The sequence below is a fragment of the Sitophilus oryzae genome, unplaced genomic scaffold (genome assembly GCF_002938485.1).
Source record: "Sitophilus oryzae breed Bouriz unplaced genomic scaffold, Soryzae_2.0 scaffold_359_pilon_pilon, whole genome shotgun sequence".
Taxonomy (NCBI): domain Eukaryota; kingdom Metazoa; phylum Arthropoda; class Insecta; order Coleoptera; family Curculionidae; genus Sitophilus; species Sitophilus oryzae.
This window is the reverse complement of record NW_022146928.1, coordinates 782,342-848,533: the sequence shown is the minus strand read 5'-3', so window position 1 is coordinate 848,533 and position 66,192 is coordinate 782,342. Positions and strand designations below refer to the sequence as shown.

The 66,192-nt window shown below is 32.9% G+C and overlaps 2 protein-coding genes across 2 annotated transcripts in view; both read right to left on the bottom strand.

Annotated features, from left to right (window-relative positions):
• Positions 1–23,023: 23,023 nt before the first annotated feature.
• On the bottom strand, positions 23,024–41,339 carry LOC115885021 (glyceraldehyde-3-phosphate dehydrogenase-like). Its single transcript, XM_030903764.1, has 6 exons — positions 40,845–41,339; positions 39,649–39,831; positions 30,237–30,318; positions 28,990–29,160; positions 27,340–27,513; positions 23,024–23,259 (listed from the first exon to the last, which is right to left on the bottom strand). The coding sequence occupies exons 1-6, from the start codon at positions 41,097–41,099 to the stop codon at positions 23,072–23,074; spliced, it is 1,053 nt and encodes a 350-aa protein (XP_030759624.1). The 5' UTR covers positions 41,100–41,339; the 3' UTR covers positions 23,024–23,071.
• A 9,054-nt stretch (positions 41,340–50,393) lies between these two features.
• Positions 50,394–66,192, bottom strand: part of LOC115885063 — a 23,625-nt gene continuing 7,826 nt past the window's right edge. The window contains exons 10-23 of the mRNA XM_030903825.1: positions 63,570–63,994; positions 62,140–62,318; positions 56,550–56,720; positions 56,379–56,494; positions 54,933–55,037; positions 54,127–54,266; positions 53,917–54,069; positions 53,669–53,855; positions 53,420–53,617; positions 52,560–52,690; positions 52,347–52,506; positions 52,073–52,294; positions 51,840–52,016; positions 50,394–50,627 (exon numbers count right to left, since the gene is read on the bottom strand). Of these exons, the coding sequence (XP_030759685.1) occupies positions 50,500–50,627; positions 51,840–52,016; positions 52,073–52,294; positions 52,347–52,506; positions 52,560–52,690; positions 53,420–53,617; positions 53,669–53,855; positions 53,917–54,069; positions 54,127–54,266; positions 54,933–55,037; positions 56,379–56,494; positions 56,550–56,720; positions 62,140–62,318; positions 63,570–63,994 (2,492 nt within the window). The 3' untranslated portion in view covers positions 50,394–50,499. The remainder of the gene's footprint in view (positions 50,628–51,839; positions 52,017–52,072; positions 52,295–52,346; positions 52,507–52,559; positions 52,691–53,419; positions 53,618–53,668; positions 53,856–53,916; positions 54,070–54,126; positions 54,267–54,932; positions 55,038–56,378; positions 56,495–56,549; positions 56,721–62,139; positions 62,319–63,569; positions 63,995–66,192) is intronic.

Genomic DNA, 66,192 nt, shown 5'->3' with positions numbered 1-66,192 from the left:
TTTAAATGAATGTAATTAGTAGGGTTGCCACCTTTTTGCAGAGTAAAAAAGGACATTGGACTATCAAAAAGGACCGGTAGGAGAGGGGAGGGGGTAAGCTGTTGATTGCGAACCGCCGATTATAAATCGCCACTATAATTTTGAAAATTCATTTAAAGATCAAAATGGTTTAAAATAAAGCCTAAACTATCATCTGAGATTAAACGGGGAGTTCTAAATAATGTTGCCGATTCTAAACAATAGTATACTGTTTTATTAGAATTAAAAATTATACTTTTTGCGGCGAGACTGTACCGGGTGGCCAACTAAGAATGGACGCCGGCTGTATCTCAGAAACTACTTATCATATAACTTTGGGAAAAAAATTCTAATAGGTAAATCGACCAAGAAAAATCGCTGAAAATTATCTTTAGGTTCGAAAAATGCCCGCTAGAAGGCGTTTCTCTAATAGCTAATCAGAAAACAGGGTTTTTCTCAAATACAGGGTGTCCCAGAAATAAGTGCAAATATTTTAAGAGGTGGTAGATCTCGATAAAAGAAACATATTTTATCTTTATCGTTTTTCAAATAAGTCCAAAATAACGGAGTTATTTTACTTTGAAAATTTCCAAAAAAAAATATTTTTTGCTAAAATTTTGAGAACCACTGGATCTTTTCTGGATTTTCTTTCATGTAAATTTAATCTAATACCTATCTTGCCATATTATCAAGAAATTATATTTTTTAACTAAAAACTAAAAAAATTTCCAAAAAATTTTTCAAAAAATTTCGAATTTTCATAATTTTTTTTTCGCGAAAAAAGCCTCATAGGCGTGTTTCTGGGGTTGAACTATACTACCAGTTAAAATATTTGCACTTATTTCTGGGACACCCTGTATATGCAGGTTAACAGGTATTTTAAATATTACTATTATAATCATCGAGAAATTTGTAATTTTTTTGATATAAAGTGTTTTGCTTTATCTTATAAAATAAAGTGGTGGGGGAAGGTTAAACTTGCTCTTATTAAAATAAGGATAACTCTGGTTTAGGTTACGCGATACTAGGGCTCGTTTAAAAGAGCTTTTCTTCCTTAATGATCTCCAGTATAAAATTTGTTTCCACAATTTTTTTTCGTGGCAGCTAGAGGGCGCTGTTTGACATCATAACAGATATTGCGCTTTTGCGTAAAAAATTTAAATATGAGGCTATATTTCTCTTTACACAGGTAAATAGAGCACAAAATTTCCAAAATATCAGCGCAAACCGCAACTTTCTATCTTCTCTCTAACCGGTAGGCTAGGAAACAAACTAGTAGGCTAGGAAACAAAAAGAGGTAAATTATTTTCGTCAACATATCAAAACATATATTTTAAATTCATTTTAATACCGTTTAATTATTATCTATCCATGATTCGTTCTTGATTCGACCCCATAAATTAAAACCCAGGCATATTGTATCCGATGACCGAGCTGGCCGTGGAAATATGCCGCTCCAGCGTCTCTATCTACTAAAGTAAGTGGTATCCGAGAAGCCCCATCAAGCCCCATCAAGCGGCATCACTGCCTCAACTACACCAACGGCATTCATGCTGATGAAATTGCAACAAATGCAATTTCATCATGATGGATCCCCTAACAAAATTGGCAATTCATTTCTTAGAAATTATGGGTAATTCATTTCATTCATAGTTAAAAAAGTCCAATCATTCGCCATCCTAGAATTCATGCGTAAACATTTACCGACCAACGGTCTTGGTGCTAAACTACTTGCATCAAGGGCAGATTTCGAGCTAAGTTAAGATTCGCACCTTCGTTCGGTGCTATATGAAAAGTGACCCAAACAACATAAACTTTATAATATAATAATAAATAACACAAACAACAGGTAAAACACGAAAACAAGTGAAATCAAGGACGAACTTGGATTAATAACTAAATGACGTTATATGAATAAACCCCTAGTTTTCGACCATACGAAATTTGGCGGTTTTCTGTTAAAAACAATATGGCGACACAAAATTCCTAGAAATTTTAATAAAATTATTGATTCTTCGACTTTCGGACATTTTAATCGGAGAACTAATTACGTATAATTAACCAAGAAATTCGTAAAAATTATATGGATCGCTGATAATGTTACATAAACACGTTTAAGTAATTATGACGTCATTTTTTTAAGAAAACGCCCGAAATTCGGATGCATGAAAACTGAACTTAAACGTTTTGATATTTTGACGTAACCAATTTACTTCTATTTGTTTCCTAGCCTACTACTATAATTTTTAGACCATATAATCCTAAGCGGCAGCCTAACATGATTTGTTCTCTTAATATCTCCGGTTAGAGAGCAGATAGAAAGTTGCGATTTGCGCTGATATTTTGGAAATTTTGTGCTCTATTTAACAGTGCAAAGAGAAATATAGCCTCCTATTTAAATTTTTTACGCAAAAGCGCAATATCTATTATGATGTCAAACAGCGCCCTCTAGCTACCACGAAAAAAATTGTAGAAACAAAATTTATACTGGGGATCATTAAGGAAGAAAAGCTCTTTTAAACGAGCCCTAGTTTGTTTAAATCGCATAACCCAAACCAGAGTTATGATTATTTTAATAAAAGCAAGTTTAACCTTCCCCCACCACTTTATTTTATGAGATAGAGCAAAATACTCTATCTCAAAAAAATTACCAATTTATCGATGATTATAATAGTAATATTTAAAATACCTGTTCACCTGCATGTTTTTGAGAAAACCCCTGTTTTCTGATTGGCTATTAGAGAAACGCCCCCTAGCGGGCATTTTTCGAACTTGAAAATAATTTCCAGCGATTTCTCTTGGTCGATTTACTTATTAGAATTTTTTTCCCAAAGTTATACGATAAGTAGTTTCTGAGATACAGCCGGCGTCCATTCTTAGTTGGCCACCCGCGTTTGATGACATTACAGGTGAGGAACAAAAAGCAATTTTTACTCCGAATAGCGGTATTTTTACTCCGAATAGCGCTATTTTTTTCAAATGTCACATATAATTTTTTAAACAATTTTAAACGTTGCAAATAATACAAAAAAAAATTGAAAGTAATGCCCTGTAAGTAATTATATATCGAGAAATATGATTACATTCGTTGAATTTGACACTTTATGTCAGTCGAATAATATACTTTCGTACTTTTGTATACCTATGTGTTAAAATGCTCTACTTTTATGCCTAATCGTTAAAAGGAGTTTTCATATCGCAATTATGTCGCAAGAATTAATACTTTTGTAACGTTTGAAAAAAAAACATTTATTTATAAGTTTTACAACATGTCTAATTAAATTTGATAAAAGGAATATTGCTGGTTGTTGTAGATAATCTTCTCAAGGAAAATACGTGAATAAAAAAGACTTTTTAGGCCGAAAAAAGTCAAAAGAACCATTTGCTCCAAAAAAGGACTGTCCTTTTCAAAATAGGGCAGGTGGCAACCCTAGTAATTAGTAAAATGTAATGCTGGCGAGCTCACGCGTTATAAATTGATGCAAAGCTGTAGATTCTTTGTCATTGAAAAATCTTATTTCACAACATTTAGGAATATCCGTAAGGATTAACATTTACGAAAAATATCTCTGTTTTCACACAATATTGAATTCCTATGAAAATTAGCAACTATGTATCTAAAATAGTACGAGCGATGTATATATTTCTATTTTGAGATGCTTCTGAGAAGATGACATTAGGAAATACAAAAATGTATTTAATATTGATTTATAAACAGTTTCAATAGTGTGGAAAAAAATGACTAAGTATTTTAATAAACTACACTGTTAAATGAAAATTATCAGAACTTGTCTATATTAAACGAGTTTTGATAGGCTAATTTGTCAAAATCGTCAAACTTAAATACGACAAACGTCAAAACATCAACCTATTAATGAGTTAAAATTAATTGCGATGACCAGCAGAAGAGTAAAATTTGTTTTTGATGTACAGGGTGGTCGAAATTGGTCTGTTTTAACAGAGAAAACCTATTTCCTGACTAGATGGAGCAAAACCGACAGAGATGTCATGGGCTCGATTTCTGAGAAACGTTTAATGGCGTAAACCGTCTGTTGATATTTTCACTGCCAACCGAGATACGGGGTCTTTTTGAATTTTTTACCATTTGGAAAATTGCCCATAACTTTTGTATTTCGCGGAATAATAAAATTCTGTAAAAACGTTCATAAGGCACTTTTTTAAGCACAATCCAGTGGCGTAGTCATTTTTTTTCTATACTTGCTCTTTTTGTCAGAAATAATAAAAAAAAATAATTTTTTAAATGGAAATCATAGTTGGCTGTAAACTTAAAAAAATGCTGGCGTTTAACCCTTTCCAACGATATAAAGATATGTGTATTTATTTCTAAGAATGAGAGAAATATTAGGTTTTTTATCTTTGTATCGAAGCGGGCCTTGATTTTGTGTTGACCTAGTTTCCTAATTATTTTTTATCACAATTTAATTTTGTATATCATTATTTATCTGCATAATTAAAGACTTTTGAAAAGGTAAATCAACATTCTATATTAGTAGTACCATTTACAATTAAAAAGCCAGGGCTACAACTGCACTATTAACTGGAAAATTTAGAGAGAATTGGATTGAAACAAGGGATCCCATCATCTTGGCCTGCTAGGTCCTGTGATGTAACTCCTTTCGACTTTTTGATGGGGGAAATTAAAAGGCCTTATATATAAGGGAAGAACCATTTGGACGAGAGAGGAATTTCAGAAGGCTACTAGGTAAGCTTTTGGACTTATTACACCAGTTCGCCTAACTCTACTAACAGTAACTCTGTGCGCAAAAGATGTTTATTGTGTATTCGACAAGGATGTTTGAATATCTTTGATGATTTTTTTTTTTAAACTTTATTCGTTTTTGTTTTGTTCTTTGTTTATTGTATCGATCTCATTTGTAATTATTAATACTAATATAGAATGTTAATTTACCTTTTCAAAAGTCTTTAATTATGCAGATAAATAATAATATAGAATATTAAATTGTGATAAAAAATAATTAGGCATATAGGTCAACACAAAATCAAGGCCCGCTTTGATATAAAGATAAAAAACCTAATATTTCTCTCATTCTTAGAAATAAATACCCATAACTTTATATCGTTGTAAAGGATTAAATGCCAGCATTTTTTTAAGTTCATAGCCAACTATAATTTCCATTTAAAAAATTATATTTTTCATTATTTCTGATAAAAAGGGCAAGCATAGAAAAAAAACTCACTACGCCACTGGATTGGGCTTAAAAAAGTGCATAAAGAACGTCTTTACAGAATTTTATTATTCGGCGAAATAAAAAAGTTATGGGCTATTTTCAAAATGGTAAAAAATTCAAAAAGACCCCATATCTCAGTTGGCAGTGAAAATATCAACAGGCGGTTTATGCCATTAAACGTGTCTCAGAAATCGAGCCCATGACATCTATGTCGGTTTTGCTCTATCTAGTCAGGAAATAGGTTTTCTCTGTTAAAACAGACCAATTCCGATCACCCTGTACATATATTATTATGTTACAACCATATACGAAAGTTTCAGATAAAAAAAAACGATATTTGGTATATTAGTATATGACATAAATTAGGATTGATTGACGTATTCTATTGTTTTTGGTCACTTCCGGTTTCACCGGAAATGACTACAACTTCTGATTTTTAAATGGCACCCTCGGTATTTTTTTACTTTATTCTATAGAAAATGACACTCTGAATCGAATGACATATCATATGTCAACTTTGACATTTTCGCATATGGTTTATTTGACATTGTAACATGCGGTTCATAACGACAATTTGACACAAAATACCAAGTGTGTGGTATCAAATCAAAACTTGTAGTCATTTTCGGTGAAACCGGAAGTGACCGAAAACAATTGAATACGTCAATCAATCCCAATTTATGTCATATAAAAAAGTTATAGGGGTGAGCCACTTTTGAGACGCACCCGGTATGTGAAAACAGACTATACAGCATCTGTAGCTCCTAGAATTAAAAATTTGGGAATTTTATTTAAGTGCAAACCTAAAGTATGTACTGGGATGTATTTCCGGAAAATATTTTAACTTCTATAGGGTAGCTCAAAAAAGTGTGGGTGGATCGGGATGATTTTTTTTAATGGAACACCCTGAATATAATTGCATTTTTGGCTTCCTTTCAGATCATTTTACATAGTCTTAAGATATGAGTAAATATATTTCGTTAGTTTCAGAGATATTAATAAATATATAAAAAATATATATTTTTCAACCTTCACTAAAAAAATTATTATAAATACAAGAACTGTCCTGAAATCAAAACTATATTAGGTATTTTCTTTAGATGGTCTATAATTACTTTGCTATAAATATCGTAATCTTAAATCATAGAGGATGTTCAAAATTCTACGCCAAACTTTCTAAAAGATGAAATATTTTTTTTATGTTTTTTCATATGGAACACCCTGTATATTATTTTTTTATTAGATATAGAATTAAAAAATGAACAATAAATCCGGGGATGACAGTTTTTAGAAGAGCCAATTAGCTATCTTTTAGTAAAAAAAAAGCAACTTTCTAGAGCAAGTCGTTACTTCAGTAGAGACGACACAATAAACATTAGCATTTTATATGTAGATGTGGTTTTAGTTTCATTTGTACCTAGAGTAAATTAATAATATAGCAAGAGTTGTCTCACTTGGGTAGAAAATATATGTACATGTACCTCCAAAATATCACTTTACTGACAAGCGATTGCCAATGACTGCCATATATGACTGCGAAGAAGACTGCCTATGTCTGCTATAAGTAATTATATACATAATTATTGTCGAATGATGTCAATGTCTGACAAGAACACCCTGTATATTATTTTTTTATTAGATATAGAATTAAAAAATGAACATTTTTTGTATTTAAAGTATTTCAGAATTTTTAATGTTTGTTTTCTTTGATTTTAAACCGACTATTTTATTTATTGGTCCAGATAGCGTAAAACGAGAAAAAACAAAGGCATGCATTTTCATTAAATAATGCATTCGTTTACAGTATACTTTAAAAAGTTAAGTAACTTGACGTATATATTTCTAATATGCCAATTTTGTACTTATCCTATAGTTCACTTCTAGGGTACAGAGTTTCCTTATACTATGGTACAGATATATACACTTAACTATTCTTTTAACATTTTCAAATTTGTTTTTCATTGTGTTTGTTATTGTAAGTACCTTTTTAGGTACAGTGTGAATATTTTTAATTCAACTGTGTACGCACGCAATTTAAACAAAAACAAAAACAGCATTAGATCAATCGTCATTAATGAAATAATTAAAAACTTCCATTTAATTGGTACGTTTAAGTGGTAAGTTTATATATAGGTTTAGCTATCATATTGTTATGAGGGATTGGAAATATTATTCGTTGTATTAAACATATATGTAAAAATTCAGTAAATAATCATAACATCAATCCAAAAAAATACCCATAAAGGATTTTTTCGCCACTGCACTGCAAGAAAATCTACAAAATAAAATAGTTAGTTTTTGTAAACACTTCTGCGTTAAACCTAAACGGACACTGCTTGTCAGAAGTTATGTTTACAGTTATAAAAATTTGCCTAACAAAGAAAAAAAATGCTTAACGTCTCGGAAAGTTTATCTCTTTCCGTCGTCGGAAGCAAAAAAAAATACAAAGGATAAAGAAAAAACTATTTAAGATATTTAAATTCAACTATTCGAGAACACTTTACTTTTTTAAAACAGATACGTCTACAAGAAACCGTTGACGTTCTTTTAAAATGACAACAATGATTTTACCAACCTACATCAATAAGTTTCCCGTTGCAGTCAAACCAGTATATAGGGTGGTGACAATTTCGATGCTGAACGTTTGCATTAACAGCTAATCATCAAAAACAATTAACGATTATACCTTCTTTCTTTGAAAAGTCAGCCCTTTGCTTGGCATACTTTTTTTTTAAAATAACATAATCACTCAATTCTGTGATTGCTCCCTATAGATTATTTAATTTTTACCTTGGAGTTTATTATGCATACAATAGGTTTTAGATTTAAAAACAGATTTTGATATAACGGTAATGAACAAATTTGTTATTTTATTTCGTTATTCACTCCGTATCAGTAGCATTGCTACCGCCACCGCCATCATGTATTAATATGCAATAAGAAATATTATGTTTTACTTAACCTTAAACCTTTTAACGGCGATATTGTCCTGCAAATTTATAACAAATTACGCTAATCTACGACACTAATCTACACCTTTAACCTCTTTTTACCTTAAATAGTAGTGATTTAACACCGGTTTTAACAATAACCAATTTCGACAGCTTAAGAGTTCATTTCACTATAGTCCGAAAAAGTAGCAAAATCAGCGTTCGGCATTTAACTTTTTATGTAAAACTGGCTAGGTATTTTTACACAAATAAAAAAGGAAATTAAAGATAAAGGATTATACTATATCCGTATTGTAGCACATTTTTAGACAACTTCTTGATTTTTAAGATTTTGATGGTCAAACATCAACAAAATATTCCGTATTATGTTTGGACTAAATTTTCTCGAAAATAAAGACATAATTTAAAATTCCGTTACAATGCGGAAATAGATTGAAGCTTTGTGATTACAGTGATATATAATTTATATGGTTTTGTAATAAATTGCTCGCTATTTTATGGCAAAGGCTGAAGCTCTGCAAACCTTAATCAAAACACGTGTGTTTCAAATTTTAGGTGTGGCTAATACGGCAGGATCTAGGCAGATTTGTAAAATATAATATATATTTCCTTCGGCCACACACACCCGCTTTACCCGACCCCTGAGAGCGACCCGAACACTACAGCGTAATAGACTCTTAAGCAACCAGCTTGATGTCAGAGCTGCAAGCCCACAGAAAACTTAAGTCTTTTTTTGATTTAAATTATCTTAAACTTAAGTCATTTGATTTTAAGTCATTTTTCGATTAAGAAAGCCTTTTTCCTTATAGTTGGGGTGCACAACGTATAAAAATAGCTTCCCGTGGGAAACTTCATGAAGGGAAGGTGCCAATGGAGTTGTTTTATCAGAAAAATTATGTATTCCATTAATTTTTATGGTGCATTGTCACAGATGTTGCGTTTGTTTGGAGTGCGTTAAACAAAATGGCCGCCATAGCAATATAGACAATGTGCGCTATCGTCGCCGCTATTTAACTGATTTCAATTTTTTTAAGCTTGTTAGAAAGGTAAAAAATAATATTTTGGTTGCTGGTTGGATTTAAAGTGAAAAAAATTGAAAAATATTTTGTTATATTATTTTTACCAAAATAAAATATGGTCTACGCAGGGTCTACGTTATAATATAACGTACCTATATTATGAGTTCATGTATTCATATTATGAATTCATGTATTTAAAAAAATTAAGTGATACATTTGCACATATACAGGGTGATTCCTGTAAGTCGGCCATGCTTTCGAGGAATGATAGGGGACGTCGAAATATTAATTTTGATATACAGCACACTATGGGTCGGAAATGCCTCTTACGCAAGATACAGGGAGTTATTAAAGATATTTTTTAAAAAAAATTAAAGATATTTTTTAATAGTTTTTTTAACAGTTGAAGGTATCGTTATAAAATGTTATTATAGGAATCTACTTAACAGACACACTTTAAATGTAAAAAGAAGATGTTTTAGTATCAACCAGTGGCGTAGATGTGATACACATCGGGTAATTTAAAAAAAAATAGTACGCCACTGATAAAAATAAAAATTTCGGAGTTTTTTTATTTACTCGGTTTATTTTCAAGAAAAGTCTCTTGCAGCTTTCTTATATCTAACACCATTTTGTCACAATTTAAAAATAAATATTTTTTTAATGAGAACCTTAAATATGCGAGTTATTATAACTACCTTAAAACTACGAATTTTATTATTAACAATAAAAAAAATTCTAGTTTAAATTTATAATTTTTTAAAAATTTATTTAGAGCTAATAGTAAAAAGTACTAAAGTTACCCAAGATGAAGGGAGCTAACGATGCACATGTGTTTCTGCCCTCTAATTATAATAATTCGCTGTATTTAAGATTCTCATTAAAAATTTATTTATTTTCTAATTGTGACAAAATGGTGTTAGATAGGAGAAAGTTGCAAGATACATTTTTTCTTGGAAATAAACCGAGTAAATAAAAAAACTCCTAAATTTTTATTTTTATCAGTGGCGTACTATTTTTTTTTTTTTGAAAAATTACACGATGCGTATCACATCTACACCACTGGTTGAAACTAAAACCTCTTCTTTTCACATTTAAAGTATCTCTGTTAGGTAGATTCCTATAATGAAATTTTATAACGATACCTTCAACTGTTAAAAAACTATTAAAGAATATCTTTAATTTTTCAAAAACTTTAACACCCTGTATCTTGCGTAAGAGACATTTCCGACCCATAGTGTGCTATATCAAAATTAATATTTCGACGTCCCCTATCATTCCTCGAAAGCATGACCGACTTACAGGAATCACCCTGTATATTAATAAAATTACAAATCGGTATCATCACTATCAACCATCATTACCTTCGTCGGCAAAATCAGGCGAATGCAAATTATCACAAGTTGGTTCGTCCGCATTACAACTACACATTTCTGTGCAAGGCATATTGTTTGCTAAACATTTAGATGGTGGTGAACATCGATTTTTAAGACACGAACATCTAATCAGTTGATGAAGAGACTCTGGAGCACATGGTTCTTCACACATAACAGGTGTAAGCACCTCGGTAAGCACTCCCTCTTCCAAATACCAGCCGTGTCCAATTGGATTAGGGATGACTACATTTGGTTCATCATCTTTTGACCACACAAAGGCTTGAAGGTTAGCTCTCTTAATTGCGGGTACAAGGGAACCTCTAGTGGAGGGTAACTTATCTCCAAGGGCTAGTTTGGCAGTAAACATTGACCATCGTAATTCTGCAAGTGATTTTGTTAGAGTGCTTGCTTTATAAATTCGACAAATAAATATTTCTAGCTGATGCAAAACATCATCAGGTACTAAATCATTGGTACCAAGTTTTTGCAAGGCAGTATTCTTCACTCGCTGAAACAAATGCCTTACAGTATGACAACTTTCCTTTTCCAAACAAACTTCCGGTGGTGTCACAACCAGATATTGCATGGAACCCGGGCAGTGCTGAAGATTTTAGTTTTTAACTGATATTGCCTCGCCTGACGATGGTACAAAGAAGGTGTTTTCAGGAAGCCTTGCATAGCGCCTCACTAGCAAAACTAAAATATCTCTATCATTAGCAAATACCAGTAGTGTATCTGCACCCCAAACTTTCGCATTAATAGCATGAATTATAATTTTTGTTTCGGCTTCTTCTTGAGTACTCTTTAAACAATCCAAAGAGCAGTGCGTCGCAGAAACTTCAGTGCGCCATCTTACATACTTAAGTCTTACATACTCAAAATATATTCCAAAAACTGACACTGATGGCATAAAATAATCTGTTTTTAGCTTAAGATGGAATATCATCGAATCTATCATTTTTTCGCAATGCATGTTAGGAATATTTTTTTCAGCTAGTTCAAATACCTTTCGATCAAAATAAGATAAATTGGAATCGGTTCAGCAGGGACCGAAATATGCCACTTGGTTCATAATGAAGCGACGGCTATCTTGGATGACGTCATCATAGCCACACGCAACATCTGTGAAAGTGTCACCATCGACATTATTGGACTACATGTTTTTATCTATCGATTAGTACCACTAGTACCTTCCCTTCATTAACTTTCCCACGGGACACACAATGCTTCCGTACTATTAAAGAAAGGCTTTTGTCTTTTAAAAGAGTCTTTTTACAGAAGAGCCAAGAATAAAGAATAATTCAGAATCAAGAAGAAAGAAGAAAGAAGAATCAACAATCAATACCACTAGCAAATAAAAAGATAATTTTTCGGATTCTGTTTTGATTATTTGCCGTATTAAGATTGATTGTGTTGATTCTCACTATACCTTCCGTTTCCATTCCATATCCATTCCATATCCGTTCCATATCCGTTCCGTATTTTTTATTGTATTCACGCTATACGTAACCTTCCGTTCCGTATCAGTTCCATACTTTTTATTGTACAATTTATATCATTACCAAAGTTTTATTTTAAAAAATTGTATCTTTTGAAAAAGGTAATAGATTTAATTAAGAGGTGAAGGAATAAATAAATATCAGCAAAATTTTAACAGAGCTGGTTCAAATGTAAGAACCTGACATCGCTATTTCCGATACGCTTCAGTCCGTCCGCCAAAAAAATGTATTGAAGGGGAGGATATGGAACGGAAAGGAAACGGAACGGATGGTGTGCATTGTCCTATTCATTTACATGATATAATATTTTGTGTAAACGGAAGGAAAACGGAAGGGAGCCGATATGGAAGGTATTGTGAGAATAAACCTTTATGCGTACATAAAAGGTACATAGTGAGTCTGTTTTCTTTCAAGGGAATGAAGTGAACCCACACTCCATTATGTAGACCGAAAAATGAACAAAAAAAATTGATCTCGAATATATTCTCCAGCCCCCCCTTTAGCTTATGCCGTCGACATATTACATAGTGACCAAAACATATCACCGGTTTTTCATGGACATGTATTCGATGGCATCTTATCTGTACTGGATACATATATTTCATATCTATTAAACGTTTAGTTACGTAATCGAGACCGCGATTTTTAAATTCATTGTTGCCAACCATGGACATATCGCCGTGCTGACTATCTGGAATTTAAATTTCGCGCGGGTGATTCAGGCGGTTGCTTTGCTCTAAAAAATGTCAAGTTTCCGCGTTTATTTATTTATTTCCTCACATTGTTATCTTATGCCACTTTAATAAGTTTCGACACTTTAATTTCGGATATTACGAGTTTATTTAAATAAATAGTGTTGTGATACTTTAAGCTTGAAAATGTTTCTAGCAGTCCTTGCAGTCGAACATAGTTCTTTTTAGAACCTCTTTTAGTGCGAAATGTACAAGATAGCTTAGTAGCCGTAAAAAAACTCATCTCAACTTTATTAGAATATTTTAAACGGAAAGCGGTAGTAATGGCCCTTTATGACCCCTTAAGTGCTGTTAAGAGGGTGAGTTTTGTTGATGTAAATAATAACTGTTTATATATTTATAATTAATTTATTTTTGTTTCCTAAAATGTTTTGATTAAAAGAAAATATTATATAACAGTGGGCAACGTTGTGCCGGTCAAGCTTAATCACGTGACTAAAAGTTTATTTGGTATGAACTGTAGTTTATTAAAATTAGTTGAAATTTTATAAAAAAACATATTTTTGTGTTTATAGTTATTCTGAAAATTAACCCTTTTATTTTATACAAGTTGAAGCCTGGCGCATCCGCCACGACATGACATCAGGAAAAAAATACTTTTTTTTTTAATTAAACGAAAAACAATAAATCCGGGGATGACAGTTTTTAGAAGAGCCAATTAGCTATCTTTTAGTAAAAAAAGCAACTTTCTAGAGCAAGTCGTTACTTCAGTAGAGACGACACAATAAACATTAGCATTTTATATGTAGATGTGGTTTTAGTCTCATTTGTACCTAGAGTAAATTAATAATATAGCAAGAGTTGTCTCACTTGGGTAGAAAATATATGTACAGGGTGGGTCAAATTCGACGCTTTTAAATGGAAACACCCTTTTCTATAGGAGATAGACGAAAACTAATATCGGTGTCTGGAGCTCAATTTTCATCAAAAACATGACGGTGTAAACCGCACATCAAGATCTGTTACCGTCTCGGAGTTACGGGGTGTTTTTCAAAAATGTGCATTTTTAACAAATCGCTGTAACTTTTTTACTATGGAAAATTTTGAATTTCTATGAAAACATTTCCAAAGCATCTTTTTACGTAGAATTTAATGGTTTAAGTGTAATTTTTTTAAAATTTATAATTTAAGAGTTATCAACAGAAAAATTGATTTTTTATTTGGGACACCCTCTATATTTTTAATTGACTGAAAAGAATTTCAAATTACCTTTCCAAAAATATAGCACATTTGATATTTTGTTATAATCCCCTTCGAAATACAGAATTTTTAAAAGTTCGCCACTTTTAACTAGTAGGCTTTGGACCCCTTATTGATGGTATGCCCTTAATGGAATTCGAAAACATATTTTTCCAGCAAGACGACGCACCGCCTCTGATCGCTGAAGTTATCAGCAAATTTTTGCCTCCAATTTCCAGAATAATTGAATAGCCAACCAAGATTCCAGCCGTTGGCCGTCGAGGCCACCTGACTTAGTGCCCATGGATCTAATCCTATCGATTTGCGGAAAAATAAAGGTTTTTTATTCTTCCGTATAATCTAGAATTAGAAATACTTATCAGTTATGAGAGGGTATCTTTCACCCCCACTGAGTTAATGAATTCCGCGAGAAATGTTCAAAAACTGCCCCGTCTGTCCATAACAGAAGACGGTCGATATGTCGAACACCTATAGCAAAATCTCATGTCTTGGTTTGCTATTTATTTTTCTTGTTATTAGATATAGTTTAAATGTGTTGATGTTGATTAAATATATTTTAAATAGTTATAAAATTCTGCATCTCTCATAGCAAATATTATTTTCGTTTTAATTGATGCTCACAGCTAGATTTTTTGCATTACAGCCGGTGCCGTTCAAAGCCTACTCATTTAAAGCGGGCGAATTTTTATATACTCTATATCTCGAAGAGGAATCGAGCAAAATATCAAGTGTGTTATATTTTTGGAAAGGTAATTTTAAATTATTTTCAATAAATTAAAAATATACAGGGTGTCGCATATAAAAAATCAAATTTTCTGTTGATAATTCTTAAATTATTAATTTTATAAAAATTGTACTTAAACCATTAAATTCTACGTAAAAAGATGATTTGGAAATGTTTTCATAAAAATACAAAATTTTCCATAACAAAAAAGTTACAGCGATTTGTTAAAAGTGCATATTTTTGAAAAACACCCCGTAACTCCGAAACGGTAACAGATATCGATATGCGGTTTTCACTATCATGTTTTTGACAAAAATTGAGCTCCAGACACCGATATTAGTTTTCATCTATCTCCTATAGAAAAGGGTGTTTCCATTTAAAAGCGTTGAATTTGACCCACCCTGTACATGTACCTCCAAAATCACTTTACTGACAAGCGATTGCCAATGACTGCCATATATGACTGCGAAGAAGACTGCCTATGTCTGCTATAAGTAATTATATACATAATTACTGTGTCGAATGATGTCAATGTCTGACAAGAAAATACTTGAATGATACACTTACCTTTACCTTTATAGATTTTATCTAGTAAAGATTTATTTATATTTGCATCATCAATCAGATGACTAAAATTAGTTTTGATCCTATATGAAAGAAAGAGACCTCTAATCTAAAAGTCGTCATTTCATTGATTCCTAAAGTTTAAAGTTTTACTACTCAACTTAATAGGACATTACTCCTTAGGCTTACGTCTATATAGTATAGTTAACATATTTTTATATCTAATTTAAATAATAATATGTATATATTTATTAAATTGGCACGTGTTCTCTAATTCCCTGTCAAGGTTAAGTATTTTAAGAATACCTAAACATTAATATTAATATTTCGATATTAATATTAAAGTCGAATAATTTTATTTTTATTTTCATTCTAGTATATAACTATGATGTTTTTTTTTTAATTATAAAACAGAAATATAAATGTCAAAAAGTTTTCTTTTCAAGATATTTCTAAATCTACTTTAGAATCAGCTAATTGATAGTGTGTTTAACAACGGTTTAACTATTTAATAGTTTACAATACAACTGAGATGTTTCAAAAGTAGGTAGATTTTATGACAATACATAAATCAATATATTAATATTTGAAAACATAAATAAAATAATTCATAAATTACGTCGTTCGCATTTAAAATAATAACCAGATAATAACTAAGTAACCATACGTCCGTCATTATGAGAGACAGTGTGTTATTAAAAAAAAATAAAAAAATCCTTATAACTTATACCGTATGATCGAATAAAAACAGTGATGGTCAACGATGGCTATGAAATGAACATCAATGACATTTCCCATATAAATTTACATAATGACAGCGATCTTCATTTCATAGCCATCGCTGACGCCGTTTTTATTCGATCATACGGTATATTATGAGCCATTCACAATTCGATTAACTCCCCCCCATTACGAAAAATCCTACATTTAAGTGTAAAAGTATTGGGTATATTCATCATTTTTTATAATTTATTGTTTTAAAATTTTTCCAAACGTTATGAATACAGGTAGCGCACCTCATTCGCCTCGGTTGATTATACGAAAATGGAAAGATGTAGAAACAAAATATTTTATGGGTATATGTGGGGAGTCAATGTACACAATTTAAAATTATTTTGAAATATACAGGGTGCCTCAGAACTAAGTTCCATACCAAAGTTTTATTTTTTCTTATGGAACACCCGGTATTTAATTTCATTTTTGGATTCTTGTGCCCAAAAAAAGACATTTATTATAAGGGTTAAATATATTTAAAATTATTGGTTTTTGAGATATTTAAAGATATTTAAATATGCATACTACAAGAGAACGGATTATCAATACCTTGTACATTACTTTTCAGAATTAATTCTTGTGCTGAGTTTAAAGGCAAAGAAATAAACTTTACTGAAAAATGTTATTGCTTCCTCAAATTTATACAGGGGTACCAAAAATTAGTGATCTATTTTAAGGATTTATTTTACATTAAAACTTTGTTATTTAAAATGCAACACCCTGTATTTTTTTAAATAAATCGAAGCAGATTTAAATGCTCTTTCAAACTCTATTAGGGTTTCCTATATCTATATGGCTCAGATTTTGAATAAAAAGCGATTTTTAAATAAAATGGCAATCAAGATGGCTGGTATCGCCATGACAATTTTCTAGTGACAGTTAGTAACTATTTTCAAAATCGACATTAGTTTATAGACTTTATTTAAATCTATACCAGTTTACTTTTATTTAATTGACCTACAATAGTTAAATAAATAATATTTATTTAATATGTATTTATTATTCTATCAAGGAAAAAGAAGAAGTAGTTCTTTGTTTTATTTTACGATAACTTGTAGATATATGAATTTTTTATAAAAGAGCCAATTACGGTAAATTCAATTTTTTTACTTCCAACGACAGGTTTCTGCCTAATAGGTTTTTTATAAACGACACTACCAATTCTGCGAAATAGCAAATAGGACAAGTAGTTTTTCAAAGAAACGCTTATCAGGAAGATTCCTATGCTGGATATCTTTGAGCATTAGCTCTTGAGGCTAAGAAATAATTTTCCTCACAAAATAAAATCACTAGTAACATATCCATTCGTTCCACCAGCAAATATGGCTTTATTTTTCTTCATAAAATAAAAAAATACTTACTTATTAAACTATTGTGGGTAAATTTTAGTAAACTGTTTAAATAATAATATCCATACACTAATATCGATTTTGAAAATAGTAACTAATTGTCACTAGAAAATTGGCGATACCAGCCATCTTGATTGCTATTTTATTTAAAAATCGCTTTTTATTCAAAATCTGAGATAGATAGCAACCAAACCAAACCCTAATATAGTTTGAAAGAGCATTTGAATCTGCTTCGATTTATTTAAAAAAATACAGGGTGTTGCATTTGAAAAAACAAAGTTTTTATGTAAAATAAATCCTTAAAATAGATCACTTGTTTTTGATACCCCTGTATAAATTTAAGAAAACAATAACATTTTTCAGTAAAGTTTATTTCTTTACCCTAAACTCAGCACAAGAATTAATTCTGAAAAGTAATGTAGAGGGTGTTGATACTCAATTCTCTTGTAGCATGCATATTTAAATATCTCAAAAACCAATGATTTTAAGCATATTTAACCCTTATAATAAATGCCTTTTTTGGGCCCAAGAATCCAAAAATGAAATAAAATACCGGGTGTTCCATAAGAAAATATATAACTTTGGTATGGATCCTAGTTCTGAGTATATTTGTATATTTCAAATATTAAATATTTCAAATTTCCTGTATATTTCAAAATAATTTTAAATTGTGCACATTGCCTTCCCACATATACCCATAAAATATTTTGTTTCTACATCTTTTCGTTTTCGTATAATCAACCGAGGCGAATGAGGTGCGCCACCCTGTATACCAAACGGTTTTACACATAAATTTAAGATTTTTCAAAAGTGGAGTTGAGCTTGATTTTAATATATCCGTTATGCGACGATACGATGTTAATTTTATTGGTTGAATTTAAAGATTTCGATTGGTTAGAAATTTACGCAGTTTTTAAATTTATTGCATTTTCATGCCTCCGTTCATCGGATGTACGATTTGCTTGTGATTGGTGTCATATTATATTTTCTTATAACCTAAGAGCTAGCAACGTTTTCGAGAGGAAATTTTAAGATAGCTGGTTCTTTAATATATCTTGTTATGCTCTTGAGTGCGGGCCGTATGGCTTCCGGTAGACGTTGCGTTTACTACTGCGCATCATATCTGTATTCAACATCTGTTCTGCACTACTGCGCATTATAAATTCGCCCTGTGTTTCAGGAGCTAAGGAAGCTAGGACATACATATGTATAGCATATTTAGTTTCATAAAAAAGTAGCAAAGCAATGTAAAAATCGTATCATGTATTCTCTACTTATAAACGAGAAATCCCATAACTCACGAAAATGGAATACCCTGTACAGATGTGATAAGCAGTAGTCAACCGCAGTGGTCTACAGGCAGGCAGACGGCCCGCACTTTGGTCCGGAGAGCATAGAAAAAGATATATTAAAGAACCAGCTTTCTTAAAATTATCGTTTTTCTGACCTTGCTAGCGCCTGTACTATTATATTTTTATTAAGGTTAGAAACACTAAATCACCACAATACACCAAAACACTTTTATTTTACCCTGGACGCGCGTTTCGCTAACCATGTTAGCATCATCAGCAGATGATTATAAACTGGAGTTTATAATCATCTGCTGATGATGCTAACATGGTTAGCGAAACGCGCGTCCAGTGTAAAATAAAAGGTTAGATTAAATTTTTCAAAAAAGTGCCAAAACGTCCGTTATCATACGATCTATCTCCGTTGACGGGCTGGAGTAAAAAAATTACGGATGAAAAGAGGCGCGAAAACGCTATGTCCAATCAGAGGATAACAGTATCAACGGTAACGGATGCATGAAAATCAAGCTGTAATAGAATTATACATTAAACGACTTATTTATATTATTAGTTTATAACATGTACCTGCACGGGTCACTGTAGGAAGTAAAGTAAAGATTTCAGTTAACGTCTCCTTTTTGCTTGTTTGCTACTTTGTTTACGCGGAATCCGAACCGCGGTACTCGGCCATATCATGGTCAATTGCCAACCGTCATGGTCCTAAGCCTACCGACTTAGGAAGTGTCTAAATCAACTCTTACTCACGAGATATCCGATCTCATCCGGCCTCAAACCGGCGTGAATGAGCAGTGTGTGTCAATAGATTTTACATTTTTCCCTTGAATAACAGCACGATACAGAGTTTTGAACAGTTTCCATCCACCAGTATCGCCTTACGTCGCTTAACTTCGGTGTTCTAATGGAAACCGGTGTTTCAACGTAGCTAGGCCGTTGCTCGGGTCACTGTAGACTAGGGCATTCAATCCCGAAAGAAATTTTCAATCCCGGGATTTCGGGATTATAATTTTTCGATCCTGGGATCCCGGGATTGGTCCCGGGATTCACGAAAAAATTAATTACGTTGGAATTATATTATATTTTCTTTCTTTACAAAATTTCATTGAACAAAAAAAAACATTAACATAAATTAAACGTCATCTCCATTACAAAACAACATAACATATAAGTTTATTTAACAAAAAAACATAAAAGGAACTAAAATATAGATTTTTTATTTAATTTAAATAAAATAAGAGATACTCAAATAACAACTTATGCAGTAACAAAGATGAGGATCTAGACTTGGTTTTTTTGGTTTTTGAAAAAATTTCTTAAAAAAAACAAGGCGATCAAGAGTATTATCACTCAAACTAGATCTTCGTCATCTTCAAACTTGATCAAACATTCAGGGTTGTTTATAAGCGCATATTGTACTATCATGAAAGACTTGTGTACGATTTAAATTAAGGAAAAAATGTAATGATGAATCCCGAAAATCCCGGGATTAAAGAAAAGACAATCCCGGGATTTCGGGATTGAAAAAATGTCCGGGATCCCGGGATCCCGGAAAACCGGATCCCGGGATTGAATGCCCTACTGTAGACTAATCCGCCCCTGACCATACCATAAACCATAAAAATATAATTAACTAAATACGCCGAATAATTCCATGCATTTAATATGCAGTTAAAATATTTAAAAAATATTGCATAGGAGATAATAGATATATTTTAAATTACAATCTATTAATATGTTTTTAAAAACTTACGTCAATAATAACTATAATTAGTAGATAATAATAATTAAACAAACATCTCAAATAATAATCTTGCGGTTTTCAAAAATTTCATTTTAGAAAAAAATATTTCAAGCACTATTTAAGATTAAATTTTCATTAAATAATGCATCCGTTTACAGTATACTTAGTTATAAATTCGAAAATTCTATAACAGCTCTAAATAATTAATTTAACACTTAATTATACAAAATGTTTTACTTGTTACTTTTGAAGCCTGTGGTCAATTAACTAATAGTTTAATAATTTTTAGTATTCTATTTTCAATTTATATTTGTGACGTAAATTAGTTACTATAGTGAAAAATTTTCGTTTGCATAAAAAATAGGCCAAGAGGCCAAATTAAAACAAAATGCTCAAACAAATAATGGATACTGCCTTTTTGATCATCTGTTTAATGAAAAAAATGTTCCCTCGGTGCTTCGTTGATATTTATACTCGAAGTGAATCATAAATGTGGAAAACACAAATTCCTTACATTTAAATCACCTAAGAATGTCCTTGAAATTTATGTAAAATAATGATTTAGTGTACTGAATTTAAAATAATGTTTTTTAGTAATTTTTTTTTGCTTTTTAAGAAAAAGATATGACTAAAACTGGATAAAAATAAACAAAGTGTACTTTTATGTGAAAGAGTATTTATTTCTTCAATATCAAGTAGTAGTCGGGGAGCCCGAGATGCTAAATGGGGATTTACTTGAGCGCCGTAGATCCCTACTGCCCTACTGTATTGTAAAAATTAGATGCTAAAAATAAAAGAAAGGAACGAGCTTTGGGGGCTTAAGCTAGGGTTGCCAAACGTCCTCTATTCCAGAGGACAGTCCTCTATTTGATCTCAATGTCCTCTTTTCTCTCACGTATTGAGTGGTAGTCCTCTTTTACATGACAAACTCAAAACCTAAAAAATATTCGTCTCTTTGCCAGAATTTTTTAAAAAATTGTTAATTTGTGTCTTTTGAAAAGAAAATGAAGAAATATTTATATACAAGAACTATTTCTGGAAGCGATAAACCAAGCAATATGTTTAACTATTTTATGTTTACTTACTGTTAGCCTATGTTTTGAAAGAAAAGTTTTGTTGAAAATGATTTGTTTTAATTTAAAAAGTTTTGAGTATAAATATTTTTAAGAAAGTAAGAAAGATTATCAATCGCATACCTTTGACATAACTTTTTGGTAAATTCCAGACATTTGGACGAAGTTTCAAAAAATCTGTTTTGCCTGTGCCTCTTTTTTAACCTCTTGTCCTCTATTTTTTATTTTGAAAGTTGGCAACCCTAGCTTAAGATGATCCTCTTGGCAACCTCTGATTTAGATTTAAGCAAATTTATTATTAGCCGATTTTAACAAACTAGAGCTCGTTTAAAAGAGCTTTTCTTTCCTAATAATTTCCAGTATAAATTTTATTTCTATGAGTTTTTTCGTGGTAGCTACAGGGCGTGGTTTGGCATCATAACAGATATTGCGCTTTTGCTTAAAAAAATTAAACAGGAGGTTATGTTTCTTTTTGCACAGTTAAATAGAGCGCAAAATTTCCAAAAATATCAGCGCAAACCTCAACAATAATCTATCTTTTTATCTTCTCTCTAACGGGAGATATTATTAGAACAAATCATTTAGGCTGCTGCCTAGGATTATAAGATCGAAGTATTATAGTAGTAGGCTAGGAAACAAAAATAAGTAAATTGGTTACGTACGTCAAAAAATCAAAACGTACACTTTAGTTTCATTTTCATGTCATTTAAGTAGATACAGCCGGCGTCCATTCTTAGTTGTCCACCCGGTACGTTTTTAGTGAGATAAATTATATTTAATTAATAAATGAATAAACAAATACAATATGAGCGAAAAAAAACGGCTATGAAATGAAGATCGCTGTCATTTTATATTATATGAGGAATGTCATCCATGTTCATTTTCAAGCCAACTGTACGGCGTTTTTTTTCGATCATTCGGTATTAAATGAATTATATTAGTAAAACTCTTTTAAATACAATCTTCAAATTTTATTATTTGTCCTTTCTTGGCTTATACAGCCAAGAACCAAACCCAAATATATGAATCAAATTGCGTCTGTCCACAAACAAAACAAAATACTTCTATAAATAATGTATTAGGGGATTTTGCAAATAATTCGTTATTCCTTTCAAGTACACTATCTTAAATCTTATAGCTCACAGACAGTTAAAAAATAGTATAGCGGCATTTTAGATTCATAATTTAAAAAAAAACTATTCCATTATAAATACGCAATTGATTTACGGAAAATACAGCCATATGGTTCATTAAAAAGAGTATCGTAGTATGTGTAGAAATCAAAATTTTCAAAATTAAAATTTTAGTTTATATGGATCTCTGAAGTTCTAGACAGAAGCAGCGTGTTTATCGTGAAAATTTTTAATTATTTTACAGGGTAAAGTCACTACTTCTTTTATTTAGTTACTACACATTACGCATATACATTTAGTTTATATGCATTACGCCTATACTAAACAAATATAAATTTTAAAAATATAATTTATTTTTTGCTTTTCTTTTAATAATTAATATTAATTACATTTTGGCTGTTTTTTTTCGGCACATGCCGCCTCTTGATCTTTTTCATGTATGAATGCCAAAAATTCGGCCAAGCGACTTGCATACCCGTACTCGTTATCATACCATGAAATTAGTTTTACAAAGTTCTCGTTCAGTTGAATACTTGCTGTAGCATCATAAATCGACGAACAGCTACACCCTGCAAAATAATATGAAACAATGAAAATACTTACTACTAATACCACAGATGATTTAAACTTTTGAAACTGAACAGTGACAAACTGATATGAAAACACTTATCCAAAATATAGAGAAGCTACAGCAAAAGTCAAAATATACAGGGTCTCCCAGGCAGAGCGTGCATTAGAAGTATCTGGCAAACTACAATATCTAGATTGGAGATTCTTTGCACTTGATTGTTTCACAACGAGATCTATCGATTATAAAAATTTTCAATATGGCGGCACATTGACAACAACTTTCTTATTCCAAATGAGTGCCCCCATTCTTTATTACATACTTAAATTGTCTGTAAAATTCTATGAATATTGATGTTAAACACTCTATACATATCATTAACCGTTTTTGAGAAAAAAAATTATAGTTTTTTTGGTCTATAAAATTTTTGGACGAAAAAATCTGCGTGTCGAAAAAATTTGTTCAGCCTAAAAGTCAAAGGAATTGATCGTTACTGAGTTGATGGGTTTTAGTGCTGTTCGACTATACTCTGTTCTTTTTCTCAGGTAAGATTTCGACAGACCATAATAGAAGAAAAGCAGATGACGTCCATACCAATCCATGATATCAATCTATTTATTTTACTATAGTCTGTCCAACGAGGAGATCCTTGACAGTGATAGATGTGTCTGTCATTTTAATTTCAAAGTAGTTTATTTTATTTTACAAAGAAATAAGTTGGTACAACTGGAACGCATAGCAGGAAATTAATATATGTATTTAAAATTTGACTGACAAGTAACTTCAAAATATTGTATAAAAAACTGTATAAAACTGAAAAAATGTAATCCAGTTATTTTATTTAATAAAAAACGCTATGTGTTAATACAAAACAAACAAAAACAAGACAGCACATACCAGAAAATATAAAAAAGAACTATTTCTTACTTTCAAGCTTTATGAAACTTCCCGCATTTATGATTATATAACTTATGTACCAATACAAATTTGTAATATTCCGCAGGAATAAATAAAACAACATAAATAAACCAAACTATTTTATTAATAATAACACTAACCAAATTTTATACCTCACAGATTGATTAATTAACTTTAATCTTAATTTTTTTAAACCAGTACCTACATTTTGACATTATTTTTCTGCAGTACTAAAATCCATTATTTACCTATCGTGTGATGTCGATATTTTACAGCTGCTCCAGTTTTTAGTATGTGTTTAGTATGGTCCTTCTACCATATTCGAGATGCATTATCTAAGACGAGATGGTATACGAACTTTATTGATAGTAACTTTATTGGTGTATCTGTATAAGACTTTCTGCCTGGGCAGCGAGTATTAACCATAAACTGTGCTCTGGGTTCTACAGTTAATTTTCACTCGATTTTTCCTCCACTTGACTTCAAAAGACACAAAACACACGTAATAACACGAATCAAAATGCATCATCTTCCAAAACGCGGGGTATTTGACAAAAGTTGTCACAAAATTATAACCTATAATTTGGCAAGACTTTGACAAATGTCAAAAATCTAAAGGCGAGTTCATACGTATCGGCGTCCGTTTGTCGTTCATCGTTCCGTCAAACAAATAAAATTGAAATACGATGAATTAAACCAATAAAACTGGTTAAAAACAACAAGTGACGACGCATGACGAATTTATATTTAAACCCATCCATAGTTAACTTAAAAATTATTAGAAACCTTTTTTAGTAAAATAAATAGATTGGTATGGGACGTCATCTGCTTTTCTTCTGTTAGCGTCTGTCGAAATCTTACCTGAGAAAAAAAAACAGAGTATAAAAAAGCTTCTAATATTTTTTAAGTTATCTATGGATGGGTTTAAATATACTCGTAAATCCGTCATGCGCCATCTCTTATTATTTTTAACCAGCTTTAATGGTTTATTTCAAAAATGACAGATCATATTTCAATTTTATTGGTTTGACGGAACGATGAACGACAAACGGACGCCGATGCGTATGAACTCGCCTTTAGTTTTTTGAGGCTTGTCAAAGTCTTGCCAAATTATAGGTTATAATTTTGTGTCAAATTATGTCAAATACCCTGCGTTTTGGAAGATGATGCATTTTGATTCGTGTTATTACGTGTGCTTTGTGTCTTTTGAAGTCAAGTGGAGGAAAAATCGAGAGAAAATTAACTGTAGCCCCAGAGCACACTTTATAGTTAATGCTCTTTATAGTTAATACTCTTTATAGTTAATACTACTGTTTTTAAAATACATTCACCGGCACGAAAAATGGGCACCTTAAAACTTTGATGTATTTTAAAGGTTAATATATTTTATTTTAATGGGCCGATTTTGATGATTTTTTTAAGCAGTGTGTTGCCAAATTATTTGACTTCTTAGTATATTTTTCTAAATTAAAAATGAAACTCCCCATCTGTTAATTATACGAGGAAAAACAAAATGTTGATATTTTTGATGAAAGTTTGAAACACCCTGTGAAATATGTTAAAACAGCAAGAAATTTAAAAATTATTTTATCATCTAGATACGTCCTTTCTCGATGGTTTGTTTTTTGGTTCATCTCATTAGCTTTATTTTTGTTGGAAATATTCGGTTTTAAAGAAGGCACTAACATTTTTTGTAATTTTTACATTAAGACCATGCCTTTGCTTTTGGGCCTAGTCAACACATCTAGTAAGTTCTGGTCCCGAAGCAGGCCTTCTTGACATAAGATTTGCTTCATTTAATCATCTTCTTGTAGTCCGTTAGTTAATATGTACGGTTCTTAAGTGCAATTCATTATCAATTTCAAAAGTTGGCAAACAGCGGTTTCTTAGCGATAAACTTACAATAAATCGATCGTCTCGATTAAAAGTTCTCATACGAAGGTTCCTGGACGTCTATATTGACGTCCTCATGGACGTGGTCATAATTCAAAGACCATTTTAATATACTCTATGGTATTAAGGTATTTTTGGAACCAGAATTTTATAGCAAATTCACTAAACTCGAATAAATAAATGATATATATTTGACTCACCCTGTATATCTATAAAAATATTTTTGAAATGTAAACTACTATTAAACATATATTTTGTAAAAGGTTTGGAGTGAAAATCTCAAATAGGAATCCTGTTACAGAGCTTTTCCGGAAAACGGAGCCATCTTGTTTCTATGCATTGTGTGTGTTTATTTAAATACTAAAGTGAAAGCAACGAATTTAAATAAACTTTGTAATATATCTTATTAACAATACAATGCAAAAAGCTTTATAAAAATTCGTTCACAGTAAATGAATTCCGAGGTTTGTATCCAATTGTATCTCATAAGGGCTTAAAGCACTATTAGGTAAGTGTTATTGTTATTATTAATAAAATAGTTTATTTTATTTATGTTGTTTTATTTATTCCTGTGGAATATAACAAATTTGTATTTGTACATACATAACTTATATTAATAAATATAATAATAAATGCGGGAAGTTTATACAGCTTGAAAGTCAGAAATAGTTTTTTTTTATACTTTTATGGTATGTGGATTTTCGTTCTTGTTTGTTTTATATTAGCACATACCGTTTTTTTTTAATAAAATAACTCTATTAGATTTTTTCAGTTTTATACAGTTTTTTCACAATATTTTGAAGTAATCACTTGTCACTCAAATTTTAAATATATTAATTTCCTGCTATGCGTTCCACCTGTACCAACTTATTTCTTTGTAAAATAAAATAAACTACTTTGAAATTAAAATGACAGACAGACACATCTATCACTTTCAAAGATCTTGTCATTGGACAGACTATATCGGATTAGATGGCTATTTCCTTTTTTTGATAGTTCCTATCTGAGGACAGAAAATAGAGATGGACTACTAAAATTACACAGTAGTGCCCAGGAGGCATTAAAAAGGCCAAGGAGATGCCCTAATCTAAGACCAGAATACGAAATTACAAAACCAGCCGAAATAAACTGGTATCAAAGAGAGTAACAACGAAACACATGTATGCATATCAAGGATGCAAGATGCAAAGGATACAATAATGGGAGAACAAAGCTATTTTTCGAATAAGATGATAGTGATAATAAAAAGATTAAGAAAATACGCATTTACCAATAAAATCTGTTGATACGACTTTTTCTTCGGTATAACAGAGAATTCCACTGAGAGAGTATTTAGAAGCATTTTTTATTTCTTCGTTTATCTCGCTTAATTTAGCAGCTTTGCATATTCTGGCCGTCAAATCAACTACTGACACAGTAGGCGTTGGAACTCGAAATGCCATTCCTGCAATTAAAATTAAAAAACATGGTATAATATTAAGTACATTGTTATTGTAAAATGGGACTGTTATAACTAGATAATAGATAAATTAAATTGGGTCTTGAAATTGTCCATCTGCCCAATAATAATTAAGTATAAATATATAAAATTCGGACATAAGATAACGCTGTAATGCCTCCGGCTTTTAAATAAAATAATAGTTTATCATTGTTTAAAAATGTTAAAAATGCGTGATTGCTTAACAATAATATATGCGTAAAATTGAATGTCACTCCTAAAATTAATGAAGAAATAAGTGATCGAACCTCTGTAGAAAATATTCATATCTATAAAATACTAAACTAAGTTTTTTTTTTCTGAAAATATATGTAGTTAATACTCTCTAATAATGATTGATAAAATATAAGTAATAACGAGAACTGAATTTACCAACTTATAATGAGATAGTCCAATAATAGGGACATCGCGTTATCGCGGCTATAAACCCGGGCATAGAAAAATACCGTATGATCGAAAAAAAACGGCGTCCAGTTGGCTGGGAAATGACGATCGATGACATTTCTCATATAAAATGACAGCGATCTTCATTTCGTAGTCATCGCTGACGTCGTTTTTTTCGATCATACGGTATATTTATGAGTAAATTGGCCAACAAAAAAAAATGCTGTAAATTATAGTTAAGTTCAAAAGTTAGCCGCTAGAGAAAAAAGTTATATAGGATCCTATATCTCCTACGCGAAGCAAACGGCTCCAGTGCAAGCTCTCCATCGGGTTCTATTTTTGGCAGTTATTTTTGCTGCCTTCCATGTTGACCCTACTTGTTGAAACTCGTCCAGTATGGAACGTTGAATAACGACGTGGAAATAAAAACCAAAATAGAACAGGACATATATGCATTTTTAAAAATTAAAAACATTTTCCAGAACTCCAGAATGGACCTTGAGTTGAGAATTAGGCTCTTTAGGGGTTATGTTTGGTCAATTTTATTATACGGAGCAGAAACATGAACACACAAGGTTCATGAGATGAATCGAAGAATATTTAAGATTCCATGGACAGCCCATATCACAAATACCGAAGTTTACAACAGAATAGGCAGAGAAAGAAAACTGCTCAATATAATAAAGATAAGAAAAACGTCGTATTTAGGGCATATATTGAGAAACGAAAAATATCACATCTAACTACTAAGAGTTAAGGGAAAAATTGAAGAAAAAAGTAGTCTCGGCAGGAAGAAACTATGTGGTTGAGAAACATCAGAAATTGAACTCACCTTACTTTTGAAGAACTCATAGGAAAAGCCGAAAGTCGTGAAGATTTTGCGTGAAGATGTGATCGCCAACCTCCACAAAAGAGACGGCATGTAAAGAAGAAGAACAAGTAAGAACCCGCCTTTAGTTACAATATACGATGGCAACAGTGGATTGTCACGACACTAATCCATAACGCATTGTCATTTAATGATGATATCTTAATTACCTGTTAATTTCCCATTAAGATCTGGTATCACTTTACCAATTGCCTTGGCTACCCCTGTAGACGCCGGGATAATATTCGAAATAGCCGCTCTACTATCTCGCCACGAGTTGATCGAAAACCCATCCAAAATATGTTGGTTCTCAGTGGCCGAATGCACCGTAGTCATAAGACCTAATACAAACAGTATATCAGTACGCATTGAAAATTCAGTTTTATTTAACATTCTAATCTTGTATTTATCTAAAAGAATAAGATGTTACGAATAATAATAAAATAAAATTTATATTATATGGATAGTTCATAATTAAAAACTATATGTATTGGGAAACACACAGAATACTGGTTGAATATTTTCTTTTTCATTTCTATCTGTCTCCCTTTATTAACTCCTATTTTCATCAAACCTTCTTTTCTATGAGCCCCAATAGATCTTTGTAACCGTAGTGGTGGATCTTCAGTGATCTCCAACTGGACATCCGCTCCTTTCGAAACAATAACAACAATAAAACAAACAATTAAAAATGGGCTAATGAAACTATTGAAAGTCTTGACATTATACAGAATGAGTCTTAAATAAGTGCAAATATTTTCAGGGCTGGTAGATCTCGATAAAAGAAACATATTTTCTCTTTGCCGTTTTTCAAATTAATCCAAAAAAGCAGAGTTTTAAAAAAAATTGAGTCACCGGATTTTTTCTGTATTTGCATCCCTGTTAATTCCGTAACCGTTAACGTGGGAAAATTTGCGGTGAATAGGCATTTCTAAAAAGTTTTATAAAACATATAGTAAAATTTAAAAGAAAATACACGATTTTCAACAACTCTTTTTGCGAAAAAAACCTCATAGACGTGTTCAGGGAGGTTGAAATATACCACCCCTAAAAATATTTGCACTTATTTAAGACTCACCCTGTATAGAAGAAGTCTCAAATAAAAAGTTTATGAAACTCAAATAGACACATTCAGAGAAGATCAATAGAAGGACAAAAAGATTTAACATACTAAAAATACTATCCTGCTGTACACGTATGGTTGGTTCTGAAATCAAATTTGAAAATCCCTTCTGAACACAGTCTAGTGGTGTGAATGGTAAATGGCCTACATATAAAAATCCTATCATAATCCTACTTATAAATAAAATATTAAAATTTACTAGTTTTTAAATTATAAAATAAGTTTAGTTTAATTGCCATAACAGAAAAAATATGTATTAATAAAAAGTAGCAGATAAAAAATAAAATTATTTACCTTCTCGTATACCAAATTTGTCATGAACTACTTTCGCAAGCGGTGCTAAACAGTTTGTAGTACAGGACGCCATCGAAACTACCTTGATAAAAATGTAATTAGTATTAAAATCAAAATTAGACCATATGATAAAAAAAACGGCGTCAGACGTTTCGGCTTCTGGCGACCATCATCAACTTAATTTTTTTAAATACGGACCTGATTTTTTTTTCAATTTAATTAAATCACTCTTAAAACACTATATACAGGGTGTCCCAGGCTGAGCGTGCATTAGAAGTTTCTAGAGAACTACAGCATCTAGCTTGGAAATTTTTTGAACATCATAGTTTCACAAAGAGATCTATCGATTAAAAATATTTTCAATATGGCGGCACTTCCGGAAATGCAGGAAGTTGACAGCAACTTTCTTATCTTAATTTTTTATTATATACTTAAATTCTCTGTAAAATTCTATAAATATTGATGTTAAACAGTCTATATCTAACATTAACCATTTTTGAGATAAAAAATTATTTAAAATTTTTGGACGAAAAAAACTACCTGTCAAAAAAATTTGTATAGCCTAAAAGTCATATTTAGTGATTACCACAGCCACTGTGACATAAAGAGAAGACATGTGACTATCTACTTCAAAATTTAAATTGTTCAAATGTCATATAATAATGGCGGTAGCCGTCATGGAATTGAGCGATTAAGAAATTATCATAAATCATTTTTTTCAAATGGAAACCTACTTTTTTTATTTCACTAGTGAAACGGTTTTTCAATTCGTTACTTTTTAACTATACATGTTCCTATACCTAAAATAAATCGTTTTTAAGTTATTTAAGATTGAGTTAGAAAACGTATATTTTACTTGATTTTATCTAGCTTCCTTTGGCATTAAGTGTCAAACGGTCAAACAATTTATTTATTCTGTCAGAAAATGAATTATTTGAATTTCCTATATCATAAATACTGTCTGCCTTAAGAGTTTAAAAAGTGTATTTATAAAAATATATCTCGTATTTTCGTTCTTTAGTGATATCTAAAGTTAATATTATTAATAATATTCGGTATGATGGAAAAAAAAAGCTGCGCAAAGTTGGCTCGAAAATGATATTGCTTTTTGAACAAAGCGTCACAATATGGCATGGCCAGATCTATTGTTTTACATCACTTGACGTTTAAAGTCATTAGGTTACTGGTTAAAATCAAGAAAAATATACGCTTTAAAACTAAATCTTAAATAACTCAAAAACGATTTATTTTAGGTATAGGAACATGTATAGTTAAAAAGTAACAAACTGAAAAGCCTTTTCACTAGTGAAATAAAAAAAGTGTGTTTCCATTTGAAAAAAATGATATATGATAATTTTTTAATCGCTCAATTCTATGACAGCTGCGGCCATTATTATATGACATTCGAACAATTTAATTTTTGAATTACATAGCTACATGTTTTCTCTTTATGGCAAAGTGGCTGTGGTAATCACTAAATTTGACGTTCAGGCTATACACATATTTTTGACAGGCAGTTTTTTTCGTTCAAAAATTTTAAATACTTTTTTTCTCAAAAACGGTTAATGTTAGATATAGTGTTTAATATCAAAATTCATAAAATTTTACAGAGAATTTAAGTACATAATATAAAATGGGGGTACCCATTTAAAATAAGAAAGTTATTGTCAACTTCCGGTATTTCCGGAAGTGCCGCCATATTGAAAATATTTTTAGTCGATAGATCTCGTTGTGAAAGTATGATGTTCAAAAAATCTCCGAGCTAGATGTTGTAGTTCTTTAGAAACTTCTAATGCACGCTCAGCCTGGGACACCCTGTATAGTCACTTTGATATTTGCCGACGTTTCGTACAGAAAATTCCATCACCAGAATGTTTTACACAAAAAAAATGCAATACGGCATTTTATTGAGCATCAAATTGCGCAACTTTGCCTCCATTTAACCGATCCTGTATCTCTTACGGTTTCCGAAATCCCAATGATGAGCGTCGAATTCGAGCCACCCTGTACTTTTAGCGTTTAGAATGAAATTTTAAGGGTAAAAATTACTATAAATCCGGCATATTTTAAAGCTAAAAAAAGTGTCAATAAATTCATCAGAGACGTGCATACGGGTTATCACTGGAATATTTTTCTAAAAAAAGCATGTACGTCACTGACTTTTTATTCTCTTGTTAGCGAAATAGTGTAAGCAGTTTAATGCCGATTAAATGTTGTCTCTTGATATTTTGTCGATTTCGGCCTCCTTGATAAGATAAACGCAATTTTAATAATTTGTCTTGATCCAAGTCTAATAGCAACTTTTAAAAAAATAATATCATTAACTTACGAAAGTTTTAAATAAGTACGCATTGATTCCTCATAAAAAAATTTGAAAAAAAAATCCTATAAACATGGATATGAAAATACATAGTTTTAGAGTTACAGGATGTTAAGACTTTTTAAAATTTGTTTTTTTGTAATTAACTGAAATACCATTAGTTTTTTATTTGAAATTGCTGTAGGTTGGACTAATAGTAATAATAACTAACAGTAATAATATTTAATAATAAGTTAGGTAAAATATATAATACATATATTAATTTCTTTTTTTTATATTTTAATTTTATTAATTGTGCTTAATAAAATTGCATTTATCTCACCAAGAAGGCCGAATTCGACAAAATATCAAGAGCTAACTTTTAAATGGCATTAAACGGTCTATACAATTTTGATATCAAAAGAAAAAAGTTAGTGGCGCAAATGATTTTTTTTGAAAAATATTCCACTGATAACCCATATGCACGTCCCTGATAAATTTATCGACACTTTTTTAGCATTAAAATATGTAGCACTTATAGTAACTTTTACCCTCAAAATTTCATTCGAATCACTAAAAGTACTTGGAAGAAAATTATAATAAATCGAAAGAAACTTTAACACCCTCTAGCTACGAAACAAAGCAGAATCGGACCTATGTTGATATGAAAAATATATCTTATTTTTACATGAGGAATCTCCTCACGAGAGATGGTACATGTTTTTTGAAACACCCTGTATAATCTAATGCTATAGTGATTCAAAATTATTCTGAACTCTCCACAAACGCGTTTTGTGGAGAGAATTTTTTATACAAGACCATAAAATGGGTATTTAATCGTCGACCCCGCGATTTCATCGCTCGTGAGTTAATTTCGGGAGGCGATAATGCAATTTTATCGTCGTGTATAAAACAATTTTTTTTCCATAGCGAGTTACGTTTTAAAAAATATTCAGAAATTATTATATCAAGGAATTTATTACGAGTAGAAAAAATATTGTGCTGGGTTGGCGTTGGTTTCTATGTAATTTGACAAATAAATAAAGCTATCTCTTTAGTTGTCAGTTTTGAGTCAATATTTTTTTAATTCTCTTTCGTGTCTAGGGAATGCAATACCGCAAATGCTGGATTCCGCAAATGCGGGATCCCTCTGAGATTCCGCGGGATCGAAGTTGCGGGATTTATCGTGCGGGATCCGCGGGATTGACACATTACTACTGGGTAACCGAATCGATCTCGATCAAGGTCAAATCCCTTATGATCCCTTCATTCCGGACCGATGAGTCGACGCTCGGAACCCGGGGGCCCGTTTAAAGGCTGATTCATGGTACACCGTGACGGGCCGGGGCCGTGCGACGGTGAAGGCACGGCCAAACATTGTCAAATGTTATTTATACCTATGCATTCATGCTAAGCCGAGCACGGGCCGAGCTTCGCCGGAACCCGTCCGTGCCCCGTCCGAGAAATGTCGGTGTACATTTTTCCTCGGATCCGCTACGGTCCGGCCCCGTTGCGGCAAACATAAATGAGTCGCCCGGGCTAAATACTTCGTTCGTCTACGGGCCTATAGCGACTGTTTTCTAGCAGTGTTGCCGCACCCAACTTTTAGCGCGTACCACATTATAAACTAAAAATGTACCACTTTGGTACAATTTTTTAAAGCACAACAAAATACATCTGCAAATGACTTTAACCGGTTTGGTCGCTGTGAATTTCTTCATAAATTCCTACATAAAAAAACTTCCTGGAGAAAGACACAAATCGAGACGAAAAACATGAAATAGAAATTCAGAAAATCCAATTATAAGTATGTATAGGTTGAAGAAATCTAAGTAATTCTAATACTACACACAATACTTGGAAAACTTAAATTTTATTAAAAAAAAACGCAAATATAGAAGCATGTTAGAAAAAGTAAATTTTCAAGTTTTTTCTTTGGGTTATTTAATATAGGCAACGCTATGGACATTACAACGTTTATAATACGTCGTTAATTAATGCGGATTATCTCCGAATGGTATCGGTAAGCGCGTTTAATGCAATATCAACGACAATAATTATTAAATATCTATTCATTTTCGGTGCGCGTGGGAAATCATTATTGTACCAAATTATCCTGGATTTGAAAATGTAGTACCACTGTACCAAATAGAATTAAAAGTATCAAATTTGGTACAAATGTACCACTGCGGCAACACTGTTTTCTAGAATATAATCGGCACGGACATGATCCCCGTTGTCCACTCGGTGTAGCATATATTGAAGGCCCGGACGTGGCTCGGTGTCTACTTTACGGAACGTGCCCGGCTCGGGTACGGCCCGGTGTACCATGAATCAGCCTTAACTAGTACTTGTGGACAATTTCGTCAAATAAACTGCCGGACATAATTATCGGGACAAGCAAAATTTTAGGATAAATTTAAAGTTGAATATCTCTTGAATTAAAAAAGATTTTGGGATGCGGTTTGGACCAGGTTTTAGATGCATCTATTGTGATTAAGATGCTATGTGGTTTTCGAAAATATATTTAGCGAATTCTCGTATACAGGGTGTTTTATAAGAGAGTGAAAATTTGATGAAGAATCTTTTTTACCGCAAATTTACGAGTTTTAAAAAATCGAAATTTTTACCAAGTACGACTAATCTGTATTGAAATTAGAAAAAACAATTTGATCGGTTTTTTATTTTTTTTTGTTTAAGGAAAATTGACTTTTTTTCGAAAAATATGCATTTTTAGTCATATGTATGGTCCTAAGTGGTACAAAAAGAAAAAAAGCTTTATACATTCTGCAAATGCCAAAAAATTATTGATATAGAGTGTATCTAAAAGCAGATAACTAACACAATTTAAAAAAAAACTTCAACAACAGAATAATATTTTCATTTATAAAATAAGTAGATAAATTATAATAAAATTTAAGTTTATTCAATATAAAATATATTTTTTGAACACCCTGTATAAATCGGTCCAAATTTCTGTACAGCTAGTTTAAGATACACGCTATATCAATGTATTGTGGGCCTATGCAAAATGTACAATGCCTTTTTAAGGGTGTGTAAGGGGTATTGAAGCGATACATATAGCCTAGCTTACCCAAAAGTCAACCTCACCTTCACGTGGTGCACCCTGTTTTCACAAACGAGGCTCTGACGTCCGAGTATAGCCGGTATAACGCTATACAACCCTTAGACCTACCATCGTTCTGGGGAAGAGAAGAAGTAGACTACTCCTACCCGGCCGAGAACGTAGCACAAGGGAACTATCGTCTCAGTCCTCACTGTGCCATAGTTATCCCGTGCTACAGTTGCAGCCAAACTGTGCGGCAGCGTAACCGTCACAGTTTAACCCTTTTACGCATCTAACACTCATCAAAGATGGAACATTCGAGTGGGACAAAATCATCGTCCGGAAGTAAAATACCCCCTCGATGGGATCTCCGGGAGGGGGTGCCTACTCGAGCGTATCATCGGAGAATTAAGCAGCGTCAATGTTTCACGTTTGCGGCGTGGAACGTCCGCACTCTCCTGGACAGGACAAACTCTAATCGACCAGAAAGAAGAACTGCTCTGGTCTCACAGGAACTCCACCGGCTAAGTATAGATGTTGCCGCTCTTAGCGAAACTCGCTTTGCAGATGAAGGTAGTCTCACTGAGGAGCATTACACCTTCTTTTGGAAGGGTCGCCCTGCCACACACAGTAGAATTCATGGCGTAGGCATTGCTGTCAAAAACGAAATCGCCACCAGTTTAACAGAAGTGCCCATTGGAGTCTCCGAACGTCTCATGACTCTAAGGTACTCCATATCAGATAAAACCTACGTCAATATCATTAGTGCCTACGCTCCACCCTAGCCGCTAAGGTTGAGGAAAAGGATAAATTTTACCAAGATCTACAAAATGTTCTCCAACGAATTCCAAAGCAGGAGCGAATCATCTTGCTAAGTGACTTTAATGCACGTGTCGGTAATCAGCAAGAAATATGGCCAGACGTATTGGGAACACATGGAATGGGAAACGTAAATATCAATGGTGAACGCTTGCTAACAACATGCACAGATTACAACCTTTGCATCGCCAATACATGGTTCAAGCTGAAAGACAAGTTTAAAGGTACCTGGAAACATCCCAGATCAGGCCACTGGCATCAATTAGACCACGTCATCGTTCGAAGGAAGCATCTGAAAGATGTCAGACTTACAAAAGCCAGAATAGATGCCGAATGTGGTACTGACCACCGACTTATAGTTTCGAAAATGAAACTTCAATTAAAACCCAAACATCCACACTGCAAAAAGCAAAACAATATGACCAGATTAAACGTACGGAGTCTAACGAACAACGACACCGCCAACGCCCTCCGGGAACCCATCAGAGAAGCACTTCCACCGATAACCTCAATCTCCGAAGCTGAACAAGGCTGGACACAATTGAGGGATGCGATTTATAATACCAGCGAAGAAATACTGGGAAAATCCAACAAAAAGAAACAACCAGACTGGTTTAACGAAAATCAACCACATATACAGGCTTTGTTGGAAGAAAAGCATAGAGCACATCAAGCAGTCACTGCAAATCCACACAATTCAAGGCTGGTGGACAACTTTAAAGCAGCCAACAACACGCTTCGAAGAAACCTGCGCCAACTAAAGAATAACTGGTGGTCACAAAAAGCAAATCAGATTCAAGAATACGCCGCGCATCACGACTATCGTAAATTCTTCGAGGCTGTAAAAGAAGTATACGGCCCAACTAAGAACGTAAGCTGCCCAATCAAGGCACAAAACGGGGAACTTCTAAAAGAGGAAGAGGAAATCAGAAATCGCTGGAAAGAGCATTACAGCCATATCCTTAACCAAGACAATATCCCCAATATGGAAGCACTAAACACAATACCTCAGTATAACAGCATTGATGTATTAGATATCCCAATAACGGAACAGGAAATAAGGGCCTCCATAAAACAACTTAAAAACAACAAATCGGCTGGCTGTGACGCGATTCCAGCGGAAATCTATAAGTGTGCAAGCAAAGAACTTATTGGTCATCTTAAGGCTCTCTTCGATGTCATATGGGAAAGCGGAGAGGTACCTCAGGACTTTCGCAACGCGACTATAGTAAATATATTTAAGAACAAAGGAAGTGCATCAGATTGCGGAAACTACCGAGGAATTTCACTACTGGTTATCGGAGGTAAAGTTCTCGCAAAAATTATGTCAAACCGCCTGCACCCACATATAGAAAAAATCCTCCCAGAATCACAAATGGGCTTTCGCACCAACCGCGGTACCGTTGATTCCATATTTTCCGTCCGCCAACTACAGGAAAAAGTAAAGGAACAGCAGAGTAAACTTTATGTTGCATTCATCGACCTAACGAAAGCCTTCGACTCTGTAAACAGAGATGCACTTTGGGCAATTATGCAAAAGTTCGGAATGCCCAACAAATTTCTTAGTGTGTATAAAAGCCTCCATAACAACAACAAGTCGAGAGTGTCACATCATGGATCACTGAGCGATCCCTTCCTGACAAATACAGGAGTTAGGCAGGGATGTGTTCTAGCTCCTCTCCTATTCAACATATTCATGGCAGTGCTCTCTATTATAGTGGACAGCAAACTGCAGGAGAGAGGAATGGATATTAGATACAGGTATGACGGCGGTCTGTTCAATATAAAAATACTCAGGGCAAAAATACGTATAAAATTCATCACAGAACTCCAATACACTGATGACTGCGCTCTAGTTGCAAATACGTTACAACAATTACAGGAAATGCTGAACACATATACCTCGGCATACGAGACTTTGGGCCTTAAACTGAACATCGATAAAACAAAAATCATGTGCACTCCCGCGGAAAATCATAACAGCGCTATAAAAATCGGAGAAGAACTATTGGAATATGTATCGGAATTTAATTACCTCGGCAGTTTGATTTCGGAAAAGGCAAATATCGACTCTGAAATTCAGCACAGAATCAGCAGCGCCTCAAGAGCATTCTGGAAATTAAAAGACAGGGTTTTCTACAATCATGACTTGAGCACAAAAACGAAACTTGCAGTGTATCGAGCAGTAATAATCCCCACCATGTTATATGGAAGCGAAACCTGGGTGCCGTACCGCCGGCACACGAGCGCATTAAACAAGTTGCAACAGGGACACCTTAGACAACTTTTAAGAATCAAATGGTACCACCATGTCTCAAACGTATCAGTCCTTAAAAAAGCAAGCTGCGAGAGCGCTGAAGTCATGATTACTAAATCTCGCTTAAGATGGGCTGGCCACGTATGCAGGATGCAAGAAAACCGCCTACCGAAATCTCTTCTTTACGGTGAACTTGTAGAGGGTAAGAGGAAACCGGGTGGACAACTTAAAAGATACAAGGATGTTGTTCATGAAAACTTAAAGAGGATAAGTATGCAGCATCAGTGGGAGGAAGCAGCGCACAATAGAACGCAATGGAGGAGAATTGTAAATTCAGTTAATAACGACAACCAAAAACTGAAGAGGCAGCAAAGTAATGAGATTTTTGAATGTCCGGAGTGCGGAAGAGAGATAACATCACGTATCGGGCTTTTCAGTCACAGAAAAGCTCATGACAGGAAACGCCTTGCGTAACCATCTTTTGATGCGTGTCAAATACTCGTCAGCGAGTAATGGCAGTAGCAATGCCTTTTGTACCATTTAGGACCAAATGTATGATTATTGTTCAGTCCCGCAATTTTGCGGATCCGCGGGATTGATTGCTTTAATCCCGCGGATTTGCGGGATTGAGATTTTGGTGCGGGATTGCATTCCCTATTCGTGTCTATTGCTGAATTGGAGCCAGAAATGGCTCAAAACGAAATAAGTAAATTACCAACAGATATTCAGGCTGAGGCGACAAAAGCCACATCCAAACTACTTCCATTTAAATCCCGAATAACTTATGAAAAGGAATACAAAAATTTTCAAAAATGGAAACAATTGAAAATCGTGCGAGAAGAAATAAAGTTTTTAACTTATCCTTGCTGTTAAAGTACTATTTTATCTATTATTTTTGATAGATATAAGGCAATTTTAACAGTTGCTATGGAAAAAATATTATTAGTCTTAAATTTAAAACCATACTCACTTTATCTTTTGGGTTATAGCTGGTGTTGTTGACACCTAAGACATACATGGGGGCATCGGAGGAAGACGCGGATATTACAACTTTTTTAACTGATCCCTTAAGAAAAGATTTCGCGTTTTCTACAGTTGTATATCTACCACTACATTCTGCTACATATTCAACGCCTGCTTTGTCCCAAGGAATCTAAAATAAAAAAGTAGACTTAGTCATATATATATATATCATCCGCAGACAGTCGCACAAGGGCAGAACTTTGTTTTGTTAATAGTTTAATATCAGATTATTTATATACAGGGTGTCCCACAAATAAGTGCAAGTATTTTAACTGGTATATAGTTCAACCCCAGAAACACGCCTATGAGGTTTTTTTCGCGAAAAAATTTTTTTTGAAAATTCGAAATTTTTTGAAAAAATTTTTGAAAATTTTTTTAGTTTTTAGTTAAAAAAACATAATTTCGTGATAATATGGCAACATAGGTATTAGATTAAATTTACAAGAAAGAAAATCCAGAAAAGATCCAGTGGTTCTCAAATTATCAATTATTAATCAATTAAAATGTGCATCTGATTCTCCTAAAATATACAGGGCCGTTTAAATTAAACAAATTGTTTAGTTAAACAATTGCCGTTTAAAGCTAGTAATTATTTAAAATAAAATTTTAGACACTCTGTATGAGGTATTATTTTTATTATTGCAACACAATAACTGATCAATAAATAAACTTCAGTAAATATTTAATATTAAAAACTTTGGTATCCTTGGACCTTGTTTATAAAGGCCTTGGAGAAATGAAGCCTTAAAATTTTTACTGCAATTTTACAAAATTGAAAATATTTCAAAAACGGTAAGATTTAAGAATGATAAACCTTAATCAAATTTACCTTTATTTTAATCGTAGAAACTAAAAATGTAAAAATATACAGGTTGTTCCGTTTAAAAAAATATAACTTTGATATTTTTTATTTATTTGGGACACTCTGTATATAAAGTAAAAATATTTTTAAATTGTAGCTCTAACTTCAACTTCAACGAACCCAAAACTTACAATTGTAAAAATCTAATCGTTTACAATAGCTACAATACTCCGTGTCGTATGTGCTGAACAACCCTGTATAGTTACTATATTTTACATTTCGTTTCTAAAAATCTATGAACCCTTGAAGACAAAATGAAAAAAATGTCTTATTTTACTTACATTTTTAGCATCAGTTTCTTTAAATATTGGTATTTTTATTTTGTTAACTATCAAATGCTTTTCATCATAACACACTTCGCCATAAAATCTACCATGCGTAGAATCGTGTTTAAATATATATGCTATATACTCAGCAGAATCGGATTCAGGATTGTTGATGCCACTAGGTACAACTTTGTCAGGAACTCGTTGAATCATTGCTCGCAATAATAACCTTCCTGTTCTTCCAAAGCCGTTAATACCTACTTTAGCCATATTAAAAATAAAATTTAAACCTTTAAAACATTTACTCAAAATTAAAATAAGGGGGACATAACTACACTTTATTGTCAAATTTTGACTCAATAAGTGTCAACATTTGTCTTTTTGATATGTTTAGTGATGAAGAGTGATGGATTATTTTCCTTTATTATTCAAATTAGAGCGATAATTAAAGTCATCAATTAGAGATCTATAATAACTAGAAATATGAATTTTTGGCGCATGGTGTCGCACTTCTGGCTTACTTCTATTTCAGTTGACAAATACCATACAATCCAATCTATGGTTCTGGTAAACTTTAGGTACCTCGAAATTTCACACTTTACTTTGTTTTCTTAGGAAGATTACTGTAAATAGAGCATATTAAGACAAAAAAATTGTTCGATACCATACAGTTTTCTTTTTGAGCATTTGGGTTGCTTTGTTTAGCTTTTTTTGTGGAGGGTGTTAAGCTGTAGTTTTTATATTTTAATAATTTACTGTGATTTTGCAAAAATATTATTAGATTGGTTAGGATTTGGGTTGCTTTGGTTAGCTTTTCTTTGTGGAGGGTGTTAAGCTGTGGTTTTTATATTTTAATAATTTACTGTGATAGATTGGTTAGCATTTTAGACACTTTTAAATTATTTTTTTTTGGTTCAAAAGTGCTTCATCCAAGGATTTTTTTCTTTTAAACTGTTCTATAGTAATAATAATAATAATAATAATAACGTTTATTAAGAATTATTTAAGAATAGCCCAAAACATCGAAAACCTCAGAAAGGATATTGGGAGACTCCAGCAGATGGCCAATGGGACGACCAGCAGAAAAATAACTAGTAAACTACCACCCGAACATACTAAACAGTAAAACGGCAAGCCCAAGCAAGAAACTCGAGCCATCATCATCGACTACTTGGATACATTAAAACAAAAACTTGCAGCTTTCTCGAAAAGACTTCGCCGATACCAAGAAAGCTATCAGAGAAAAGTGCAGAACAACCAGTTTGTAAAAAATGAAAGGTACTTCTACAGGTCATTGGAGAACAGAGAAGATGTAGGTGAGCCACAAGAACTGGCGGATGTGGTTTGGTTTGCGATACAAGGATATGCGTACAAGAACAGAAGTTACGTGGAAACCCAATGAACCTAGTAACAGTAACAACCAATGAAGTAATATCGAAACTAGCAAACTGGAAAGCACCAGGAAAATACGGGATCCAGAACTTTTGGTTCAAAAGACTTACCTGTACACACGCATGTTTGGTATCACAATTTAACAGAGTCCTACAAAAACCAGAGGAACTTCCAAGTTTCCTCACAAGAGGAGTTACCTACCTTCTCCCGAAATCCGAGAATACCAAAGACCCGTCGCAATACAGATAGATCACCTGTCTACCAACGTTGTATAAAATTATTTCTGCTATAATTCGTGACAAAATTGATACGTACCTGGAACAAGAAAACATTATGACGGAAGAACAAAAAGGATGTCGAAGAGGAGCTCTTGGCTCTAAAGAACAGATCACTCTATATGCTGTAATTCTCGAACAAGCACACCAAAGGCAAAGAAACGTATGCATGGCATACGTAGATTACCAGAAGGCCTTCGATTCGATACCTCACAGCTGGCTTCTAAAAGTTTTGGAAATTTACAGTATCGATAATACCATCATAAATTTCCTACAGCATACTATGACCAAATGGAATACTTCACTAAGTATCAAACATCAAGAGTCAAATATGGAATCTGAAAGTATAAGATTGCAGCGAGGAATCTTACAGGGTGACTCCTTGTCTGCATTATGGTTCTGCCTTGCTCTGAACCCAATATCCGAAACACTTAAAGAAACAGGGTTCGGTTTTACCCTGAAATTTGGAAAAAACTCAAAAGTTATCAGCCATTTGCTCTTTATGGATAACTTAAAAATCTACGCGGCAAACCAAAAGCAACTAGACGCTGCCCTAAAAGTCACCTATCAGATGAGCACTGATATTGCCATGGACTTTGGTGTCAAAAAGTGCCAAACAGTAACCGTTGAGCGAGGAAAACTGATTGAGGGACCTGAATTTCAGTTGAACCCAAACACAAAAGTAGCATCGATGTCCCGTGATCCATACAAATACCTTGAAGTTCTGCAGACAAACAAGATTGAACATAGCAAAATCAAGGAAATACTTACTGGTCAATTCAAGACACGACTAAAAAAGCTATTAAAAAGCAAGCTTATTTCAAAAAACCTGACCAAAGCAATTAATAGCTATGCCATCCCAATTTTGCAGTATTCGTTTGGTGTTGTAAAATGGACACAGACTGACCTGGAACGGATCAACAGGTTGGTAAGAACGGAATTATCAAAATTTAGAAAACACCATCTAGGATCGGCAGTGGAAAGGATAATTACCGCTACACTGAGCTATAGGAGGTTTATTATGAAAGAGAATATAACCTCATTTTCGTGTCGGAAATGCAAAATGGAGTCGGAGACAATAGAACATATTCTCTCAAGGTGCCAGCTATTGGCGGGGACAAAATACGTGGAAAGACATGACAGAGTGGCCACGATAGTCTATTTAGAACTACTAAAAAACTATTCTTTTGAAGTTGAAACAAGCACAAGATATTACCAATATAAGCCAGCGCCGGTAGTGGAGAATACAAGAGCCAGGGTTTACTGGAATAAAGGAATTATAACTGCCAGAACGATACCACATAACAAACCCGACGTAACAGTAAGTGACAAACAACATAATAATGCATTCCTCATTGATATTTCCATACCAAACAATCATAATATGGATAGAAAGCATAGAGAGAAGATTGAGAAGTACACCGAATTAAAACGCGAAATTAAAGATATGTGGCGGCTCAACGAGGTCAAAATTGTTCCAATCATCCTGACATCAATGGGACTGATACCAATAAATTTGAAAAATTCTCTGAAAGATATTGGAATTCAATACAAGACTTACCGTAAAATGCAAAAGTCGGTAATACTTCACGCAACCAACATCGTCAGGTCTTTCTTAGAGTAGTAGAAACGGGCTACCATCACACGCCGATGGTAGTTGCAACAAACGGTTTAGTTTTTTTTTAAGTTAACTAGGTCATTAAATATATCTCTACTTCGATCAACCATCCATTTGCATACCCCTTTTTTAAACCCAGAGTAACTTTTAACTTCCTTTAGGAAGGTTGGTAAGATGTTATATAATCGAGGTGCAAAAAACTTTGAAGATCTTTGTCCAACAGTTTTAGAGCATAAACTAGGATAAAACGTCTTATGTCTAGTTTCATATTCATGGTCAACATGTTCAATGGATATTTTCCCCTGATAAATGAATTTTAAAACATCTAGGCAGTATAGCTGACGTATATCCAGTAGATGCGTCTGCTGATCTACATGCCTTTAGAGAACGTTTGAAGAGAAATTTTTCTTTTTATTGTAAATAATTTTTATGAACCATTTTTGAACAGAATACAAGCCTTTTAAATGACATTCAGCCGCACCACCCCATCCTAGAATTCCATATGTCAAATGAGATTGTACAAGGGATGAGTACAGGATTCTAAGGTGTTTGACGTCGAAAAAACTTTTCAAATAATTAAATTTCGGCAACAATCCTCGCAATTTTTTAGTTGCATTATTAATATATTATATTAGAATATTCTATTTAAGATGTTTGTCGATTGTAACCCCTAAATATTTTATAGAATCACATTCCGGTATTACATATTATTATTGGTTATTTGTAATCTGTCCCAATCTGGTTCATTATTTTTATAAATAGAGAAGGATATAAATTTGGTTTTGTCATAGTTTAATGTTAATTTGTTTTTGACAAACCAGGTATTAATTGTCTGAAAGTCTTCCTCTGCTAATCTTTTCAAATTCGACCAAGAGTTAGATTTATAAAATATCGCTGTATCATCTGCGTAACTAAAAATGTCTGCTTTTGTGTTAATTGTATAAGTAGATCATTAATATAAATAACAAACAATAACGGACCCAACACAGTGCCTTGTGTACCATGCTCAATCGTTCCTGGCTTACTATTAATATCTCCCAAATAAACATATTTTGATCTGTTCTTAAGGTAACTTTTTAAAATACTAAGACTGTTTCCTCGTATTCCATATCTCTCTAATTTATCTAAAAGTATTTTGTGATTTACCGTATCAAATGCTTTAGCGAGATCTACGAATATACAGAGGCTTCGATGTCCCCAGGGCCTATTTTACCATAAGGCCCATAAGGCCCGGGCCTTTGGCCCGGTGGTCTGGGAGGCCCGTTAAAGGTTGTTCATTTTTGTTCACTAAAAGAATGTTTTTTTTTTATTTTGTTAATTTACTATTAGAAATTTTGTTTAGGTAAGTTTTGTTCTAGGTTTTGTTAAAAAAAATTATTTATTTTTTAAAATTAGAATTAATTTTGTTGTTTTTTTTTCATTATTTATTTTGTTGAATATAATAATGTTCATTTATTTTTTTAAATTATTAAAAAAATAAAAATAATTGTTTTATTTTTTTAACCCAAACTAACAAGAGAATTTTTGAATTTTATTGGAAAAGAGGGCCCGAATTTTTGCTTGTGCCTTAGGGCCCGACCAGATGAAAAATAGGCCCTGGATGTCCCGAGTCTAGAGCATCATAGATTGATGATGTCAATGAACGGCATCCTGTGTTGATTTGCCTTCTAAAAAACCAAATTCAGTTTTTGATATTATGTTAAATTTTAGAAAGAATTTTAACAAACGTTTTTTTTATAACTGTTTCAAAAATTTTAGAAAAAACTGATAATATAGATATCGGTCTATAATTGCCCAGAGATGCTCCTTATCACCCCCTTTATATAATGATTTAATTACACCTACTTTAAGACAGTCCGGAAAACAACCACTTTCGATACAAAAATTTATTAAAAACGTTAAAGGCTTTGATATACCTCCCGAAATTATTTTAATAATATCCGAGCTAATATTGTCATAACCAGGAGCTTTTTTATTTTTTATTTTTATTATTATGTTTATTATTTCGTCTTCGCACGTTTGGCGTAAATACAGACTGTTTTCCAGACGGCTTATATCACAGGTATTATTTGTTGAAGATATTTTAACCGCTAGTTTTTCAGCGACAGTACAATAATGATCATTTAAGGCATTAGCTATCTTTAATTTATCAGTATATACGTGACCTTCTGTTTTAATTGTATTTATATCTTTATTTTTTTGTGTTTTACCGCATATTATATTTATACACTTCCATAGAGAAGAAGATATCTCTTTGTTTTTGTTAAATTCTCTTTTTATGTAATTTTTCTTTGCAGTTGTTGCAGTGACCTATTTTTATTCTTATAATTATTATAGTTGTCTTTTAATTCTAGATTTGTCGGATGTAGCTTTAATTTATTATATAATTTATTCTTTATATTTATTGATTTCAGAAGCCCAGAAGTCATCCACTCTTTTATAAAATGAGTGTTTTTAGACTTTTTTATTATTTTTGACGATATACAATGTTAATTTTCACATGAAAATCTGAAAAGCTTTGTTTGAATTATTTTCTGTTTTTTCTATTTCTTACATATCATTCCAGGACTCCTTCCGAAGATCTTCTTTTAATGATGTGTAATTGGTATAGTACCTATTTAGATTTACATAGGTTATTTTTCGGTTTGTTTACTTCTCTAGGTAGAGATATAGCAATTGGATAGTGATCTGTTATATCATTTTCAAAAATAAAAGATTTTATTCTCCTTGATATTTCCGTTGAACATTTTACAAAGAAATGATCAATGCATATACCGGATCTTGGTCTAGTTATCTTATTAATATATGAGTTGAAGTTAAAAGATGCCAATATATTTTTATAGACTACATAATCTTTTTCATCAAATAAATTAATATTTATATCACCAACTAAACTGTGTGAGCGTGAACTTCTTTTTTTGAGAAAGATACCTCTCAAGGCTTGTAATAAAATCTAATTCGTTAATACTAGGAGACTTATAAATAACAGATATAAAAATATTTTCAATGTTTTTATATTTAATAATTAATTCTATTAGAAATATCATATTGTTTATAAGTTTCCGTAAGAATAATTACGTCAAATTTTAGGCTGAGCTTGTCCAAAAATATTCTAAAATTATCAAAATTTTTACCTAAACTGCTAATATTACAATGTATACATTTAAAGTCGTTTTTTAGATTAATTGAGTATCTAGATCTAAAATTATTAAAATCACTAATTGTTTCTGTGTCTATATCCTTAACTTGAAAATCTCTTATATATGAGTTCATTTTTATCACTAAAACACACTTCTAACACTAGATATCTTTAACTAGAATGTTACCTCTTCACGCACATTTTTGTCATTTTTTTTTCACTAGATGGATCTTCTGATTACTATACTAAGGTTTCGGGTGGCTCCTAGTTGACGGTCTTTGTACCTTACTGGATGATTGTAGAGATGCTGTATTACTATTCCTTATACCCTTCGCGCTTCCGCACTGGATGTCCTTGAAACAACGGTGAATTCAATCGTATTGTTTGGCTCGGATGGTTTGATTCTAGCTTGTTGCGCTCGATACCACTAGATTGAACTGAGGCGCCTAGATGCAAAATCAGATATATCCGTCATAACTGAAATTGAGAAAACCGCAAAAATCTGTCGTTTTCACAATTTTCAATTTTTCCCTGAATTGTTTGTATCAGGGGTTAGAATATGATTTTTGTTGATATTTTCTTGAAAATCGTAGAATTATATTTTAGAGATTTTAACTCGATAAACAAAATGAATATATCTGATTTTAAAATTGAGAACATAAAATATCTGATTTTGAATTTTGCTTCTCAACCTATCTCGCTTATTTTTCGGTGGACGTCTTCTCTTAGGAACCCTTATGGTGCAGAGTTTGAAGATATATGCATCTTGATCCTTCTTGATGCGAGACTTGTAAAATTTTGCATGAAATTGAGTTACGTCAAGATTAGATAACTGAAAGCATTTAAAGCTCTTTGTCTTTCTTTCTTTTTTCTTTTTCGTATCCGGACCATATAGGTACATAATGTACAATTATAATTTAAAATTCTTTAGCCCAGTACCGGGCGACGTCTAAAGCATTTTCATCGGCGTTCCATAAATTTTCAAGGGTACATGTATGAGGGCATCTTATGCATGACAGCAGATGCTCCATATTTTGGTCATTTTTAACTTTCTTTCGAGCTAAATAAGGGGTTCTTTCTGTCGGGGCAGTCATATTCCTAATTATAATAAAACAAACACACTAAAAACACTTTGAATATTGAACGACAAAGTCTTCTCACCACACTGTTTACAATAAAACTAATAATACAGAGTTAGCCAGCAACGACGTAACCGTACCACGGATATAACTGATTTTGGTTATTATATAATATTCCGCATGGATATCGTATGGATAATATCTGATTTTGTACGTTGCTGGATATATCTGCATTTGGCGTGTTTTATATCATTGTATTGTTGCGGGCCGGTGTGGACTCGACCTAACCTAACACGGAACCGACGAAAAACGTAACAGTATATATCTTGCTTTGAACTTCAGAGAAATATTTATCCAAGATTTGGTATGCGAAATAACTTATTTTGAATGTTGGTTATGCTTCTAATCGATGCATTTTTATGAAAATAAAAATATCCATACATTTACAGCAAAAATCAGAAAATTGGAAATATCTGGTTTTGCATCTAGGCGCCTCAACTGGTGGATCGTATACAGATGTACCCGGGGCACTCAAGGAAGGTGTTGATGGAACGTCAGTAAATACTTCGTTGTCTGAGTCGTTTTCTTTATGCCCTCTCTCCACTAGCTGTTCGTAGCTAAAACTCTCGTTGACGATTATAAGGGTTTCTTTCTTTACGTACGGCAGCTCAATAATGTTACCAAGAAGGATAGTTATCCCCTGCCGAGGATAGACGATACTCTAGACACGCTGGCGGGGTCAACGATATTCTCTACGTTAGATCTGAAGAGTGGATATTGGCAAGTCGACATGGCGCCGAAAGACAGAGAGAAGACAGCGTTCTCGGTGGGCTCCGGACTGTTTGGCTCCGGACTGTGGACAACGGCTTGTTTGAGTCGTTACCTAGAAAATATATATTATTTATGTCACTTAAATATACATCTATTCCTAAAAGAGTTTTTAATTGCTCTGTTACCCAGGCAGCTAGCTCAATGTCCTTTAAGTTTCGATTGTTCAGTAGGCCAAAGATTATTAGATTATTATTTCTAGCTAGTTTTTCTATTATTTGAACCCTGCTTTTCCAAGTCTCTTTTAAAGCTTCTGTTTGTATCGCTAAATCTTCTCTGACTGTTTTAATATCTTCTCTTAGCTCTTGTTTGCTGCTTTGTATCAAGAATTTTATCTCTTCGAATTGTTTGAACATTACCGTATCAACCATTATTTAAGAAAATATCAAGATATATCCTAGTCAAAAAGAATGTTTTTTTGCACTTGGCTTGTCGTAAAATATACGAACAAAACATAGATACTTTGATCTTTACCGACTCGAGACAGGACATTAAAAAGTCTCCGAATTTTGAAACAAAACAGAAATGAGACAAAAATGTCGCAAAAAATGTATTGGATTTGTCGCAATTTTGCTGTAATGATAAATTTCTTTTTATTTTTTTCTTGGTAGGTATTTTTAATTTTTCTAAGCCAATAGATATGGAGATATATAGACTAGTTGTTTACGTTTACGATACACCAAGCCTATATTGCGAAATTATTTGGCACTGTTTACCGCCAAAAAAAAGGTTCACCAGGAAAAACGTTGATAACACTGGCCAGTCCCATCTTTAGATGCGGCAACTCTACAAATACTGTAATTAAAATTAGCTAGGTACCGATATTGTTCAGCGTGCTTATTAATATTGTGTTTTCCAGGAAGTCCACATCTAAATAGGAAAAATTCTCAGCCGACCTTGCAAGAATAATTTGTTGCAAAAACAATGGAAAATTTTTATTGCATTTGGCACAATTTCTGAATGCATAAATATGGAAATAATGATTTATAAATATATTGCTTGTTTTTTTTGGAACTTAAAAATGTAAATCTACAGACTCAAAATTTAATTTTTAAAATATGACAATCCCGCGTTAGTATATTTGAGTTAGTATCTATAACATATAAAATTAGACCAAAATTATCATTAGTAAGAAAGCTTTTTCAATTAAATGAATCAAAAGTAAGAATTTGCTGTTCAAAATCCACATTCGATCTGAATAGGGTTAAATTATTTATATTTTAATATAATACAAAAAGTTATATACATATATTTGTTAAGATATATAAATATTACACATCCATATAACTCGTCCACTAAAATACTAATACCATATTTCATATTATTAAAAATAAAGTATCTATGAATGTAATTCCATAATTTTGTCTATCCATTTTTTATAAAAAGATACTTTCACATATACTCCAGGCTTGTTTGCATATCCACATCTTTGTCCCCATGATGTTAAACCATATAGAGTAAACACCCCTGAAATAATATAACATATACATATTTTATAGTAAGAATTTAGCAAAAACTAAAGTAATGTACAACGAACTAGTAGACAGAAAAGACATTCTACTAAATAACACAATACTGAAAATAGTAGAATATTTATATTTGAGACAACTAATACACAGCTCGGGATCTCTACTACCAGAAATCAAAAATCAAAGAATTCCAGGAAATCTTTTGAAAGCAATCCTTTGAAATCAAAGAATTAAGTTAGCATGGAGTACTTATGGAAGAAACTCAATCATATTCAAATATAGAATGCCACTTTATCTAAAGAAGAAAACATTCGACCAATGTGTACTACAAGTCATGCGAAACCTGGACACTTAAAACGGATATTATAAGGAAACTGCAGGTCGCACAACGCTCAATGGAACGAAATATGCTGGGAATAACCAAGAAAGACCGTAAAAGAATAGAGTGGACACGACAAAAGACCCAGGTAATAATGTAATCCACAGAATCAAATCCCTCAAGTGGCAATGGGTAGGACACCTTGACAGGAGGACCACAAAAATTACAGCATGGTACCCACGCAAAATTAAGAGACCTAAAGAAGACCAAACTGAGATGGGGCCATGATATTAGGAAATTAGGAATGATGGTGCCCGGTGGCGCAGAGGTACAGGCTCTCGTCTACCAATCTCAAGGTAGTGGGTTCGAATCCCACACCCGGCATTTCATCAGCCGACTATTTTTATTAAAATAAAAATAGTTTGGGTACCTAGGTCGACTCAGCCTTAAATGAGTACTTGGGATTCACAATCCTGGCTAGAACGGCTCTAGTATGGAAAGCTGTAACTTGCTACTCCCAAGGCGCCAAACGCTATATACGGGAGCTATTATTATTATTAGGAATGATAACTTGGGCCCGCATAGTCAACAATAGACAATAATGGACCCAACTACAAAGAAATTTTCGAAATATGTGAGGGAGGCATACCATAATTGGAAATGAAAGAGTGTTTACTTTAACATCTAACACTATCAACACCAATTATTCCTAAAGTTATATGGTCAAATTTAAATAGCTTAGAGTCATCAAAATCTGCAAGTTTATAGAATTATCAGTATTTTTGGTGAAATTCTTACAAATCATATGTGTCTGGCTCTTACTGTTATAAACCTAACCATAAATAAATTAGCTTACTAATTATGTATTAATTTAATAAACAAATTTCTTACCATTATCCAAACAGGCCAGAGGTCCCCCGCTATCTCCATCGCATGCATCAATACCGCCAGTTAGATCGCCTGCACATATCATCCCTTCAGTAATAGCTGAACCATATATATGCGCCATTTTACAGACATCAAATTTTTGTATTGGTATCCAAGCCGCTCTAAGTTTATGTGAATAAGCTACGCAGAAAAGAACTTTAATAAAACCGCTAACAAAAACTAAATATTAATATTACCAGATTTTCCAGTTTGTATTGTACCAAAACCAGAAATCGTACAATTCAATTCCCGTTCATAATCGGAAGCCTCGTCCGGTAAACATATTGGTTGTATATCTTGGTTCAAATTAAAACCATTACCCTTCAATTTTATCATAGCAATGTCATTACCCATTTTATGCCCCTCTCGAAAATGGTCATGCAAATAATATTCTTCTATATAAACTTGTTGTTCAGTACCTAAAAATTACTAAGAGTAATGAAGAGTAATTTTTATTTTGTTTTCCCAAACCTTCGTCTTCATCTATGTTATATTCCCCTGCAACTATTACATATGCTCCTTTAGGATAACCTTCCAAGCAGTGAGCAGCAGTTAGTACCCATTTAGATGATATTACCACTGCACCACACCAATGAGCTGACTTGCCATGGCTGTTTATCCTTAGTGAAGCCTGAAAATGTTAAAATTTTTATCTAATATAATTTAGATACAACCTTTACATACTTGCCAAGGATATTCCCCTGGTTTTGCAACGGATCCTTGAACTACTCTAAAATGGATATCGCCACCTTGCAAGAATATGTTGTCATTTCTGTATCCACATTGTTTTGGTGTAAGTGACTGTTGATTACCATCTAATATTCAACTAATTAGTAAACTAATAGTACGAGAGCTAGCGACGTCGGAAAAACAAGTATTTTAAGACGTCTGGCTCTTTGATATATCTTTTACTATGCTCTCTAGAACAGCATGCGGCCCGTGTGGCTGCTGGTAAACGTTGCGTTCCCTACTGCGCACTGAAATAATATCCTATATTTTTATTAGTCCTTTAAATTCTAGTATTGAATATAAATCGAACATGTCTCCATAGCGCAGTGCGTAGAGTTTCTGACCACGAACCGATGATTCAGAGTTCGAATCGTGGTCAGGACAACGACTTTTTTATTTTATTTTCGTTTATATTCTGATAGTAAAGTATTAGATATTTGTTTTTTTTTTTAATTACCAGAATTATTTAATACTTTACTATCAGAATATAAACGAAAATAAAATAAAAAAAGTCTTTGACCTGACCCGGATTCGAACTCTAAATTATCGGTTCGTGGTCGGAAACTGTACGCACTGCGCTATGAAGACATGTTCGATTTATATTCAATACTAGAATTTAAAGAACTAATAAAAACATAGAATCTTCTTTCAATGCGCAGTAGTGAACGCAACGGGTATCGGCAGCCAGACGGGCCGCATGCTGTTCCAGAGAGCATAGTAAAAGATATAGCAAGGAGCGAGACGTCTTAAAATAATTTCTCGAAAACGTTGCTCCCTCTTAGACTATAACAATACCTGGAATTGCTGACACTTACAATTCATATTAATACTCTGAGAAACCGATTTTTTACGACTCTTTCTTTCTTCAACTTGGTTAATCTCGTTACTACAAACTATTCCTACATCTTCTGAATGATCACAATTATGTTCACCCCAATCCCAATGAGCACATTTTTCAATAGATGTTTCGTTGCCAAAACATGAAACTTGGTCAAGCCATATAGGTCCGTCACCTAATATAACAAATAATAGAATAGGAAATGTATATATTTGAATATATTTACTTCTTCCAAAGTAAGCATCTTTCTTTACATAAGCTGATCCTCTATATCCCAAGTTTTGGCAAATTATCTTTGCCGCATCTTCATTGAAATCATCATCGCAAACCGATCCCCATATATCATTGTGTCTAACTTCTAAACGACCTTCGCTATCTTTACTACCGTTTACTAACCTAAATGATATAGGTGCCTACGTAAAATTAAGTTAATATAAATTTAACGTATCACAATATTAATAATACAAAACCTACATCACAATGATAACTAGCTTCGTCTGAATTATCACTACAGTCATCCAATCCATCGCACACAAATGGCAATTTTACACATTCATTTCTTGTATCGCATTTCCAATACCCTTCTTGACATTGCTCTTGGGGTATCCTGCAAATAACTCCAGCAATCTGCCAATTTTACAAAAAAGTGTATTCAAACAAATTAATATTGCACATAAAACTTGCCTCATGATCACCGCAGTTATGTATACCCCAACCAGCAAATTTACAGTGCATAAGACTAGTCTCTTTTCCTATACATTCAATGTCATCCATCATGTATAGAGTATTATTTTCTTCGATATCTTTCGCAAAATATGAGTTACCTTTAAAAAACACAGTGATAAAAGCATAAAGAAAATGTATACTATATTGTGAAAAGGGGCTATATATCCTGTTTTCTACTTAATTTTAATGAATGAAGGATGTTTTAGTTGTTAAGTCAGAGTCTTCAAAAATTATAAAATTTTTCAAGATTTAAACCCCCTCGTTGAAAAAATACCGAAAAGTGTTTAAAGCTTCTTTTTTGAAAGTAATTATTGCTATATATATCTTGTGAGTTTAATTTAAATTTTATTTACTCAGACCCGCGATAATTGTGAAAAAGCAGTATTAAAAACTTAAAAAACTGTGTGAACTGTGAACTGCAAAAACCATCGTGGATCGTGGCATAACGTCGGTTTCCAATGTTTCATAGGTATTTCATACATATCCTTACATAAAATAAAGTTTCTTATATGCAACACACTGTATTTTATTTAAAAAATTAAAAGAAAATAATAATAAATTTAAATAAGTAATATTTGGCGACATAATTCCGGAAAAGCCGAACCGCTCCGAAATTATCAGAAAGTTTGGAGATCGACCGTTGTCAGAATAGCGCCAAATACTATTCACATTGTCCTTATGGGCACTTTCCAATTTAAACTTGTTTCTTTAATCTATGAGCATATTTTAACCTGTATAATTAAAATATTATGTAAATAATTTACCTTTAACTTCAGCAACGCCAAGTGGGAAACCTAGTTCTTTGCAAAGCACATTGGCATCTGTGGTTTTAAACTGATCATCACAAATATATCCCGTTATGCCAAACACTAAAAATTTAAATTACATACTTAAGTAAACAGTGTAGTAATTACATACTTAAGTAACAGTTATTTTAAGTTTTCTTTTGTACTCATTATATTGAATGGATAAAGATTGTACTTAATCAGATAATATCATAATAAAAAAATAAATTTCGAAAAAATGGAGTAATGACCACATATGGTAATCGCAAAACAATTTCCGATGCACGTGATCAACTTTGAGTGACAAGCGATGGCGACACCGCTGCCAGATTGTGATAGATATATGAGATGAATATTAATTTAAAAGTGACAAACAATATATTTATTATATCATTTTTTGATATTTGTAATTTAGTAACTAATATTTTAGTAATTAATTGACTTATTTGTTTTATACTTTATTTTACTTATCACATATAAGGCAAAAACTAGTCCATTATGAAGATACATTATTCTAAGCGTTATTATGGGTTATTTATTTATTAATTTATTGATGTACATCTTACAACGCCATAAGTGGAAATAACAAGTAAGAGAGAGTGTTATTAATGCACAAACTAATAATCATAGAATTTAATAAAAACTAACGTAGAAATAACTTTGAAAGTGGTGTAATGTGCTTATCAATCAAACTTACTTCTCTGACTGCAGTCAAAGGTAATAAAGGACCTTTATTGTCACGTTCTCGTTCAAAATAGTTTATCAGGGAAGCTACAAGCTCTTTGCTTCGACTGTTTAAATGCTTCGGCATTTTTTCAACACACAACTTCAAGAAATGCAATATATAAACTCGAATATTTAGTTCTTAAAATAACTGTTTGTAATTAAAAGTACAATTTTTTAAAAAAAGACTATGAAAATAGGCAAAAAAAAGAGAATTACTCACCAAAGATTCAAAAACACAGTATTATACAAAATAATGACTTGACATTAGGATAATTGTAAAATAATAAACGACAACCTTGTTGAAAACGGCGCAGTATAACCAATATAGCGATAATAACATTCGGTTTAAACTAATTTTTGCAGCTTTAATCTAAATAAACTATCTGTTACAATCATTTGCTCTGTAAAGTAAAATGAAGAGCTGCTCGGTATCTTAAATTATACAACAAATTTAAACATTTTTGCCAAAATTTCATTTAGTCAGGTTTATAGACTTTAGTGTCAATGTCTATATGATCGATGACATGCATCCGAAAATGTTTTGCGATTACAATATGTATAGACAAATAATCGCTCTAAAATTTCCGAAGTTAAAATTTTCTGCAACTATAAAGTGGGTGAATTAATAAAAAGTATAAAGTTCCGAATTTATTATAACACTACATTTTAACTATCACAGATCACAGCAGATCATAGTACCTGTTACTTCAACACGACCTTCATGTTTCTCTTTTCCTCCCACTAATTTCACCTCATAACCAAAATCAGAAGCGCGACAATCCTTCTCGTCAGCTCCATCTCCACAGTCATTATATCTATAATATTGAGCACTTAAAACTTATCTTTCAAATTTCTATATCATCATATTACCCATCACATACTTGATCGCTAGTCAAGCATTTGCCAGAGGGACACTTATGTATATCGGTACAGTCAACAGACGTACTTTTTCTTTCATAGTAGTCGCAAGGATAATAGTTTTTCAGTGCCCCAGTTCCGCCTATATTTTCGTTTGTTAAGAAGCAAGATCTATCTATACGTCTAAAAAATAAGTCAATTTTAGATATATTATTATGTTATGCACCTACAAAATAGAGTGATTATCGATTTCTTAGAAAAAAAATAAGGGTTAAAAGACAAGAGGGTATAAGATGTCCCACTAAGAATAGCTCTCGGCTGTATTAGCCTTAGTGCCTACGGAAAAAAATATTTATAACTAAAGAGGCTATGAGAAATTGCTGAAAATTACTTTCAAGTTTGTAGAACGGCCGCTAGAGGGCGCAACTGCTATGGAAAATAAGAAAATATAATTTTTACAAAATTTTACCTAGGTAAGGGGTACTATAAATAATAGCTTCATAATCTTAGTCAATTTTGGATTTATTTTGTTAGAGCCATTTTCCCCTACCTGCTAAAATAAAGCGGTGGGGAAAAGTTAGATCTGTTTCTATTGAAATGTAAATAACTCCGGACTGGATGATCAGAATCCAATAAGCGAGAACTCGTTTAAAAGAGCTTTACTTACTCTATATTACACCATAAAAATAATAATAAGAAGCTTTTGAAAGTAGACGCTAGGGGGCGCTGTCTTATAATTTAACAAACATTGCGCGTTTTTTCAAAAAAAATTAAATGCGATAGTATATGTTATTTTAGCTGATCGTAAAGAATAATAAAAGCTTAAAAAGTCAGCGAAAACCGCATCTTCATATCTTCTTTCAAACCGAAGATATTAGCAAAATTATAGTAAATACGAAAAAATAAGCACTTAATTACCTTGTTGTTATAACAGGGTATCAATAGCCCTCTTAATTATGCCAATTATAATAAAAAAATAAGATAGAAACAATATTATTTTAAAATCGACAATATACCAGAATACCATAATACCAGATATATTAATATCTAATAATTTAGATGTTAATAATACTGAACAAGAAACGCCCTCCTAAACATTCTACATTCTACATAGGTAGACTATACGAGTATGTGCTAGTGTACAGTACGTCTGCTGGATCTGTGTCTATGAAAGGAATGCGGACAAAAAACATTTAAATAAACAACAATATATTTTATACGTCGACTTGACGAGTACGTCACCGCAAATCGCTCCGCCCACTCATTTTATTGGCTACTTGCAAATTTGTCGAATTTTTATTGATGGGACGCGTCGTCTAATTTTTTACGAAAAACATCGAGAGAATATCGTTTCCCCTCTCACGGATACCCCGTAGCTACAGAACGGACAGACGTACTGTACCTAATGTAGTATATTTATCAATTGTTAACTGCCATTAAAAAATACAAACAGCAAACAGTTATTAATTATTGTTTAACACGTGGGGAACTAGATCTCTACGTTGCGTATACAGCTGGTACAGTATAAAAGAAGCCATCCATGTCTACAGATGTGGATGAATCGTGCCATCAGGTACATTATTCTGTCTAGAATCAGAATTGTTTAAATTGATAAACGACGTGGGTTCGACAAAATACCAAGAGGTGTATAAATAGTCATCCATATGCCTTCAGATATAGATAAAACATAACACAAAAATAATGGATAAAAAAAGAGTATGTTCAGTAGCACTATTGTACCGAAAACACCACCTTTTTAACTTGTTAACAAGTTCGACAAACATAAAGATAATAATAATAATAATAATAAAAAAATTAAAACAGAGTATTGCAGAAGGGTCAGAGCTATCTTAAAAACGGAACTAAGTTCGAGAAACAAATGCTTGGCAGTAACCAGTTTGGCAGTACCTGTTATACAATATAGCATAGGGATAGTCAAATGGACAAAAGAGGAAGTGAGAAAATTAGATACTAAAACAAGAAAACTGATGGCAATACATGGAATGTTACACCCCAGAGCGGACATAGACCGGATTTATGCTCCTCGTAATGAAGGAGGAAGAGGATTAGTGCAGACTGAATCACTCATTTACCTAACATCAGTGGGATTAGTGAACTACATATTGCTGAAGAAACAACAAAACGATAAATTCATGAAGTTCGTATATCAGCATGAAGAACAAAGGATCGAAGAAATATTGAGAAAACTGCCAGAAGAAGAAAAAGTAGGGGCAACTGACCCACTAAAAATGAAAACTAAAAGAGTAAAAGACGCAAAAAAGAAAACCAAAAGCAGAATTGTTAGGGACACTTTAAACAAATGGCAAGATAAAAGAATGCATGGACAAATACTGAGGGAATCGAAAAAGGAACATGTCGACAAAGAAATGTCGTGGAACTGGCTGAAACGCGGAGATTTGAAACCCGAAACTGAAGCCCTTATTACAGCTTGTCAAAATCAGGCATTAGCTACTATTTGTTTTAAAACAAAAATAACTAAAACACTACAAGACCCTAAATGTAGGCTATGCAGAACTGAATAAGAAACCGTCCACCATATTGTTTCCTCATGTCCTATTCTTGCCAAGAAAGAATATCTGGAAAGGCATAATGCAGTAGCGAGTCACCTGCATTGGAATATTTGTAAATACCACAACCTCCCGACAGAGGAACAATGGTACCATCATAAGCCAAAACCAGTAGAGGACTCTCAAGATGTCACCGTGTTATGGGACATCCAAGTTCAGACGGATCGAACTATTCTAGCGAACAAACCAGATATTATTATAAAAGATAAGAAAACAAACGTGTGTTTCATCATAGATGTAGCAATACCATCTGACTACAATCTAATTCAGAAAGAGGCAGAAAAAAGGATAAAGTACCGTGATCTTGAAATTGAGATACAAAGACTCTGGAATATGCGCGCGAAAATCATTCCTGTAATAATTGGAGCAACTGGATTGGTATCAAAGTCCATACAGAAGATCGTAGAAGAGTTACCTGGACAACACAATCTTTACCAACTGCAGAAAACAGTATTGCTCAAAACAGCTCACATTGTAAGAAAGACCATTTATTAAAAAGACAAGTTTCGCCTTAGAAGTATGGTATACTTCCGGCGAAAATTAATTAGAATATAATTGGCCGTTTTTAAACGTGATGTTGTAGATAATAATCATAATAATAATAATAATAGGATAAAAAATCTCAAGGATGCAAGGAACAGCTCATAATAGACTCAGTAATACTTGAGCAAGCAGCTAACAAACGACAAAATATCTACACGGCATTTATCGATTATAAAAAAGCCTTTGATTCGGTACCGCACTCCTGGCTCCTGAAAGTACTACAGATATATAAGATTGACCATAAAATTATAAATATGCTTCAACATTTAATGTCTACGTGGAATACAGTTCTAGAAATTAATCAAAACCAAAGGGAATAGTCATATCACAACCGATTAGTGTCCAAAGGGGTATTTTCCAGGGTGACAGCTTAAGCCCTTTATGGTTTTGTCTGGCACTAAACCCCCTGTCTTCGATTCTGAATAAGACCGGCTACGGATTCCATATAAAGTAATGACAAGACTCAACATCATGTTATCAGTCACTTGATGTACATGGACGACATTATAAATTGTTTGCAGGGAATGAAAAACAACTTCAACACCTTCTTGAAATTACAAAGAGACTTTCTCTAAAGATATCCAAATGTCCTTTGGGTTTGGACAAATGTAAGCTACTTAATATAAAGCAAGGTAGAATAATATCTAGTGGATTCGACTTAGGTGATGGAGATATCATCAGATCCTTGGAAGAACATGAGACCCATATAAATATCTTGGACTAGCTCAAAGGTAAACGCTTACAGCACAAAAGATATTAAAGAGAAAATCACCTCTATATATATTAGTAGACTGACGAATATACTTAAGTCTAAATTAAATGGAAAAAACATACATTTACGGCTATCAACAGCTACGCAATTCCGATAATCTCATACTTTTGGGACTATAAAATGGACGAAAACAGAACTTGAAAATATCCAGATCAAAACGCGAACTACACTAACAAAATTTAGGGCGCATCATCCTAAGGCAGCAGTTGAGAGATTAACCCTCCCACACGCAATAAAAGGTGGGAGAGGTCTAATTGATTTAAGGTTTCTACACGCCAAACAAATCTATGGTCTTCAACAATGCGCTTCCTGCACCAGGCATCAGGTCTTCACCGAGCAGTGGTGAGAGCAGATAACAAACACACCCCTTTAGATCTTCAACATGCCGTTGACATCAGGCTCCCATCGGATGTAATCTACGAACGAGAGAAAGTCGAGGAGTGGACTCGAAAGTACTGCATGGGAGATTTCCGCATGAGCTTAACCAAACTTATGTAGATCAAGATGCGTCGAACAAATGGTTATCTCAGGCGGATTTGTTCCTCGAAACCGAAGGTTTTATGTTATCAATCCAGGACCAGGTCATAGCTACGAGGAACTACAGAAAATTCATCCTAAAAGAGCCGAATGTAGTAGATCAATGCCGAAGATGTCATGAACCTGGTGAAACTATCCAGCACGTGACAGCTGGATGTCAGTGCTAGCGCCAACCTCCTACCTCCAAAGACACTTACGACCAAGTAGCGAAAATCATTCATCAAAGTTAGCAACCCTTTGTCATTTAAAAGAAGATATTACACCTTATTACAGATATGAACCTGAAAATGTGTTAGAAAATGCCCACTTTAAACTCTACTGGAACAGAAGTATACTTACTGACAAAACAACTCCGCATAACCGACCAGATCTAACATTCACCATAAAGAGAGGGCATTAACACCTTATAGATGTCGGGATTCCTAACACCCATAATCTGCAGTCTACATGGGTGAGAAGTTAAAGTAAATATACCGCACTAGCTGAACAAGTTAAAGTTTATGGAAGCAAAACGAAGTGAATATCGTACCCATTATAATTTCATCAACGGGCGTAATACCAAAGGCTCTCCACCATAGTTTAAAAAAGTTAGATCTTCCACCGTTACTCTATATACAACTCCAGAAGGCTGTCGTTCTTCAAACAGCAGCAATAGTAAGACGACACCTCAATCTTTAACAAACCAATAGAGTGTTAGAAACTTGCATCACCGCCGTTTCTTACATATTATACCGTACAAAAATACGTGCGCAAACGAATAATAATAGCTCCCGTATATAGCGTTTAACGCCTTAGGAGTAGCAAGGTACAGCTTGCCATGCTAGAGCCGTTCGGTATACAAGGAAGGTAATGTGGCTAGCACTACGCTTCAACCGCCTATTAGTATATCAGGATTGTGAATCCCAAGTACTCATTTAAGGCTGAGTCGACCTAGGTACCCAAACTATTTTTGTTTTAATAAAAATAGTCGGCTGATGAAATGCCGGGTGTAGGATTCGAACCCACAGCCTTGAGATTAGTTGACGAGAGCCTCTCTACGCCACCGGGCATCTTAAACATAAAGATAAAAAACAAAACAAAAATAAATAAAAAATACAAATAGACGCAAGAAGACCTTATTTTTTTTAAACAGAAGTTTAAATATATAACTTAGAAATATTACCGGTAATTAAATGATTTACACTCAAATTGTACACTATCCGCACAAAGTAAGGCGCAAGTCGCATGACTAACATTATCCCATCTCTGTTTTTCTAACACATCAAGTCTTGAGTTTTTATATGGCTTAAAATCGTTTAAATACTTCTGGCAGTGTTTTTCATCCTTTCCATCACTACAATCCTAAAAGTGTTCAAAAACGCATTAAACATAAATATTAAATATATACTAGGGTCGGCAAGCGATATGTTTGGGTCGAGATTTCCGTATGTAAGAAGAGTACAGTGCATTTATAATATACTGAACAGAGAATAGTAAAAACCATGATACAATAACGGAAAGATAAGATATTAAGCATGTAGTGTGCGGAGCTTAATTATTACAGCAGAAAATTACTACCCGGGTGACGTCATGCGCGCGGAGAACAGATTTGCGACCGCCAAAGATCTTATCTTTCCGTTATTATATCATGAGTAAAAACGTTGCCAAAAGTTCAGTATGAAAAAAATCGAGTAACTGTGCACATTGCTAAAAGACATGGAAGGGAATAAGGCAGCAGAAACAAACCTGTGAAACTTTTCTCATTTAAACATATTCTCAAAGATCCGAACTTCAAAATAAAAATAAGAACGTTTCAATATCTAAAGTAGTTTTGAGTTATGGCGTGTTATGTGTTAAAAAGTTAAATGTTCAAATTACCGCGATTACTAACATTTTTTCATTACCCTAACGATATTCTTATAACTCGATTTCAGATGCCCAGATACATGTCTAATGATTTTAAGTAAATATCTTTCCGAAAAATACTTTGAAAATAAGTGCATTTCTACAGTAGTTGTTGTGGCAACGCCGCAACAACACATCGTCGCATTTCTCTCACTCCGACTTAATAAGATTTTTAAGGGATTCACTTCTACACATGTAAATGCCGACCCAAAACTAAGAGTTGCTAGCAAATATATTATAAGACTATATTGCATCTCAAAAATTTGGCTTCAATTTCTGTTCCTTACTAGCAATATAGTATTATAATATACAGGGTGTCCCAGAAATAAGTGGAAGTATTTTAAGGGGTGGTAGATCGATAAAATAATCATATTTTCTCTTTATCGTTTTTCAAATAAGTCCAAAATAACTTAATAATTTTACTTTCAAAATGACCAAAAAAAAAATTTTTTTTGCTCAAATTTTGAGAACCTCTGGATCTTTTCTGGATTTTCTTTCTTGTAAATTATCCTACTACCTATGGTGCCATATTATCAAGAAATTATGTTTTTTAACTAAAAACTAAAAAAAAATCCAAAAATGATTTCTCGCCAAAAAAAAACTCATAGGCGTGTTTCTGGGGTTGAACTGTACTACCAGTTAAAATACTTGCATTTATTTCTGGGACACCTTGTATTTGGTTGCCAGCGTGATATTGTCATTTCTTACCCTCTCTCCATCACAAACAAAATTTTTAGAAATACACGTTCTCTTATCGCAAACAAAATCGTTATCTTCGCATCTAGATTTTATCTTTTTATCAATTTTCACATTTTCTGGAGCTAATGTAACCGGTTCGCCATCTTCATATTCAAAAACATAATCGGCATTTACGTCAGTGCTAAATAAATCGTTAAAAGAAGGAGCCCATGCAGCTTTTTCTGGTTTATTTGTGGGCTTTTGAGTGCTTGTAGCATAAACAAAGTTCCTGGTTTCATCCGGACTGAAAATATCAACATAATCCGGAGATTTTTCATTATTGAATCCTCCGTAAGTCACTCTATCAAGTTTGTTCACTGGTGTAACTGATTGGTACCCACTATTCTTTGAAGGTATCTTCATTATATGGCTGTTTTCATTATCTCTTCTGTAACCTAAATTTTAATATACACTATCGGACAAAAGTAGAGAAACAAAGTTCATTTTTATTCATGTTTGAATAAAAAAAATTATTAGGTTGTGATTTTCGGCTATGTTTACTAAAACACTATCCTTACACTATTACTATAGTACTATTTTAGTACTAGTACTATTTTGGTGTACTTTTAATCAGTTTAAAAATGGTAAATAATATTGATTATAAAAGTTGATAAGAATGGGGGCGACAAAAATAGAACAACAAATTGTATTCAACAAATTTTATTGTGTCTTATTTCAACAAAAAATATTTAACACATTTAAGAACAATAATAATTGAAAGTCATACATTAGTAATTGATAGAATATCCATTATTATTAATAACTTGCTGACAACGGCGCGGCATTGAAGCAATCAACTTCTGAATGACATTTTCGGGAAAATTTGTCCAAACTTCGTTAATTTTATCTATCAAGGATTGTTTATTTGGAAACATTTGGGTACGAATACGACGTTCTACTTCTTCCCAGAGATTTTCGATGGGGTTAAGGTCTGGGGATTGTGCTGGCCATTGCAAAACTCGAACGTCATTTTCCCTAAACCACTGTTGAACAACTTGTGAAGAGTGTTTTGGATCGTTGTCCTGTTGGAAAATAAAACGCAGTGGCATTTCCCATTCTGCATAAGGAAGCATGACCTTCTGCATGATATCCCTATAAACAAATCGATCCATCGTGTCATAAATAAAGTGTATATAGAGCCTATCCCATTCCATGAGAAATAACCCCATAAAAATACACTGCCTTTACCATGCTTAATTGTAGGTGTTACGCATTTAGGATTAAACCTCGGATTGATTGGTCGCCTCACACGTCTCATTCCATCAGAATTGAATATTTTGTAGCGCGTTTCATCACTGAAGAAAACTTTTTTCCAGTCATTGACGGTCCAGTATAAATGCCGACGTGCGAATGCCAACGTTGCTGCTCTATTTCTTTCCGAAACTAACGACTTGTTGGCTGGACGTCTACTAAATAACTTCGCATCTATTAATCTTCTTTGTACTGTTCGTATACCAACCGTAATTTCGGCAATAATTCTAGGTGCGGACTTCCAAGGATCATTTTTAGCAATTCTTTTGATGCGTCTGTCGGTCATTACTGTTGTTTTCTTTGGCCTTCCCGATTTTGGCAACTTTTCTAAGTGTCCCCTGTTATTATATGATAAAAGTATTTTAGATACACACTGTACTGGGGTAACACAAACTGTCTTGAAATATCGGCTTGTTTGTTACCTTCCATGAATGCATTCACAACTCTTTGCTTCAAATCTTTTGAAATTGGAATTACTCTTGGCATGACTAATCCAGCATACAGATGTTTAAAAAAACATAAAATAAACCTCGCAGAATTATTTTGGGCTTTACTTTTGCTAAAACCCTTCTTTGGAATGAAGTATCTGAATGTTGCTCTACTTTTGACGCGTTACTATTAAGCATTTAAAACTAAATGTCAAAATAACTTCATTTGTTTTGTTAGTAAAAATTCTTGTTGTCATGGATACTCATAGCGTACTTCGTAGTTTTTAAATTTATTGTATTTGTATACATTATCATGCATGAATAATTAAAAAATCGCGATTTGCAAATATTTCTTGAAGTGTTGCTCTACTTTTGTCCGATAGTGTATACTCAGATGCAAAAAATGCAACTTAGAAATATTTGGTCAAATTTAAAGTGTTATATTTTTGTTATTTTTAGCCCTATTTTGATCAATTTTTTAGTAAGCTGTATAATTATTATCAACTTTAATTCGTAAACCGAGTTTCTTATAAACTTTAGTATTTGGCATATAATACAGGGTTAATTGAGGGGTTGTTTTTTACCCTAACTTTGAAATACCCTGTGCAATAATTTTGTTTGTAAATTTTCCTAAAATATAATTTTTCGATCAGAGCCATGACTCCTGAGCATTTTGTATTCATGTCAATACATGCTTTGGTTAATTTTTAATCACGATCAATTTGTAATTTTTTTCAATTAGCATTACTTTTTGATGTAATGATGTGTAATATTTTAATATGACGAGATGGTTTTGGTGACTATATTGCCGTATTACGCCGCATTGGATATTCTATACTACATTTAATTGTCCCAGTTTTAATAAAGATTAATAACGATAACAGAACTAACGATATCTGTAACATCTTTAATAC

What these genes read in the sequence shown, in the direction of transcription:
- LOC115885021 (XM_030903764.1), bottom strand. Translation starts at nt 41,099, where the DNA reads ATGGCTAAAGTAGGTATTAACGGCTTTGGAAGAACAGGAAGGTTATTA. An exon ending in TCTTAATGGGAAATTAACAG is followed by an intron (nt 27,514 to 28,989) that starts GTAATTAAGATA and finishes TTTTAATTGCAG; the next exon opens with GAATGGCATTTCGAGTTCCA. An exon ending in CGTATCAACAGATTTTATTG is followed by an intron (nt 23,260 to 27,339) that starts GTAAATGCGTAT and finishes ATTATTTTGCAG; the next exon opens with GGTGTAGCTGTTCGTCGATT.